This window comes from Gossypium arboreum, chromosome 5 (assembly GCF_025698485.1).
Source record: "Gossypium arboreum isolate Shixiya-1 chromosome 5, ASM2569848v2, whole genome shotgun sequence".
Lineage (NCBI taxonomy): Eukaryota > Viridiplantae > Streptophyta > Magnoliopsida > Malvales > Malvaceae > Gossypium > Gossypium arboreum.
Window position 1 is genome coordinate 26046348 of NC_069074.1, and position 72089 is coordinate 26118436.

The following is a 72089-nucleotide window of genomic DNA, read 5'->3' on the forward strand; positions in this document are numbered from 1 at the left end:
CGGTGATTTACCAAAAGCGCCGCTAATGCTCTATTTTTAGCGGCGTTTTTTACTAAAACGCCGCTATTGCTTTGTTTTTAGCGGCGTTTTACCAAAAATGCCCCATTGCTCTGTGTTTTACAATTTTTGCGGCCGCTAAAGCCTTATTTTCATGTAGTGTTGATGAGAAGGCAGTGTCAACAATTCAGTTATGCCTTATGAACAATATATTGTAGGAGATACTTACAGAGAAAATGACAGCAACCTTTTGGAGGAAATTGGAAGTCATTTACGTGACAAAGTCTCTTGCAAATCGCTTGGTATTGAAACAACAATTATACACATTTCGCATAACAGATGATAAGTCTATTAGAGCTCATATCAATGAATTTGTTACTCTCCTTAATGGCTTGAATAATGTCGAGGCCAACATAGATGATAAAGAACAAGCTATGTCATTGCTTTTTTCTTTGCCTCATTTATACAAAAATTCAAGGAAACTTTGATTTGTAGCAGACAGAAACCTCATTTGAGGACGTGAAGGGAAACTTATTAAGCAAGAATAAACTCGACAATGAGTTAGGTTCAAAAAACAAGTCAGACGGGCAAGCCTCAATTTTGGTTGTTAGAGGAAGACAACAGTCTAAAGATTCAGGTCAAAGAAGATCTAAGGCGAGATCGAAATCAAGAAATCGCGACAAGCAATGTGACTATTGCAAAAAGATAGGTCACATCAAAGCAGATAAACTGCAGAATAAAAATAAAAGGGCCACCAAAGAGGATGAGAAAGGGAACTAGAAAGTTGATGTAGCCGAGGACAGAGGTGATAATTTATTGCTAATGTCAATGACTAAAAGGTCTAAGTTCACATCTGAGCAAATCTTGAATTCGGGTTGTTCCTACCATATGTGTCTCAACAGAGATCGGTTCTCCACATACAGTTCGATTAAAGGGGGAGTTGTATTTATGAGAAATAACTCACCCTACAAAATAACTAGCATTGATACCATTCAGATTAGGATGCATGATAGGATATTCAAAACATTATCAGATGTTGGGCATGTGCCTGATTTAAAAAAGAATTTCCTCTCTTTGGGTATTCTAGACTCAAATGGGTGTAAGATCGTCATTAAGTCAAATGGCTTAAAAGTAGCTTATGGAGCTCTTGTTTTGATGATAGGACAGAAAGTCGACAGCCTATACATTTTACCAAGTTCAACGGTGTCTAGTTTAGCAGTAATTACGAAAGCAAAGGTAAAATCATTGCCATGTCACGACGATGACTCTCCTAACGTCGCGACGACACGAAAAAATTACCTCTTTACGGATTCTAAATCAACTTAGTTATGGCATATACGATTCGTCATATGAGAAAAAAAAGGTATGATTGTTTTGAGCAAAAGAGGTCTTCTCAAAGGTACCAGAGCTGGAAAATTAGATTTCTGCGAGCATTGCATTTATGGGAAGCAGACTTAAGTCAGCTTCAATTTGGCAGTGCATAGAAAAAGGAGACCCTTGACTATATTCATTCTGATTTATGTGGTTCGGCTCTAGTTGTCTCCAAAGAAGCTAGCAGATATCTTCTAACTTTTATCGATTACCACTTTAGGAAAGTTTGGGTTTATTTCTTGAAGCACAAGAATGAAGTTTTCGAGATCTTCAAGCAGTGAAATACCTTACTAGAAAAGCAGACTGAAAAGTCCATAAAGCAGTTAAAAACAAACAATGGTCTCGAGTTCTATTTAGCGGAGTTTAATAATTTCTGAAAATGAGAAGGAATCGAAAGACATCGCATCATTGTTGGTACCCTGCAGCTTTACTTGAGAAAGCTCGATGCATGCTTTCCAACGTAGACTTAGAAAAGGAGTTTTGGGCCAAAGTAGTTAACCTAGCAAGTTATTTGGTGAACTGGTCTCCACTTTACACATTGGATTGAAAAGTTCCTAAAGAGATTTGGTCTGGTAATCCTCTTAATTACTCTAACCTTAAACTATTCAATTGTCCTGCTTATACTCGAGTCAGTTAGGGAAAGCTTAAACCAAGGGCCGTGAAGTTTATCTGTCTAGGTTTTGCTAGCAGGATAAAAGGCTATAAAATTATGATGCCCAAAAACAAGTAAGATCATTGTCAGTAGAGATGTTCTGTTTGATGAAACATCAATAATCCTGTCAAAAAGAGGGTCACCAGGTCAAAACAACACTAAAAAGTCGAATGTTTCAAGCAAGGTGGAGCTAGAAACAAAACAAACGATGACATCACGACGTTTACTAAGCCCAATGTTAGGCTCATGATTGGAATAATTATTAGTGCAATATTTTGGATGACTGAATCTCTTTTTCATCTTTCTCTTTTATTAGTAGCTCATAGCTACTAATATTTGATATGATTCTTCCAAATGGATGCATGTTTGGTCGGTTATGTAAATATTTGATGCAAATTTATTTTTTGATATTTTAACAAACTGATAACTAAATTTAATGATATAATCAAATTTGTGTTGCTTATAAATTTTAATAACTTCGGTATTTATATTTTTTCATTCTAACAAATAAATACAAATATATTAATTAAACTTTTGATTAACGATTTCTATCATTGATCGTTATCATACCACATCAAAAAATTTAAGAATTCATAAAATTAATAAAAATTTAAGGATGAATTTTGACATATGAACATTGACATTCACTTGTCTAAGTTAATTCTAAATGTAGTTTTAAAATTATAAAAAATTAAAATTTTAAAATTATATAAAAACAATAAATAGTAGTAAATTCCATTTTTAAATAAATTTTTGAAATTTTGGTGTTTGATATATTTTTGTAACCCCGAAAGAATATTTACGTATAAGCTAATAAAATTTAAAACACGAATTATGAGATTCAAAACCATTACCACATGATTAAAAATTTTATGTTTTACGATTTATGTTAAACAAATCTTTTAATAATAAATCTTTTATTATTAAATTTATGTTTTACCAATGTAAAGGCAACCAATATTATAAATCCCTGTAGGGGAGAAACATGAGGAGGACATCTTAGTATGGGGCATGTACCCAACTATGTTTATACCATGAATTTGGGTTATAATTGATTTCTTCTACAATTCCTAAGGATGGGTCCGCATAGGGTTTTTTGGAGGGGACTTCGGAAGGTGAGAACCCTTCTAAAGATTCGACTTTTTGGGTGGAGATTTGGCCATGGCATTCTCTCAACCGCTAAGAGATGTGCTATTTTCTCTCAATGTGCAAATCCTAGGTGTCCTCGGTATGAAGCTCCAAAGGAGGATGCCATGCATGCTCTAATTTCATATAGTATTCATAATGAATTGCTCTGATTGTCTTTTTATAGTGCAATCAACTAGCTAGAGGAGGCAATGTGGAAGATGGACAAGAAAGCCTTCAATAGTTTTCTTGTACTCCTTTGGAAACTGTAGGAGGCTAGGAATATGATCATTATCTAGGGATAGGATGTTTCCTTGCAAGATGTGGTGTTGAGAGCTAAGTCCTTTCATCATGAGTTTTGGGCACACAACCTCTTATATGCATTGTTGGTTCCTAGATGTTCGATCGTGGCTCGTTGGTCTTTGCCTTATGAAGATGAGGTCAAAATTAATGTTGATGTAGTAGGGAATGCGAAGACGAGCTTTGCTTATTATGATGTTGTTGTTCATGGCCATGAGGGAATGGTGATCGTCAAACTTACTTTCTCAATTGTAGAGGCCTTTGATGCTCATTCGACCGAAGCTCTATCTTTATTTTGTGCTACTAAGAAGGCCCTTGAGAAGAGTTTTTCCAAAGTCGTTCTAAAATATGATTGCCCTTTTGTTGTTAATAAGTTTTATAGTGAGGCTTTAGATTTATCTTGTTATGGTCGTATTGTTAGTGAGGCCCTAGTTGTTTGTAATTCGTTTGGTGTTGCTAGTTTTTCTTTTGCTCACAGGTCAGCCAATCGTGTCACCCATTGTTTAGCACATTGATTGATAGATGGGAATGATGCTTTGGATTTCGGTTTAGATTATCCGGATTTCATCCATCGATTGTTAGTGGATGATATTTTGTAGTTTGATATGATTTTTGCCCTTATTGGGCTTTTTCTTTAAAAAAAGGCTTAATGATAAATTTAGTCACTAACGTTTACATATTTTATCAAAATGGCTCTAATTGTATTTTGGAGTCTTTTTTGGCCATCAACCTTTGTTCTTTTTTCAATCTGCTTTTTCTAACAGATTTAATGAAAATACCGTTAAAAATGTTAACGGGGATGACGTGAAATATTTTTAATGAGATATAATATATTACTTAGATAATCCAATAAGATAATTACATGTGAAAAATAATAAAATAAAAATAATACATTAAATTAAAAAAATAACTCTTAATTAAAAGAAAATAAACATAATTATCTAAAAAATTAACTTGGTAAAAAACTTCTCAAGAAACAAACGTATGAAAGATTGAAACCTTTTGAAAGAAAAGAAAATTTGAAACATTGAATTTATTCATTAAATCTATTTTAAAAAAACAAATTAAAAAAAAGAACAAAGGTTGATGACAAAAAAAATGTTCAAAAATACAATTAGAACTATTTTGACAAAATATGTAAACGTTACTGACTAAATTTATCATTTAAGTCTAAAAAAATACTATTAAATTTGTTTGGAACTTAAGCTTGGGCCACAATTTTATGAATTATGTTTGGCCTTTAACTTATGTAAAACTCCAAAAACACCCAATGAAATGAATCTCATTCGATTTGTCCGACCCAAGGCTCTTGTCTGCTGTTTACTTCTCTCCCCTCTGATTTTGGCTTAAGATAAAAGATTAAAACATCATATGAAAAAATAATACAAAATATAAACACATAAATTATCTAAAAAATGTATAATAAAAATCATTAAGTTATTATCAACTGTCAACCATTTACTTTGCTTAAGTAGTCTTTTACATCAAATCTCGAGTTTAAATCTAAATAACCCTTTTTCTTTATTTTTGAATGAAAAAATGTTATCATCAATTATGACATGTTAAAGTATACACTTAGATAACCACAAAAGTTAGGTGAGTTGTCAAGTCTCTTTTACTTCAATTAGTGATCGAGGGTTCGGTCCTTATTTTGAGTATGAAGTAGCTTTAAAACTCGTGAACAACATCTATTCCTTTAATAGGCCTATAGAATAAAAAATTAGTTATTGAATTTGCTCCTATAGATACATTAAAAATCAAAAATATATGCAATTATAAATATTTCAAATTAACTCATTTTTCTTCATAGTTTTAATCAAAACTCATATTTTCTTTTCTTTGCACCCAGTTCCACTGCCATGGATGCATTACTAGGATATCATATAAAATTTTCTTAATCATAGTTCAATCAAGTTTGTTTATGTTAGTCTATATACCTTTTTAAATTTAAAAAGACTGGATTAAATTATTCCAAAGGGCTCAAAATCTTTCATATTTTAATTTAGAGCTAAATTTTTACTTCTTAATTTATTTTTAAGTCTATCATTTTGTCAATATCTTCTCAAATATCTTTTTTTTTTTTAGTCTCTTCTAACGGTAATTAAAGTAAAACTGTCTCAAAATTTATATAACAAGAATTATTAAGTTATCAAATTTACGAACATAAAAAAAAAAAACCAAGTCTCCCCCGTAACCCAGATTTTCTTTGTCTTTTCTCGGTGTTTTTTTTTTTTTTTTTGTGAGCGCACCCAGTTCCAATTTCCTGGATCAGATACCGAAGCATTCAAATGTGAACTTTATTATTAAAGTGCCTAACCCTGTTAATACCACTTCAACAGGGTTGAGCCACCGGTTCTAACACCATGGGGCACACTCATTACACTATATCAGATACGTACTAGGTCAGGTTTTCTTTTTCGTAGTTAGTGCCATTTTTTGTGTGTTTCAATCAGTCGCTCCCATCATTGTCGACCTTTTTTCTCTTATTGTTTAGCCCACACTTACGATTTTACTACCTCTGATTTGTCATTTCATACACAGAGTGGTAACTAAATCAGCAATCCATCATTGTGAAAAACAGGCATTGTCTCCTACTTGCTGGTATGTGATTCAGTGAAAGTGTCATCATTAGGTGTGTTTTCCCCCCCTTTTTTTGTGTGCTAAAACCCTTATAGAAACCGTACTTGTGACAAGAATTCATGTAGTTTTGACTTCAAAGGATGATTGATTTGAATGAATATGTGCACTGTTTTGAATGCCTACTGTTTGTTAATTTGCATTCAAGGAGAGGACATATCTTTCTTGGAAAGCAGCTTCATATATCATCCTCAAGCTTTCTTTTTTTTTTTCCTTTTTCTTTTTTATTATTTTCTTTTGATTGAAATGGCCAAGCTTGCTTTCATATACCTTGTCTTTTTGTTTAAAAACAATTTCATTGATCATTGCTTTCAACTTTTCTATATGGACTCTCCACCATGCTCAAAAGAAAACATTTTTTTTTCTCCAATGAATCTTATTCTTCTTTGGGTCCCTGAAACCACTCACAAAGTTGACAACAATACAATTCAATTGCCAAGTATATGCACACGTATTTTGGCATTCATTGATGCAAATAACACTCAATGATGTCTAGGTCATGATCTAGTAACTATAACTGTATAGTATTACTTCCATGATGATTTTAGCGTGTTTAGTTTATGTCACTTTACATGATTTCCATGTTTATGTTGGGATATATGTTAGACACAGAAATCAAATAGGAGTACTTCAAAAAAAATTTAATTAAAGTTAGGAATGATTTTCAAACTGTTAATTATTTATTTCTTATCTCGTATTTTATTTGAATGTTATATAAGAATATTTATAAATGAAGGTTTCTCCATCAAAATAGCTTTAATAACCCAAGGGTACTTTAATCTGTAAGTGGATTTTCATGGCTCACTATTTACAGTGAATCAACCATGGGAACCTCAATGCATTATATTTACTTCAACAGAATAATGAAAACTTGAAAAGAAATATCTGAAACAGGAAAAAAGCAATATATAGGCTTGTGCTTTCTTGTCTGTCCCTTACTTAATTGTAGGGACAAAGATGCTTTTAATCAATAAGTGAATTCAACTTTCTCTCGATGGATAATTTGCATCTATATTACTTTAGTGTTTTATTTTGCTTGAAGTATTAATATTTAACATTAGTATTCAGTATTGTTCAGAAATGAACATGGGATATAAAGAAAACCTTTAAAAATTTTGAATATATTTATGAAACACATACTTATATATTTTATACTCATATCTAAGTCAGAATTATTTACTATTACACTTATAAATAGAATCAGAACCCACTTCTAAGTAAAAAAGAAAGCCTCTTACAAATCACATCGTCCTGTATCCTTCACACTGTGCTTTCCTTTTTTGAAGTGTTCCTTTCTCTAGATAACTCTCATGCCAAAAAAAAAAGAAGAGGAAAACAAAGCTATCAAAAGCTATACAATGATTTAATACAGATGCTAATGCTATGCGTTATCATAAAGCAGTTATACTGATTAAATTCCTTAGGTTCTTACAAGAGCTAAAAGTAAAACTAAAAAGACAATAAAAAAAGAAAGGTAGAACCATTTATCACTGGTCTTTCAATAATACTTTAGGAGACCCTACTGTTATATAGAACCTATGTCAATTCACCTAAAAGAACTTCATCATACACCGTTGATCTTGATCATACATCTGGTTGGTTCTTTATTTTTGTGACATTTGATGCATCTTTGGTCTTATTTGTTGATAACTTGCAAGAACCTAATCTGCATGGGTCAGCTTCGATCAACAGTTGAACAACCTCGTTCATTGTTGGACGTTGGGATGGGTTCTTGCATGTACAACGCATGGCGGTCCTTAGAACCTGAATCATTTCATCCTTAAATGAAGTAGACAAACTCTTGTCTAAGGCCTCCATTACACCTTCCTTTGTGTCCAGTTTCGTTGAAACCCAGTAAACAAGGTTCTTGTTCTCTCCAAAATCTGACTCTACTGGTTTTTTACCAGTTATTAGTTCCATCAACACCACTCCATAGCTATATACATCACACTTTGTTGTTGCTTTATTTGAATAGGCATATTCTGTCAAAAGTCATCATTTAGATTTTAGTCAATCAGTTTGAGTAAACTAAAAACTAGATTCCATATCAAATATGTAGTTATGACTTTTTAAAAACTCTTCAAATACATGAAAATTTAAAAAATAATAATTCATCTATTTTAATAAGAACATCCATATTCGAGTGTAAGGTGAACTATAAATTATATATATATATATATATATATATATATATATATATATATGTGTGTGTGTGTTTAGGATCTCTATTGGATAAATTAGTCAGAATCCACCCTATATTGGCGACATTAAAATGGAAACCTATGTTACTCTTAGACTTGATATCGGATATCATCTTCCAAGGAACCTCCAAGATTTTCATAGATTTTGAGGGCCCTTGGAGGATTATATCCTCGTATTAAACCGCAAATATACATCAAACATAACTAATGTATTTGAATACTTAAAATAAATGAAATATATTGGTCTCAACATGTAAACTCAAAGTAAAAACAAAAATATAAAGCTGCGTTTGTAACGTACGTAAATTATAATATCTTAATGAAGTGAAGTTGAATCAGAATATTACCAGGTGCCAAGTAACCATAGGTGCCTGCAATGACAGTATTGGTAGAATCTTTCCCTCTTGCTTGCAAAACCTTGGCTATTCCAAAATCTGCAACTTTGGGTTGATAATTAGCATCCAGTAGGATATTTGTTGACTTGATATCTCTGTGAATAATAGGTGGCATCAAATCATGGTGAAGATAAGCCAAGCCATGAGCCACCCCAAGGGCAATCTGATGTCTAGTAGGCCAGTCAAGAAAGAGCCATCCTTTGTGAAGAGCATCCCAGAGGTTCCCATTGGGCATAAACTCATAAACCAACAGGTTACGATCAAAACTTGAGAAGTAACTATATAGTTTGACTATGTTCTTATGCCTTATGCTTCCAAGTGTCTCAACTTCAGTCTTCATTCCTTTGTTAAATGCCATCTGATGTTCTGAAAATGAATCTTTGGCCGTCTTACTCCATAGTTTCTTCACAGCAACAACCTCTCCACTTTTCAGTTCAATTCTGTAAACTATGCCAGATCCTCCATGCCCCACAATGTTCTTGTCAACCATTGCTCCAAAGATCTCATGTTGGTCAAAACATATTCTATGGAAACTCTTCATATCATATGAAAAGAATGATGAAGATAAGGTCTCGTCATGTTCTATTACAGCTCTCTGTTTACTTAAACGTCGTTTAAGAAACAGGAGAGTTCCAATGGTGATGATAATGGCTGCAACTATGATTGCCCACATTGAATTTACCTTCTTTTGGTTGTAAATCTGTGGACATATGGGGAAATTTTGGACATGGACTGGAACACAAAGACCTGGATTGCCTGAAAAGCTTTCAGCCAACCCTCCTTTAATCAATGAAAGAGGGATTGGTCCAGAAAGTTGATTGTTTGAAAAGTTGATGGAATTTGGCAACAAATCACTGAGACTCTCTGGGATTTTCCCAGTCAAACGATTGTTTGAAAGATCAAGAACATTGAGTGATTTCAGTAAAGAAAGTGAAGTGGGGATTGAGGAACCAAACTTGTTACCTTGCAACATAAGTAAATTGAGATTCCTCAAATTGCCAATCTCTGAAGGTATTGAACCAGACAGGAGATTGTTACTGAGATCAAGCTTCACCAGATTAATAGCTCTAGAGATTTCAGGAGGCAAAAAACCAGACAACTTATTGTTCTGCAAGAACAGTTCAGATAAGTTCCTAGCATTTTCAATTGAACTTGGAAAAGGGCCAGTAAAATCATTGTCACCCAAGTCAATGATTGAAGCATGAGGGAGGCCTAGAATTCCTTCTGGTATTGAACCCTCCAAATGATTATTACTAACTCGAAACCGAATAAGAGACTTACAGTTTGCATAACTTTCAGGCAACTTCCCAGAAAACTTGTTAGCTAAGACAAGCAAATACAGCAATTTACCTCCTTGACAAATCTCAGCTGGCAATGGACCTGAAAAGTTGTTTTCAGACAAGTCAAGAACAATCAATGGTGACGTCTTCCCCATGTTTTGAGGAAGTTCCCCCGAAAGGAAATTTCCATAGAGTGAAAGGAGTGTCAATTTTGTGGAATCTGCAATAACGCCAGGGATTTCTCCTGTAAGACTATTGTTATAAAGTTGAAGAACTCGAAGGTTAGGAAGTCGACATATAGAATCTGGAATGGATCCAGTCAACATGTTGACCGACATGTCCAAGTCTCCGAGCTTTGTCAGGTTTCCCAGTTCTTCAGGTATTGTCCCCGATAGGTGCTGATTGTAATAAAGTTCAAGCTGTTCCAAGTTCTTAATCAAACCAAGCTCCTTTGGAATCTGACCTGAAAGGAAATTCCCACTCAATTCAAGATCAACAAGTGAAGTCATGTTTCCTATCGATCTTGGGATCGGACCATACAACCTGCATGTCGTTAAGACCATAACTCTGAGTTTTGTCAGCCTTGAGATGTTCTCTGGAAGTTGCCATAAGTTCATTTCATCAACTTCATTGAAGTAGAGCTCTTCAAGATTGGTAAGATTAGTTATCGACATGGGAAAATCGCCTCGAAAGTAATTGTATGACAAATCAAGAACACGTAACGATGTCATTCTGAAGAAATCAGGAAGTGTTGCCCTTAGTGAAACAGAACTTATATTGAACTCTTCCAAGAGAGAACAGTTGACAACAGTGTTGAGAAAGTTCCCATGGAGATTGTTGCGGCTGATATCAAGAACCCGCAAAGCCGGCAGATACGAGCACACGTCGGCTGGAAAATCTCCGGAGAGTGACCAGGCTGAGAGGTTAATGCGTTCAACGTACCCTTTATCATTGCAGGTAACTCCAGTGAAATCGCAGTAACTATTCCCTCTCATGTCCCAATCAGATAAGGCCTTTCCTGATAGAGAAGCTTTCATGGCGTTGAAGAACTTAAACTGATGATCATCTGTTATAACTTGAGAAGAACAAAACATGAAACTAAGTAAGACTAGAAGGAGAAAAATAGCTTTGGGTGCCATTTGATAGGAGAAGAGGTGGCAGTTAAGGTGGTTGTTGCAGAGAAGGGGAAGAGAGTACATAAATGAGATGATTGAAGGGATCAATGGGTGCAGTAGTAATGAGCCTCAATGATGAAGGAAAAAGCAGGCTTTAAGCTGTTGCATTGAGAGAGATAAGAATGAGGTGTGTACTGTGCATATCTTTTGCATAAAGTGGCTTTCTTTTCTATGTATATAACCCACTAGCTCGTGTAGAGGAATAATATCCTTTAATCCGATATTAGTGTAAGTATTGAATATAATATGTATTTAAAATGAATATATATTTAAAAAATTTAAATTTTGTATTTATATCTAAATATATATTAACTATAAATGTTAAATATAAATATTTTTCTAAAAAAATAAAGAGTAAACATAGAATATTTCTACTTTATACAGATGAGATATTAGAATAATCTGCAACCCAATCCTGAGCATTGCATGTGGCCCCTCTTGATGTGATCACTCCTGCTTTCCCTTGGATGGTCATTGCCTAATGTTAATTTGACCCTTCAAATTTATGTTTTATACTTTTTTGTTTGAATATAGACGGTTTCAAAATTTCTTTAAATACATAAAAAAAATTAAAAATTAAATAAATCTATGTTAAACAAATACTAGTATCCGATCCTTGCAATAGCAATGTTGTGCAAGCTGCAGGTGATGTTACCAATATTGCCACCCATATCAGTATGATATTATATATAAGCATGACCATGTTTACAATGTTTGGGATATGTATTTTTGTAATAAAAGCAAATTGCATTTCTGGCATTACATAATGATTCCCCCATGCTGTACTTGGTACAATAATATACATATGTACAATTTATTTTATGGGTCCCTGTGTCTGTATACGTAGGGGATTTTAAAACAACCTATCTCATATCATTTAATTAAATTTATAAATCATAATAATCTATTAATTTTGTAAGAACTAGTGAAAAAAGTAAGCTTGTGTGCATGAAAATTGAATCTGAAAATTTAGTGTAATGCAAATTAATGGATTTTTATCCTTGTGTCTCTCTTGTGTTTAAAATTTTTCTTTGAAAGTTAAATTTATTACTAACATTATTTTACTATTTTATGATTTTTAAGTGAGTATTATATAATATCAATTTTTTATTACATATTTATTAAGTGAATAGTATGTCAAACTAATGAATTTAATATAATTAAAATTTGAAATTTAAAATAAAATAACTAATTTCTTAAAATTAAAAATAGAGGTCAAAATTCTAAATTACTAAAGAGAAATTATTTTATGAGTTAACCCTTGGACTTTAATTTTGAAATTTAAAAGTAAAATAACTAAAATTCTTAAAAATAAAAATAGAATGTCCAAATTCTAAATTAAGGAGAAATTATTTTTATGAACCCTTTTCAATTATTTAATGATATTTTCTTACTTTTTTCCATGTTATTGTCACATATTTTTGTTACTTTTTTTATCTTGAACCTTGAAACTCAAAGCCCTAATCTTGAACCCCAAACTCCAAATCTAAACTCTAAGTTCCAAACTTTGAATCCCAAACTCCGAACCCTGAACTCGATTCTCAAACCTTGAACCTCAAACTCGAACCCCGAATCCTAAGGGTGTGAGTTCGGGGTTTAAGGTTTAAGATTTAGAGTTTTAAGATTTAAGATTTGTGATTTGAGGTTTAGAGTTTGGTTTAAGGTTCAGGTTTGGTGTTCGAGTTCAAGGTTTAAGGTAAGAGTTCGAGTAAAAGAATTATCAAAATTATTCATTAATGACATGGAAAAAATTGATAAAATGTCATTAAATAATTAGAAAAAGACGATAACTAATGTGATGAAAAAGGTTGATAAAATAATTTGTCATTAAGAAGAGTAAAGGACTGTGTGGGTTTAATTTTTGACATATATAATATAAAAGCCAAAATAAGTTAATTCAATAGACCTAATAGTTAGCTTTTGTTGATTCATGAATAATATGTTATATTATATCATTTATTTTAAACTAATCTAAACAATATAAAATTAGCGACAATCAATAATATGGAAATTACCAGCATTTCCACCCACAAAGAATCATTTGTTGTGAAAAAGAAAATTTTGGATTGACGTTGATAAGCCAATGGAATGTTGGCATCTAAGTTGGGACAAAGGCCTTCCACCGCGTGTATCAAAATTGATTATAATAATATACATTAAAAAAGGAAAGTAAGATATAAACAATTTGGATACTTTTAATTCTAATGCATATCACCTATTGAATTTTTGAATCCAAGTCACAATTAATGCACTGTTTTTTTCCCCCAATTTCGTATAAATGGTATATTAAAAGTCTACAATATTAGCTTAAACAATTATACTAAATAAATAGTATTTATTCGGATGGATAGTGATTTTTTTTTAAAGATATTTTTTTAAAAAATTAATAAATTTTTCATTAATGGGTTATTGAAGTTGTAATGTTATGTGATAGGGAAATGGGGAATCTGATTGTTGGATATAGTAGCAGATGTGCTCAATGATGAATAGCTAAGTAAAAGATGCCCACTTCTCTTAAAAAATACTTGGTGTTGATTTGGCATCTCCTATTTTGCTGCTACCCTTACTTGCTAATTCTTCATTATCTGCTTTTCTATCTTTTATTTTTTTTCTTTTTCCTTTTCATTTATCATATTTATTTGGCTAATATATTTTTAAAAAAACTTTAAATTACTACTAGAATTTATGGAAACCACAAATTTATGATATTTAAATGAAAAATTAAATTAAATTGTGAGTAAAATGAAATTTAAGCATAAAAATATATAAGATTAAAAATACTAAATGGATATAATGGTTTATCATTATTTTATCATCAATCTTGAGTTGGTGATGTGATAATTTATGACACCAATTCAATTAGCAACATTATTAATACTAAAAGCCCATCACATGCGTATCGTGTGGAAATCACAAGTTTAGAATATAAATGTGCGTTTAAAAATAACATACAATAAATTATGAAAATGGTTTGAAACTAATTAATAATAATAACACATAAAATATTTATGAAGTCAAAATAGAAAGAAAAAAAAGATATATTAAAATTATTTATCATAGTGTTGTCATCAATCTTGAGTCGATGTCGAGTTAACTTATGACACCAACTCAATCAAATACATTAATATATATATATACACGATTGATATAAAGTAATAAAATGTGGATAATAAAATTAAAATGTATAAAAATATTAGTAGAAAATTTTAATTGAGTGGTAAATTAAAGGTTTTTCTAACACAATTAGTCCAAGTTCAAATCCCACCAAATTTATTTTTATTCATTCGTTTAAATAAAAAGATCAAATTACCCTCAAATAATATAATTTATTTTAATTACGGGAGGGTAAAACACTTAATAAATAGTATAGATATACACAAATTTATAGAAATTTATATAACAAATATAAAAGTTAAAAATTGCTTTAGATCAAATGGCAAATGAAGTTATTTTATATGCACAGTATTTTTGGTTCAAATCTCATTACGGACAATTTTTTATTAATTATACAAATATAAAAGTCTAAAATACCAACATATAATATAACTTATTTTGCAAATGAAATATATTTTTGGTAATTCCCAATTGAGTTGGGACTCGGTTGATGGAAGACGCCAAATTTGTGAAGAGCTTTATAAATAATATAGATATATACAATTGATGAAGGTAATAAAGTGTGCATAATAAAATTAAAATGTACAAAAATATCAAAATAAAACTTTAGCTAAATTGTAAATTGAAAGTTTTACTAATGCAATTGAATGTTTTAATTATGGAAGGGCATTTCGATAACTTTTTAACCGAGTTAGTGCTCGGTTAACTCATGACACCAACTTAGTCAAGATCTTAAATAATAGTATAGATACTTTGCCTAAACAAACCCTTAAATTATTTTTGTAGTTAAATAAATTCATATCCTATGATTTTTACCCATAAAAGCCTTTGATTTTAGTGTTAAACTAAATTTATTTTGAATTTCGGCTCTTATCTTAATTTCTTGTAGATGCAATAGAAATTCTACACAATTTTAACAATAACATAAAATTTAAAAGAGTGGTTAAGTGTAATATATAAGCACTTTTAAGAAATTTTAAAATATTATTTTGTTTTACTTTCAGAAAATATTATTTTATTTTTATTTAATAAATTATTCGATCAAATTCAAATCAGCATAAAACACAAAATAATTTAAAATTTCAAAATATTTTACTTTAATATTAAAATCAAGAGTTTTCATAGGTAAAAATTACAAATTAAAATTTATTTAATTACAAGATTTATTTAAACAAAATATAATAGTTTAAGGGCGTTTTAGTATATTTACCTATTTATTTTGGAAAATTATCTCACACAATTTATGATTTTTTTTTTTATATTCCATACAAGTGCGACTGTGTTTGATAAGATATAGTAAAAATAAAAATAAAATATATAAATATATAAATAAATAAACATAATTACTTATTTATTTTATATAAAAATTACGTAATTTAAAGATTAACATAAATTATTATACTAATAGTGGGATTTGATTTTAAAAAGTTGGAGGTTATAAAATTGTTACATAATAGAATTAAATTTTAAATCGTATCGAAAATTGATGATTTATTTGAGGATTTAATGAATTCGCGGATATGTAAACAAAAACTAAAAAAAAAATCTCATTGCTTTTGTGTTGAAATAGACATCCATTTTAACTTTGACGACTTCTACTTCTAACCACAAAATCTCATGTTATTTCTATAATCATATCCTGTTGATAAAGCAGGGAGAATAAGAATTATTCTGTTGGAAGGTCAATTCTTTTCTCAAATTTTCAACCATTATCGGTTTCTCCATCTGTAGACTAGGGTTTGGTTTGCCCTAATCTGTCAACTTTTTTATAATCATTTTCTTTATTATACATTTAACTTCATAAGTGTTCCCCATTAATGTAATAAAATCTTTTTATGCATTTTAATTTTTTAATTTACTTCTTTTCATACGAGTATAATATTACGATTCTTAATTTTTTTTTTTTTTTTGATATAATGTTTAGAACTATCTATAGACCCTTCACAACACTTAAATAAGAGGATAATACATTTCAGCGCACTCGAACTATGTCCTCTTGTACTAGCAACAATACTGATACCAATTGAGTTCGGATTCAATCAGCTAAATTATCAATATTCAAATTCAATTTTTTAAAAATTTTGATTAGTTAAAATAGTTTTAGTCACATAGTTAGAAGTTTAGATTAAATACTTTTATAATCAATAAGATTGTGAAATATGTAAAACTAAAGGAAACTAATATTTTTATCAACCAAAATCAGTAAAATTCATTCTACCAAATTAGTTTTAAAGCATGAAATGCTGATTGGTTTAAAAATTGAAGTAACTTTTACTTTTAGTTAAAATCAATGTTTTCTATGAAAAATTCGAACAACATAGAAGCCTATTTGATTAAAAGAAAAAGAATAATGGTTATTTGAATAAAGTGTAATAGTTGAAGATTTTTTTCATTATTGTATGTTAGTCTTTTCACATATTCATCAGTCAACTTATTTTTCAATTCAAATTTAATTAGATGGATTTAGTTTAGATTTTTATTTAAATAATAAAACTTATGTATTTAATATATTTAAATGATAAATTGGTTGAGCCTTAATTCGATTGGTATAGGTATTATTGTCAATACAAGAAGACATATGTTTGAGTGCGTTAAAATGTATTATCTCCTTATGAGTTGGTAAGGGTTATAGATAATTCTCGAACTTATAAAATAGTAATGATATTAACTTAAATAAAGTTCAATCAACGAATTTATAATTTAATATAAAATATATTTTGATTAATGATGAATTTTGATATTCTATATATAGATATACATTATATAATGTGATTCTATTTGAAGAGTGTAAATTTATTATTATCAACTATTCGATTTAGATAATAAAATTGTTAATTAAATATTTTATTTATATTTTATAATGTTTTTTTATTTAATGTTTATTTCTTGTCCTTCAAATACTTAAAATAAAAGAAAATACTCGTTAAATTGTAATTATCTTTTCATAAAGTCTCAAAATGTGGAAATATTTAGGTCCATAAAATTTTTTTTAAGTGATTATGGTACCACATAATTGAAAATCCTGTCTGAATGGGCTGAAGTCTGGCACTCTTCTTTTCTTGACCCTAAAGTCCATTAACTTATTCAAAATTCATTCAAGCCTTTACATATTCCTTCTTTATCAATTATTACTCCATATTTTATAATGCAAGAAACCAGTTGGGCCATACTATTTTATTGTAGTACCTATTAATATTTATCCATTTGAAGTCCCTAATTGATTTATCAATGGGCACTAAAATTAGCTTTTAAGGACGAAAATGAAATAAATTGATAATATTAATGATTATATCGTAAAATTTTAAAGTTTGATAATCAAAATGTAATTTAAACCTATACAATTTTCTTGGAGATACTTAACTATTTGTACTAAATTCAAACATCACTAAAGCGTAACAGCTTACAGGCTCTGGCTAATACTTTAATTACTGAACTGTTTGTGCTAAAACCAAAGATGTTACCATATTACAAGGTTGTTCGTGATTGTAGACTGAACTTTTCATCACAATCTTTATTCTTCTTTCCTTTTATTCAGTCCTAACCGATAGCAACGGTGACCAGTTGGCGCGGTTCTGCCGCTTCCAACATCTGAACCACGGTTCTCATGGTGGGTCTAAGTGCCGCCAGCGTGTTGGTGCAGAAAATGGCCATTTTCAACACCTTGGTAGCGTATTCTTTCGAAGCATCTGCAATTCTTGGGTCTATTATGCTCAAAACACTGGCTTTGTCCTTCGTTTTACTCAAGACCCAAGTCACAATGTCCTCATCGTCACCAAATTCTGGCTCAGTTGGTCTTTTTCCAATCACTAGCTCCATTAATACGACCCCGAAACTGTACACATCGCTCTTCTCGTTTACTTTGTAGGTGTAGCAATATTCTACAGAATTTACCATTAATTTTATTAACCAACAGAATCTGTCAAATAATCTCCTAAACAGCAAGAAAGTAAGTTACCAGGAGCTATGTAGCCATGGGTGCCTAAAATGACATGGGTCGAGTCTTGACCACCATTGGCCTGAACCATCTTGGCGAGTCCAAAATCAGCAATCCTAGGCTTCAAAAACTCATCCAGCAATATGTTACTTGATTTGATATCCCGATGGATCATTGACCTTTCACATCCATGATGAAGGTACTCCAGTCCCTTAGCTGCCCCAACTGCAATATGATATCTGGTATCCCAATCAAGCTCCGTTTCCCTACACGTATGCTACCGATCCCACAAGCTCCCATTCGGCAAGTACTCGTATACCAACAAGCTTGAGTCTTGGGCCTCTTGGCTCGTCATGCTGCAGTAAAGCTTTACCACATTGACATGTCTTATTGAGCTCAATGTCCGCACCTCTGTGTCGAATTCCTTTGCTTTACTGTCACGTTTGCTTTGGATTGGTTTACTGTTCTGGCTCCTTCGGCTGGCATGAGAATCTGTAAGCCATATGTGTTTCACAGCGAGGTCTAAACCATTAGAAAGTGTTGCTTTATAAACATTCCCAGACCCTCCTCTGCCAATCAGATTCTGTTGCTGTAAGGAATCCAAAATCTCATTTTCAGTTAAAATTAACCTATGGAAGGACTTGACTGCCCATGATTTTTCCTTCAAACAAGGGCCATGATCTTTTTTTCTCTTCAAGTATAAGAAGCACCCGAGTGAAGCTAGCAAGATGGTTGCACCTCCAAGAGCCAAACAAGTTATAAGCGTACGAACGTCTTTAGACATGCCAGAGTCTGGTGGACATTGCCTGAAAGATTTGATAATTGAACTACAGAGGCCAGGGTTTCCTTCGAAATTACGCTCAGGTGCTGCAATGACAAGAGACAGTGGTATAGGACCACTTAACCGATTATTGGATAGATAAAGAACCCTCCAACTGTGAGACGACAAACTCTTTGGAATGTTACCGGAAAGTTCATTTTGAGACAAATCCAGAATGTCCAATAATGGCGAAGATCCCAAAGACGAAGGTATAGAACCAGATAACCCGTTTTCTTGCAATTCAAGGCTGCTCAATCCTTTCAGTTCCCCAATTTCACGAGGGATTTTCCCTGCAAGATGCAAGATGATTATGAGCCATGTTTATGACAGTGATAGAACGACAAGAACTTAACGACTCCGGTATAGAACCAGATAACCTGTTATATTGCAATTCAAGGCTGCTCAATCTTTTCAGTTCCCCAATTCCATGAGGGATTTTCCCCGAAAACTGATTGCAGCATCGCTCAATTATCTCCAAAGATGTAGCTTCTGAAATCTCCTCTGGCAACTCACCTGATTACTGATTCTCTGTTGTTGACAGTCTCCTAATTTCTTTTGCATTTATTATATCAGATGTAATTGGACCTTCAAATTGATTGTAAGTAACGTCAATGGTAACCATTTTAGGTAATCCCCATATTCCGGCCGGAACTATGCCTGTAAACAGGTTCGCAGTGAGTTGTAGGCTTACCATGTTGGACAAGTACCTCAATAGTGAGATATCTCCTTCGAGTTGGTTCCTTGAGACATCCAAGTATTCAAGTTTTGTCAGATTTCTCAATCCAACCGGAATTTTTCCTTGTAACCGATTATCGTAAAGCTGAAGCCGCCGGAGTTTGTGAAGCTTTCCAATCTCCACTGGAATTTTCCAGATAAACCATTGTTTTGAAGCTGTAAATCAGTAAGCTCAGTGAGATTTCCAATTGCTCGAGGAATCCTGCCTTTAATTTCGCAATACCCCAAATCAAGAAAATCCAGTTTCTTTAGCTCCAGAATCTGATCTGGAAATGGGCCCTCAAAAACATTGTTTCCAAGATCTAAATATTGAAGCTTTACACAATTACTCAATTCTTCACCGATGAAATTCTCTAATAAATTGTACCGCAAGGAAAGCATATCCAATGATTGAAGCTGGCATATTAAATTCAAAGGAAGGGCACCGATGAGGTTCTGATTTGAAAGCTCGATTTCCTTAACCGACTCCTCTGCGTTGCAAGTGATTCCTTCGAAGCTGCAAACAGAACCGGCGGTAGCCTTCCATGAATCAAGAGCAGTGCTACTTGATTCATTGAAAGCCGATCTCAGGTACAACAATATTTGAAGTTCATCATCACATTTTACGCAACAAAGTAGTAGTAAGCTGAAACACAACAGCAGACATAAAGAGAGAGAAAATCGCCAGGCTAAAACAGGCGTTTGCCATGCCAGCGAACGTTTAATTAACAGAAAAGAAACAGGATCGAGCTTTCACATTAATTTGCTTACCGAGAAAACATTGTGGAGACTAAGGTTCAGGTCTGGTCGTCTTCCAATTATCTCCAAAGTCGTCCCGCTAAGTCAATGATCGACACTAAGAATAAACGATGCCCCATCAGGTACGTAATAGGATTCTGACAAGTAAAAGGCAAAAAGGAAGAAGAGGTGGAGAGAATTAAAATCCAAGCTTTGAAGCTAAATTGAGTTCCATCGAATTTAAAGCCAGCTTAATTCGTGATATTAATCAGTAAGTAGCTTTTAAATTCGTGTTTAGTATCTATTCTTAATAGGTATACAAAATATAAAAAAGTTAGTTACTAAATCTATTCCGATACTTAACTGCAAATTTAACTATTTAAGTTTAAACTTGACCTAGATGGGTTTTTTCTTCTTCTTCTTTTCTAAGAAAAAATGCAATACGAATTCTGCTGAATTATGTTGAACAGTTACTCAAAATATCTAAATGCAATACTAAAATTCTTTTATTTAATTGGATTAGTTTTATTGTAATGATATTTCTTTATGAATTAAAAATTTTAAGAGAAGGATTAAACAACTGTCCGGTGTTTTATGAACAAGTGATTAGAAATTGTGGTAGCGGATTTCTATCTAATTATTTATATAATCTTGAATTTATTAGTGTTGAAAAAGTTTTACTTAAATTTCAACTTTGATTCAAATTTGATTACGCTTAATACCAAAAAAAAAAATTGTTAGTTATATATTTGAAATTTAATTTTTTATTTTATTTTCAGAAATCTAACACCTCAAATTTTAAATTTAATTGCTATTACAGTTAAAACCATTTTATTAAACTCACATTTTGAAATTATAAAAATACTTCATTCGATGGTCATGTAAAAAATCTATGACATTTTTGTGATATAGTAATTAAACTAAATTTATCATAAGCCTTTTAATGATGTTAAAATTAAATTTGCATTTTTTAAAAATTCAAAACTGAATTTTATGTGATTGGCGGCTTCCTAGTTGCGTCTTAAATCCCGTTAATAATATATTATCATCTCGAAAATGAAATTAATAAAATAAAAAACTTGACCTATCTCGTTTGGAAGCTGATTTTCAAATAAAATCCCAATTATTTTATTTAGCCTTACAATATTAGGGCGATTTATCTGCTGATATATATTTTTTTTTAATTTGAGAATTATGTTTTTTTTTTTAATTTCCTCATATATGTTATTTTTATAGAGAGAAAGAAAAAACGTATCCTACAGGGTACGTTTTCACTAATATGGCATGACAGTGAAAACAAACCTTGTAAAACGCGTTTTCACTTTGTTAAAATTGTTTGCTTTTTTTCACGTATAGACGCGTTTTCCAGAATCAACACACCTCCAATCAAAGCCAATATGCTTTAGCACGACAATTTAGTTGAACATATGTTGGATTCTGTGGGAGATTCCCAAATTACCTCTTCAACCAGGCTAACTTCACTTGATGCTTGTAACACCCACACATTCGACCTAGTCTTTGGATCCGAATGTGTGATGCCATGTTATATCGTCAAAGCAACTCAAGCTAACTTGACAAATATTAACAAAGTATAATTCATGATTATCATTCATATCAATTTAATCATTAATCATATTCATATTCATACATTAATAATGTTAAAGATCCTTAACCAACAAGCCATGAAAATTATACAAAATAAAACTCGGAGTTAGGACTTGAATCCAAACTCAATTGTCAAAATTCAACAATGTGTCTCGAGACAAAAAGTCTATGTCTCGAGATAGAATTTTTCCCTATTTTAGTATTTTTGTTTCGATGATGCTATGTCTCGAGACATTGGGGTACAAATCTCGAGACAAGGTCCCTCATGTCTCCAGACTGATCTTGATACACACTTCCCTTGTTTTACTAATTTAGCTCCGATGTTTACTTGTCTTGAGACACGACGATGTATGTCTCAATACATGCTCAACATGTCTCAAGACCTCAACCCAAAAATACATAACTTGGTCATTTTTATTCTTAGTGTCAGAGACATCTTGATGTCTCGAGACCAAGTGGTCATTTTCTTATACTACACAACAATTCAACATGAATTCCAACTTAAAAAAATTTGCTTAACATAAACCCAAACTACACCCTATCAATACATACTCATTTATCACATCATAACACATGCAAAACAAGATAGCATTATACCATTTCATGTATCATTACTAAGCATAAATGGACCAATTATCAAATAAGTAAAAGACATCGATCAAATCTGAATAACCAAATTCAACCGTAGGACATATCCAACACCAAATAACCAAAATAGCATAAAATTATATAACCCAACTTAGGTACATGCCTTAGACCAAATATAGACAACAAAAACATAGGCAGTTGAGTCCTAAATGCTTTTTGAGATCCTCAATCTAACAAAACTTGTTTAAATTTATGTATAGAAACAAACAAAATCGTACGTTGAATATTATACATTTAATGATACTAATATAATTCAAATTCAATATATAATTAGATTAAACTAATATCGATTATGCAATTATATTATAATAAGTAACACTATTTTAATCTTTCTTTTCATCATAGATTCTACATTAAAAATTTACCACGAAGGTATATAGTCATTAAATGTTACCAATTTATTAAAGATTTATGTCACCCTCAGGATATTATGTCTATAATTTTTTTTTCCTTTTCTTTCATGTGTATGTAATGTACATTGACATATCATTTATTAATATAAATCTCAATTTCTCAATTTTATCATTCATCATTCAATACTTATTCCAACCATATCTATCATATTCGATTCTAACATGTCATTTCACTATCGCTTTTCATAACTTACTCATTTTTGCCCTCATTATCCGACAATAAACTTTAGAACAAATATTCAGATTTATATAACGAGTAAGTTCACGACCTTTGGGAATTGAGACTATTTTATTCTACCATCATAGGTTGCCTAGTAATGATGCCTTTTAGTATTTGTTTGAACTATTGTATTCTGTCATCCCGGATTACTTGGCAACAATAACTTTTAGTATTTGCGCATGTCCCTTGAGGAATTGGAACTAGTAAATCACTATATTGGTGACAACTACAACCCAACTACATCTAACATCATTTAATGGGACAATATCAATATTAAATAACATTTTAGCATATATCAATGTTCAGCATCATAGAATCACCAATATATCATAAATCATAACTCAAATATATAAACACATTATCAAGGCATTATATTTTTTATCACCAACACTTATAAGTTCAAATCATGCTAGTTATGTATAATATACATTATCAACTATCATCATAGTATCAACATTTATATGAAAATTCATATAAGTACAATATTTTATCATTCTTTGCAAGATTTCAAGGATATGGAACTAAACAAGAAATTGAAAGTGAATCATATTAGCACAAATCGTGATATTTATTTGATGCTCGCCTTTTCCTTCCCTTTTGCCTTTGGCGTTTCAGTGTTGTCTTTAACTACGTTCGATAATACGGTTATTGAAACGTTGTTAATTATACCTTCAAACACAAGGCTACTAAAATCAAACATGAATACATTTAATTCAATTTGGTCCCTTAAGACACTAATGTCCAAAAACTTTGTATCTCCGGATCCTTTCTATCGAAACAAAATCCAATTTTGTAAATAATAACTAGGGACCCCAAGTTTTCAACCAATAGCATAAATTTTTAACAGCTTTAATTCTATTCAATTTGGTCCCCAACAACATACCCAATAACTTTCAACTTAGTTTAACAACATTTCAAGTTACCCATCTAATTTATCAACATATCTACTACAACAACAAACTTATTCCACTATATGCTTCTTAATTTCAAGCATATTATCTTAAGGTTCCTTTAATGGTAACTAACACAAATATTAGCAATTAACTAATTCAACACTTGGGCTTGATTTATCAATTATCTTTACTTGATAATTCAACTAAAATTTGAAAGAAAACTTACCAATTAGCTAGAATCGGTCACGGCTACGGAGGAAAAATGGTAAAACTCTCTTCTTTTTCTTTCTTCGTTTCTAACGTGAAAGACGAGATGAGCTCTCTCCCACTAGCCTATATTACATACTTATTTAATTTTCTAATAAAATTTATATAATTATCAATGATCAATAATAGCTCATGAAATAATTAGTGGGATTTAAGAGACATGATCATTTCAATCCACTATCCATATTTTAACAATGGTTTAATTTCACATTTAATCCTTGATTTTAAGTCTCTCAATTACTATTTACTTGTTTCTTAATTCCTACAATTTAGTCTCTATACCATTTTATAGCAGCTTAATCACTTTAATTTCTAGCTAATTCCATTTCTTAAACTCATATTTAACTCATAACCTTCTCGGATTAACTTTTCAAACAACTCAACTTAATAAATTAAATTCCGAAATTGACTTTTTTGTTGCCAACAGAAATTGGGTCGTTACAATGCCCATTGAAATCCGACAGAATATTAGTACTTATCTGAATGTTGCAACAAAGACCTTTGCTAAATTATATTCAAAACTTCCCATTACAAGACATTTGTCGATTGAAAACCTCATGATCACTTCGCTACATAAGAGATAAAATATATTAGCCTTGAGCCCCATCACTCAATGAAGAGAAATAAAAATGATTGAAATAAGCATCTCTCTCAATTTTGTTTGTGTGATAAAATAATCTATTAATTAAAGAATAATTCTCTCAGTAAAATTTAAATTAAATTATTACAATTTAATTTTTAATAGTTCACCATAAACTCAATAATTACAAATTCGAAATATAATAATCATATAATAGTCATCCTGATTTCAAAGATGCATAGAAAACTTGGTACGATTAACACGCACCCTAAACTTATAATATAGAAATTAAAAATCTTTAACCGGATTAATATTGAATTATGGGGACAGCATTTAAATTATGTTACTGTATCTATTTCCCACAATAAAGATCGAATTTCCATCTATACCCTCATTGATCTGATATAATAACATTTATTTTCCCGGAAAAAAATAACTGGACCTTTAACAAGCAGCGATACGTCAGAATTCGGATTCCCGGTATAAATTATCTAGGGTTTGCAAAAGAGGTGAAACCCGCAAATGGAAGGCTGGGACCCGAATACGAAGTCGACGCTAACACAGATCCCGCTACTGACGACGAAGGCGGGTCCCAGAGACGGAGCGGCATGGACTCAGCGGCTGAAGGAGGAGTATAAGGCTTTGATCGCCTACACGCAGATGAATAAGTCCAACGACAACGATTGGTTCGGGATATCCGCCGCCAATCCGGAAGGGACTCGTTGGACCGGCAAGTGTTGGTACGTCCATAACCTTCTCAAGTACGAATTCGATCTCCAGTTTGATATCCCCGTTACTTATCCGGCCACTGCTCCCGAGCTCGAGTTGCCCGAACTCGATGGCAAGACTCAGAAGGTGAAATTTGATTCTTCTTTTCTCTTCTGTTAATTGCTTGATTTGCTGATCTGATTTTTTTTCCTTTTTGGTAGATGTACAGAGGAGGGAAGATTTGTCTGACCGTGCATTTCAAGCCACTTTGGGCAAAAAATTGGTATGCTGAATTTAGGGTTTCCTTTTTGTTTTTCTGATTTGGTAATTATAATTCATTGGATTTCATGCTATCATGATTTTTTTCAGTATCAAAGGATACTAAGGAAATAGAAAGTATACTTACTTCTCTTTAGATTTCATTTGATGTGTGCTTAATGTGTACAATTACTAATCTAGATGTTCGGTTCTATGTTGCCTGGACTTGGGTCGTAACATAGGATTATTTTATTTTATTTAAGTTCTTCATGTATTTAAAGGATACTTGGATGACCATATGTTCATTGTACCTATATTCAGAATGTGTCGGACACTGGTAATGGAAATGAAACCTTTGATCAAGTAGAGGAAGTTTACATGACATTGTCTGTGTTCTTCGTCAGAACATTTTCATTTTACTTACATGGATAGATGATTTGTCCTTTGATAAACTTGATCTTTTCAATATGTGTCCTATGCAGGCAAATGATCTAAATGTTAGTTCTTATTGATGCAGTCTAATATGTAGCACCTAAACTATGTTGATTTTGATCTAAAAGAACAATAGAATCTGAAGTTATACATGAAGTTTAAGGAAGATATAGGGACAATTTTGAGCTAACCATGGGGCAGAAGGGACTGGGATTGCTTTATCCACCTCCGTTCCCACTCTTGCATGAATTTTGCTAACATCCTTCTCTATCAATATCAGTTATTCAATAATTCTATCCTTCAGATCTAGCGCACACCCTTTTCTGGAACTGTTACTCAATTGTTGTATTTGTGCAGTCCTAGGTTTGGAATAGCACATGCACTGTGTTTGGGACTTGCCCCATGGCTTGCTGCAGAGATTCCGATTCTCGTCGATTCCGGGATGATCAAGCATAAGGATGATGCAGCCACATCAAATGAGTCGTAGCATGCCGATGCTGGGATGATCAAGTATAAGGATTATGCAGCCTCGTCGAACAAGTCTTAGCATATTGGATGTTAAAGGCGAAGCTTGAGTTTTTCATAAATAAGCGCACGGGCAATAATTATACAATTTCATTGACAAATTAATCTGTCTTGTGATGAATTGATAATGTCGAAGCCTCTTGATTTCTTACTTTTGAAATACAAATAGGATCTAATACTGCAATTGAATACTTATTGTCAAAGATTGAACTGAATGTGCCTATCAAAGATTAGCTCTCTTCCTAAGTCGTCGGTGGCTTCTCCACTCCTTGAAATTTGAATCAAATTTCGCATTGTTTTTCCTATAATTGTTGTCAAGGCGTGCGCCTAGGTTTTGCGTAAAATCCAAGATCGGCCAAGTTAAATGGTGATAATTTTTTTTTAACAATCTAATTTATGATTATATATGTACTTATTTATATAATATCTAGAATTATATATAATTTATTCTTAACCCTTGAATAAGAGGAGATAATACGTTTTAACATCTTCGATCCTATGTTTTCTTTCAAAATAAGATTCAGTCAACAAATGATGATAAATTTTGAACATGAATACATTAATCAGTTTTGTCCCCACGCAAATAATCATTGACGGCTTAAAATTATTGGTTTATTCCCAAGTCCAAATCCCCACTTAACATCACACATTATCTCTTTTTCTTCTTTTAAAACTTGGATATTCCTCCGGGATATGCGGGCAGGGCTGCCATGACACCAGTTTCTACTGGAATAAGTTAACGTTGATTTTGAATTGAAAATAAAAATGTTTTTAATATTTTATTATTTGGTAAAACTATTGTGGAAGTCTTTATATTAAGAGTTAATTTGTATTTTATCTTCTCTATTCAAAAAATTAATAAATTAATCCTTATAAATTAGATTAAAGAGCAAACTAGTTCTATTAAAAATTGGCAAATAAAAATTTTCTACTATTAAAAATTGATTCTTGTAAATAGAATGAGGTACATGTGGCACGTAGAGGTGTCTATGGGTCGGGTTGGATTTAACCAAAATTTTAGGTCCATTTGCTAGACTCTGTCTGAAAAATGGGCCTAAAATTTTGCCCAAGCCCAACCGAATAAAATGCTAAAACCCGGGCTTGGCCGGGCCTGTGTTAATTTTTTTATATAATTTTTAAAATATATAATTGATCAAAAATACTAAAAACATTAAAATAAATGTTTTCCAACAAATTGAAAATAAATTTAAAAATATGTATATTTAAATAACACTAGAGGTGTGCATGGGCCGGGCCGGGTTGGGTCCATAAAATTTTTTTGCCCGTTTTCAAGGCCCGGGCCCGGCCCGGCCCTAATCATGTGCCTAGAAATTTGTCCAAGCCCGGCCCGAGAAAATAGTAGGCCCGAGCCCAGCCCGGCCCGGCCCGACCATATTAATTTTTTTTTTTTTTTTATTAAATAAAAAAATTTAAAATATAATAAATCAAATACATTTAAAAACATAAAAATAAATATTAAAACAAAAAACAAATAAAAAATGAGACTAAAATAATTCTTAAAATAATACATAAATTAAAAATATAATAAAAAGTAATTATATTAAAATTGAAAAATTGAAACAAATTAGAACTAAATTAAGAACCAAATTATATTAATAACAAAAGTTTTACAATATCAAAATAACATTAAAAACAACAAAAGAGTAAAGTCAAAGTACTAAAGTTACTTAAAATTAAAAATAAAAAAAATTAAAAATAATTTAATATTAAAATCGGGCAGAATACAGCCAAAAAATCTTATCCAGGGCCGCCGCTTTCTAAACAGCCTCGTTTTTGTCCAAGCCCATTTTTGGACCTATATTTTACCCAAACCTCCCATTTTTTGTGGGCCTTGGGCTCAGTCGGTCAGCCCCCCATGCACACCTCTAAATAACACTAAGATAAGTGCAACATAACAAGCAAATGCCTCTAAATTAGTAACAAAATTAACAATAAAACAATAGTTATATAATATCCAAATAATAACAACAAAATAGTAGCAACATAATAGTGAAATGGTAACAAAATAGTAAAAAAAATAATAATAACAAGAAAATAGTAAAAAAAACAAAAACATTTTTTTTTACATATTCGGGTCAAGCTCGGGCCAAAAAAGCCTTACTCGAGGCCCGACCCATTTTCTAAACATGCTTTATTTTTTGCCCAAGCCCATTTTTTAGACCTATATTTTTACTAAACCCTCCCACTTTTTCGGGTGGGCTTTCAGATCGGGTCGAGTGGCCCAGCCCCTGGACAGGTCTAGTGACACGACATGTGTATCTGTCTAATTATTCTATCAGCCACTTCAGTTTTTAATAGTAAAAATTGATGAAATTATTAACAGAAAAGACCAATTTGCTCTTTAATTTAACGTACAATGATTAATTTGCCCATTTTTTAAATAAAGAGATTAATATGCAATTTGACTCCTAATCAAGGGCCTCCATGGTACTTTTACCTTTATTTTTTTTAGGGTTAACTACCTATTTAGACACTCAAATTCCTATTTTGGTCTCCCATTTCAAATATTTGTTATTTTTGTCACTCCAGTTAGATAAGTTGTCAATTTTAGTCACTCCCGTTAGATAAGTTGTTATTTTTAGTCACTCTACCGTTAAAGGCTTTTGGTCACTAGACAAAATGTTGAAATGGCCGTCTTTTAATTGATATAATAACAAACTTAACCCTTTAACACTTTGCACATTTTGTCAATTTAATTCAAATTCTAAAATTCAAAAAATATATAATCTTAAAAACTTGAAAACATATATGATTTATTATAAAACGATACAAAAATATAAGATATTAATATATATAATTGTTGTTATTCAATTAAATATATTTCAAGTTAAGAGTTATATATATATTTTAAAATTTTTAGAATTTAGATTAAATTTTCAAAATGTGTAAATATTGAGGATTAAATTTATTGATTTTTTAGAATTGTGATCAAATTGATAGAATATGCAAAGTGTTAAAAGCTAAATCTATTATTATATCAATAAGAAGAATGTCACGTCAAGATTTCGTCTAGTAATCAAAAGTAGAATGACTAAAATTAATAATTTATCTAACAAGAGTAATTAAACTTGACAATTTATCTAATTGGATGACTAAAATAATAAATTTTTTAAATAAATTAAGAAAAGAGAAATGTTGGTAAACTCGAATGACGAGTTTACCCTTATTTTCAGAAGTAAAACACTAGTGGACGAATCTGGTCGAATTTAAGAGTTCTTAGAAGGGACTGACATCGCTTAAACTGAGTTAAAAAGAAAACACACACACACACACATATATATATATATATATATATTGAAATTTTAGAGTACAGCCTGCATTGCTTTTCAAAAGCACTCCTGGCTTCAATAGCACTTTTGGAAGAAAAGTTGTGCAGAACAAGTTGCTTTTGGCTGAAATTTTTAGCTGAAAAGGAGAAGCTAAAATTTTTAGCTTTTTCTCTCCCAAAAGCACTTTTAATGCTAAATTACTTTTTCACCCCTCCAATAACATAGTACTTCCTTTTTTTTTTCTTGGTACTTAATTACAAATGTGTTAAAATCATTAATTAAAAATAAAAAAATTTTAAAATACTAATTACAAATATTTAATAGTTATATTTAAATATTTAAAATATAGTTTATATATTCTAATTAAATTTTATAAATAATTAATATTTATTGCTTAAAATATTTAAAATTTATATTTTATATATTAAAATATTAATAAGAAGTTATAATAATTTTTTATGCTCTTAATAAAATATAATAATATTAACTAATTTAAATATTATTTAAATGTATATTTTTATTTGATAATAACATGTCTAAAATAGATATTTTATTTCTCAAAAATATTTTTTGACAGCAATGCTAAACACTCAAATTTTAAACTAAATTTTTTAAAAATACTTTTCCACATCACTTTTCAAAAGTATTGCCAAACTAACCCAAAACACATGCACATTTCCTGGATAGAATGAATTTAATAGTGAATGTGTTTAAACCGTAGATTCCAAATACAATGAGGTCATCTTGTATTTAATCCTTCCATTTTAAAAGCAACAGGGAATAAAGGTGTATTTGCTGGAGGCATTACCGCCGGGAATACGGTTAAAAGCCCTTCTGTTCTTAGTTGTCCCCCGCCTTCCCTTTATTTTAATATTATCTTTTAATTATCATAACCATAACGCCAGTTATTAAAAGGCAAAGACTAAAGACGTCACTATCTTATTAAAATAACTACAATTTTCATTTTACCTTGTAAGTTATAGAGTTGGTCAAACACAAAACCAAATGAAATTATTATTTTTTAAATCACTATTAATCAAATAAAAATTTATTCAATTTCTACACTTTTTAAATTAAATATGTATAATCTTATTTAAGAATAAAAATCTCTCATCTTTTATTATGCATCTATAAGTGCCTTTCGAGTCTAATATTAATATGTAAATGAAGAATTATCTTTAGCTTCTAACCACACTTTTCCATTTACTTAATGCCAAATATCAAAAACATGCTTGAATGAGAGTTTTTGAGAATCCACATTATCTTATTCATTTCACTTTTTTTTTTTTTTCTGTAAACTCATAGAAATGTAACTTTCTTTCCTACATATTTATTGAATGGGATTTTTTTTTCAAATAATTTGAATTAAAAGCTAAAAAAGAATTTGGGAATTGGGAAGAAAATTTATGGACTTCTTGTTGAATACATTTAGAGCTCCCAAATAAAGATAATGAAATTGAAGCTACTTTGGACCGCATTGTTGTGAGTTCAATCTTGAAGTAATGTAATTTTTTTACTCCACTTCAAATAGTTTGTATAACCAATCCAATTCTCTTTCTTTTACTTTAGAAAATGTACTAAATTTTACAATGGCTTAATGATAAATTTGGTCACTAATGTTTGCAAGTTTTATTAAAATTGCCCTAATTGTATTTTTGAGCTATTTTTAGCCATCAACTTTGTTTTTTTTTTTTTCAATTTGTTTTTTTCTAACAAATTTAATGAAAGTACCATTAAAAAAATTAACGTGATGATGCGGAATTTCATATGTCGAATATTTTTAATGAAATACAACTGTAATTCCACGTCATCTCTATCCCTTTTTAATAGGAGAATGATTTTTCCTCTTGATTTTCAGCTTTTTTATACTACCAAAATTCAAATTCAACTAAAAATAATAAAAATCAAGAGGAAAAATTTGATTTATCATTCTCTTATTGGAAAGAGATAGAAATGAAGTGAAATCACAGTTTCATATAATCATTTTTCTTACTTAAATAACCCATTAAAATAATTATATGTGAAAAATAATAAAATAAATAAATAATACATTAAATTCAAAAAAATCTTAATTTTAAAAAATAGATGTAATTATCTAAAAATTTAATTTATTAGAAAAACTTCTCAGTAAACAAACTTATAAAAGATGAAAACTTTTTAAAAGAAAAGAAAATTTGAAACATCAAATTTAATCATTACATTTGTTAGAAAAAGTATATTGAAAAGAAAAGAACAAAAATTTGTCGCTAAAAAAGATTCAAAAATACAATTAAGATCATCTTAACAAAATAAGTAAATATTAATGGCCAAATTTATGATAAAGCATTTTAGCATTAATCTCTCAAATTTGTAAACAAACTTGGTGTGATAAGAAGAGTAAAGGATGGATTTGTTATTTTAGTAGTCAAAATTTTCTATTTCTTCATTTGATAGTGTGTGCAGTTGAGATATTAGGAATCTTGGTTTTTTCAAGAGAACATTTACTAAATCAATCTCATCAAAGGTTGATCCTTTATGGTTATTTCCGAACTCATTAATTATTGGTCATTGGCCATGTGTGATCCAAATTTAGAGAAAAAAATTGTAGCAAAAGTTTATAAGTGAGGCATAATGAGTGGCAGAATAAAAGGGAAGAGGATTTTTATGATATAGAGATGAGTGGAATTTTTCACGCATATTCTTATATTTTTTAAAATAGGATAAAAATGGGAATTAAAAATATTTGCTTTTTGATTTTGAATAATGTCCCCTCTCAATCAACCCAACCTCCAATGGGTCCACATAGTTATTAAAGTGTAATCAAATCTTAATTTCCGCCGTTGTTCATTTCTGAAATGGAACCCTAAAGGCTAAGCCAAAAAAATCGACCAAAAAAATCCTCTTGAAATTCCTCCAATGGAGAACTTTTCCTACTCTTCGTATCCGGAATCCGGTGAATCTTCGCCTATTTCTCGAGAAATCGACTCCGAAAACCAGTCATGGGACGACCCGCCATCAACCAATGCTACTGCTAATAATAATGGTAACTATAGGGTCAAGTTTTTGTGCAGTTATGGGGGCAAAATCCAGCCGCGATCACATGATAATCAGCTTGCTTATGTCGGTGGAGATACGAAGATCTTGGCTGTTGATCGTAACATCAAGTTCTCCGCTATGATAGCTAAGTTATCTTCATTGTGCGGTGGAGATTCTGAGGTTTGTTTCAAGTATCAACTTCCTGGTGAAGATCTTGACGCGTTGATTACTGTTACGAATGATGAAGATCTTGATCACATGATGTTGGAATACGATCGGTTGCATCGTGGCTCTGCCAAACCGGCCAGGTTGAGGCTGTTTTTCTTCCCGTTGAGTCCAACGCTTGTGGCGTCGGGGTTTGGTGGGAGTGAACCCAAGTCTGAGCGGCAGTGGTTCGTTGACGCATTGAATTCTTTGCAGGTTCAGAATATTGATGGCGTTTCTCCTCCAGCTTCGGCAGTGCCGGTTGCCAATCCTGATTTCCTCTTTGGTTTGGATAAGGTGAACTTGCAGGGTTCGGTCCCTGCTCCGGGGACGGCGGTTGTTCAAGAGATTGTTGCGAAGGATGTGACAGCGGGATCGGAATGCGGACCAGAGGACCGGTATGTGGCACCGGACCAGTTGTCTCCGGCAGAGATCCAGAGACAGATCCAGGAATTGCAGAGGATGCACATTGCTGCTACTCAAGATCTAGGCATTTTACAAAGGAAAATGGATGAATCTAATCCTAGAACCTCCAGTACTCAAGATCATTGCAAAATTCCAGATAAAATCGCCACTTCACCAGCTCCAGGATCAGGAACGACGCCAATGCCAACGCCAATGCCTACGCCATATTTCCCGGAGCAACATGTAACAACCGCCGGTTATCCAGCAACGGCCATGGCATTGGCCCAAGGAACTGACCAACCGGTTTACCTGATTCCGGCCGCCGGAGTTTATCAGCAGCCACCAACATTGCGACAGGTAACTGGACCCGCCGGCCAGCCTTACTACGGGTTGCAGCGGGTAGTTCAGGATGTTTACAGGGAGCAGCCGGTTTACAATGCAGTCCCAACCTCAGTTATGCAGCCCAAGGGTGGGGTTCCTGAGTCAAGATATGTACAGGTGGCTTACGATGGGACAGGAAGACAGGTTTATTACACGGTAACACCATGCCAAGCGATGGCACCGGCGGCAACAGCAGGTGGTGTCGCGGCGCTGAATCAGGACGGTAAGGTTGCCGTGAATGCTAAGGCTCCACCGCAAACTTCTTAGGTATGATTTTTCTTAAAAAAATAAATGATATTATTATTGTTTTGTTTATTATGTTATAAATATAATAATATAGTCCTTTAAATAAGAACAAAGACTTTTACGGGTGAATTTTTTAATCTCTTATCGAACCTTTTTAAATTCATTTTATCAGAGTCCTTTGAGGAGTGTTTTAGTGTTTAATGTGTTATCTTTGACAATGGTTGACCACCTCTGTAAATTAGCTTCTTGCTAACTAGGCAAAGCCAATCCTTAAACACTGCTGGAAGTAATAAAAATAAACTTACCTCTTAGTTCAGCACTCCAATGTTTGGAGGGATTTTATACTGCTGCTGGAACTGTCTGATCTTGGGGTTACCATTGTATATTTATTGTTGCCCCATGTTTCTTTGGGATTTTCACAAGTTAGCATGTTTTCGGCTTCTTTTCCATAAGACTCAAATTCCAAGGATGTAATATGGAATTTATCTTGCGATACAAAAATACATGGGCATTACTATTGTTGGATTCGTTGCTCATGTAGTTGTCGTGGCAAGATCAAGTTCTTCAAACAAATGTTTGAGGACATGGATGAATTTTGTGACAATACCAACATGATCCTGCCTGGTTCTCTGTTTTCAGATTATTAAAATGGTTAAAAACTCACACGAAATCAAGCAGCATAGAAAATTGAGATGATACCCGCTTCTGTTGTGTTGATGATCTGTCAATACACTGCACTAGACTTTGGGTCTACCTTGCGTTTGCTTCCTACAGTTCGTAGTATATATAAAAGGAAATTACTAAAGCCTTCCACAACCTATCCATTGTCTTTCCCTTTCTTTCTTTTTTTTACATCACAACATAGTGAGTGAATTTTAATTTCAATCTTTCTGATGATTAAATTTCAATTTAATTCCTACATTCCATTTAAATTTGTAATTTAACCTATACTTTAATTTTAGCATTTATTATATTATTAGTTAGTTTAAATATTTTATTCTAATCAAAATGATTATATGTATTTTTAAAAATAGTTGGCATTGTTAAATTTTTTATTAAATTTAAGTTCGTTACAATATTTTTTGTTACATATATATCAAGTGAGTTTTTTAATTTAAAATGTTAAACCAACAATTTTAACAATTTTTTAATAGCATTAATAAATAGATTTAAATTTTAAATTTAAAAATAATGGACTATTCCTGAAAGTAAAAAATTGATTTAATTTTAATAAGTTTTACTAGTTAATTGAATCTTGTTTCCCATTTATTTAAAATAGATTAGAAAACATATTATATTTAAAAATAATAGTACATTATATATTATATCATATAAAATAATGCATATTTATTAGAATTTATCACACTCATTAATGGGTGAAGAAATAATTATTGAAAGTAATTATATTTAAAATAAAAATAGGTTTTTAGAGTAATGGTTATTTTTAGGGTAGTTATTGAAAGTAATTATTTATCATACACGTGTGTGATAAATATACTCGTATGGATAAAAATAAAAGAATAACTTAGTGGATATTTTTGCGGGTTTTTTATCTCAATATTATATAAAAAAAATTATACACGAAAATCGATTGTCAGCCAGATTAATTACGAAAATGATATATTTTTTTAGGTCGTGCCTACTTGACAGGCGCAACCGATATTTTTAATATTAATTTTTTTTCGTTTAAAAAATTATTATTATATTATTTTTTTAATATTTATATTAATATATATGTAAAAATATAGGTTTTATACAGGTAAAAAATACCCGAAACGGGTCGAGCCTGTCAGGTAGGCACGACTAGTCGTGCCTGACAGGTAGGCGCGATAGTCCCACCTACTGCTGCTTGCTACTGCCTCCACTGCCGATGTCTTTGCTTGCTGCTCCACCTGGCGATCTTCGCTACTGCTGCTTTTCTTGCCTCAAGATGCTGCCCATTTTTTCTCCATGCATGAGTCATATCACTCATGGAAAAAAAAACTTTATGGGGACCTTATAAGCATGGTCCCCCCCATATTGAAGCAGCCACCCATTGTGAGAAAGAAAGGAGAGAAAGGAGAAAGAGAAGAAGAAGGAAGAAGAAGAAGAAGAATAAGAAGAAAAAAGGGTAATGCATTACTTTAGTAATTTATTATAAAATTATGGTGTTTTGTGAGTTTTTAGCAATGTAAAATTTTTTAAAAAAATTGTATAATTATTTTGTTAGTAGTTTATGATTAGGTTATAAATTATTAGTTTTTGTATTTTGTTATAGTTATTTGTTTTGTTAATAATTTATGGGATTAGATTACAAATTGTTAGTGTTTAGTGTATTAGTGTATTGTGATTTTTAGTAATATATTTAAAAATAATAATTTTATAGCTATTGTCGAAACCATTTTTAAGTTTTGAAAAACGTGGATCTACTTTAAAAATATGGAGTCGCCACCAATCCTTTTTGAGGTGTGATTGGGCCACCCTAAAAATGATCGTTTTAACAAAACATTTGGGCCTATTAAAACAATGATTTTTTTGGTCTGCTAAGTTTGAGAAAATGGGCTCGGGAGTCGGTTACGTACGATGAAGGATTAGCACCCTCGTAACGCCCAAAAATTGGTACCTATTTGATTAGTTAATGTGTTGGTGTCAAAATTTGAAAAGACTTTAGAGTACGATCCTTTTATTTAAAAGAAAACTAGAATAAATTGGATAAAATGTAAAGACCTACCCAGCTCGAAGGAGGAAAATGCCATATCCAATAAGTTAGGGTTTAACATTTCAGACCTTCGGGACTAAGTTGGTCTTCGATTTTTAAAATTCATGTATGAAGGTTCAAGAGAAGGATATTCGGTCCTCCGGGACTCGTGAAAAATTAGAACTCAGTAAGTTAGAGCTCAATCTCTCAGAACTCCCAAATACCGAAGGTTGCCTTGATTTTGGAAATCACTATCCTCAATATAACGCGATGCCACACCCAGTAAGTTAGGGTGCAACGTCCCAAATTTCAAGAATAGGTTTTTATTTGAACCTCATACAATTAGATTTAAGAAGGGTACTCGATTATTTAGGTTCAACGAGGAAAATTGGAACCCAGTAAGTTAGGGCACAATCCTCCCGAGGATCCTAAATATCGAATATTGCCTTTATTTTGAAAACAATCGAGGATAAATCTTTGAATAAAAATGAATTTGGGGCGGTTGAAACTTAACAAAAAAATGATAACATACAATATGAAAATAGCAAGATAATAATAAACTTGACGGTGTATAAATTAATACCTAGAATATAGTGAATATAAGGAAAATCAACAATAATTATAACAATAGTAATAAATATAATAACATAACAAACATAGCAATAAAGATATTAACGATACGAATATGCATAATAGAAGTGAAAATAATATGTCGAATGATGATGTATATATATAATGATAATAGTAAAGTTAAAATAACAATGCTAAATTAGTGAAAGTGAAAATAATAAATAATAATAATTTAGTATAAAAATATTCGATAAAAAAACTATGGTATATAAAAATAATATAGTAGGTCTATTAATAATTATATTGAAAAAAACTTTAGTGAAAAATATATACATATAAAATTATAAATAATAATAGTAAAATAATAGTAGTAAACGGTAAAAAATAATAAATAAAATATGATAAATAAAATATAATAAGTATAATAAACTATATTTAAAATTATTAACTTTTAATAAAATATATATATATATATAAAAATTAACATAAATAATACGAAAAATGATTATTAGTAAAAACAAAAATAATATAACAAATAATGTAATAAATATAATGACAATTTATACATAAAATAATTAGTTTTACTTTAAAAACATATATATATACGAAGCATATAACAAATATATAAATAAATAAATAATATAATAATGTGAAACATAACTCAAATTGATTAAATTAAATGAAAATAAAAAAATAATGAAAATGATATAATAAGTATAATAAATAATAGTGTAAAAAATAATATAATAAATAATAGGAAAATAACTAAAAAAATTATAGTAAAAAATAGTAATAACATATTAATAATAATACCAAAAAAATTAATTTTATGATAAAAGTGTCTAAAATAAACAAAATAGGGCTTAATTGGAATCAAAATGGGAGTTCTGGGGTAAAATATAAATAAAAGGGGAAGGGAGGACCACATTGGAGCGCGCGTGAAACAAGGGGGCTTAAAAATATAATTTACCCAAATTTCGAACCTAGCATTTAATATGGACCAAATTAAAAGTCAGTACAAAATTGTCAAGAAATTCAAAACAAAAGTGAAGTAGATTTGGGCAAGAAGAAAATGCACGGGATTTAGTGCAAAATTGACCCTTTAAGGGCAAAACGCGTAGGCCCCACCACTTTACAAACAAGAAACCTCTTACCCCCAAAGCAATCTGCTGCAATCAAAGGAAAACAAAAGGTCTCAGCCCTTCTCCTTCTGCTAAGGCGCAGTAAGCACCCATCGTCGCGACCCTCTCTCCACGCGCAAGCCACAATGGCGGCCGGAGAACAGGTAAGGCCCCCCCGATTTCCCCTTTGAGTTTTTGTTTTATTTTTTAAAGTAAAAGAGGAAAGAAAAAAGATTCGTAACAGTAAACTAAAAAAATAGAGAAAAAAACTATCATCACTTTGTTTCTATTTGTTTGAACAGAAATTACACTTAAAGATTTTCGTATTTTTCTGATCTCCAAAAAAAGCCTCCCCTTTTACAGCTTTTCGTATGGCTTTTATAGCATAAGGAAATAAACCGAAAAAAAACAAGTCCCCTTTTGTTACTGTGCTTCTTGTTGTTTCTGTTGTAGGTATAATTGCAAAAACCTCAGAATCGCGAGGCATGGCGGAGTCGGACGCTGGTGAGAGGCGTGCGGCGTGAGGGCTCAAGCAACAGCCTTGGATTTCTGTTTGTTTGGGCCTTGTTTGGGTTTATTTTTGGGCCTATGTTTCTTGTATTGGGTCATGGCATAAATTAGTTGGGCTGTGTAGTGTTTTTGGGTTTGGGTTTGTGAGCTTTGGGCTGCATAAATTTGGTCCTCTTTGCCCTCTTTGCTCATTGTCGTGTAATGACAATAGAGCAAAGATTTTAGAAGGGCCAAATTTGCCTAGGCTGGCTGAGTCTTGTCTTCTTTGCCGTAACCCACCGCACCTTATTACTTCAAAATGCTCTGTTGCTGCTTCACGGAGATGTGATCTGCTGTAATTTGATCTGCTTTACTCCTGCTCAGTAAATATAAGATCTGGTATGTTTAGCTTTGCTCCACTCCTCGCCGGTGAAGATAAGGTCGATGATTGGAATCGCCCATTGCCGATACATGGAGATAAGATTCATCAAAATTTGATCTGCTTTGCTCTCGTTTCGTGAAGATAAGATCTGGTATATTTAGCTCGCTCCACCTCGCTAGTGAAGATAAGACCGGTGGTGAAATCGCTTCTATTGCCAATACATGGAGATAAGATTCACCAAAATTTGATCTGCTCCACTCCTGCTCAGCGAAGATAAGATCTAGTATATAGCCTGCTCCACTCCTGCTCAGTGAAGATAAGGCTGGTGGCTGAAATCTGCTCCATTGCCGATACATGGAGATAAGACTTGCCAAAATTTGATCTGCTTCATTCCTGCTCAATGAAGATAAGATCTGGTATGTTTAGCCTGCTCCACTCCTGCTCAGTGAAGATAAGGCTAATAATATCTGTCATTTTAATCAATCCTGCTATATTGTCCACTAGGGGATCTTATCTGTAGAAGAGTGATTTTATGCTTATGCTAGATGATTAGGATGCCATGATTAATGTCATGAGAATGATCATTTTAACGTTTGGGTTGTTATCGCTCGCTGTTTGCTATGGTAACATCCCTGATATATGTCTTCTCGTCCAGCTTGATAAAAGATGACCTGAAGATGCGGTTAATCCCTTATCCTTCACACGTTTCTAGCCCTTTAAGCCTGGTGAGTTTTAAATAATTGTCTTGTTTCAGGATCTTGTATTGTTTAGAAATCTTTCAGAGTAATACGTAAAACCTCTTTTGAAAATATTGTTAGTTCATTAATCATTATTTCAATATAAAATGCTTGAAAAAGATTATATAGGTAGGCAGAACTGAAATTTATTCGAGTCAAAATTCGTGAAAGACGTACTAAACAAAAAAACATGCATTATTTGAAATACAAATAAGTGCCCCAGATTCCGCAGTTTGAGCTTCTCTGCACGAACTCCTCGAGGACCATTCTAAACTTGGCATGTGCTTAAGGGATCTAATGCATTTTGTTGATGCCCCAAGATGTAGCCCATCCCTTCTTTGTCGATTCAAGTATAGCGAGACTATCACTTACCCCAGTCTGGATCGAAACTTGAATTGCTCTTTGCGGGTTTTCAATTCAAAACCCCTTTGGTCTCAAGGCGCCCTTTACGGGTTTTCACCTTGGCCCCCTTTTTTTTTTTGGCACCTTTTACGGGTTTTCACCTCAACTACTTCAAGCAAAGTATCCTTTGACAGAATTCGAATTTATCAGGTTAGGCAAGCTCTTGCCATCCATCTCTGTTAATATCAATGCCCCTTCAGAGAAAGCCTTTTTTACCATATAGGGTCCTTCCCAATTTGGCATCCATTTCCCCCTGAAATCTTTTTGCATAGGGAGAATCTTTTTCAATACCAAGTCCCCCTCATGGAGTACCCTGGGGCGAACTTTTTTGTTGTAAGCTCGGATCATTCTCTTCTGGTACATTTGACCATAACGAATAGCCTTCAGCCTCTTCTGTTCAATCAGGTTTAGTTGGTCATAACAGGATTGGATCTATTCTGCTTCGTCTAACTTCAGCTCTGATAAAACTCGGAGAGAAGGGATTTCAACCTCAATAGGTGAGATTGCCTCCATTGTAGGTAAAAAATGATAAATTATGAGATATTTACCATGTTTGTTTCTAAAATTTGAAATAATTTATTGTATCTTTTGAAATAAGAAAAAATGAATTCAATTTTTTTTAATTGCAGATTTGTAACAAATGGGTTCTTTGATTGATAATAAAAATCACATATCAAGTACTATTAAGGAGATGGTAATAAAATTTTTATTTCATAGTCATGTTATTTGTTGAATTAAATTATATTATATTAACTATTTCGCTAATATAATAATGTCAGGAGCCGTACCGCGTATTGAGAGGTCATGTTAATAATATAGGGTTTCAGCTAGATGAACGCCTAATACCGTTCTTGGAGTTAGCCGGGTTCGAATCAGCAGCATTGATTCGGACTTTTGATCTGCGATATGACTTGATTTCTGCTTTAGTCGAGCGATGGCGTCCGGAGACCCACACATTTCATTTGCTGTGCGGGGAGTGCACCATCACTTTAGAAGACGTTGTAGTACAGCTCGGGCTCTCCATCGACGGGAATACGGTCACGGGCGTAAGTTCGATCTTCAGGCCGGCAACCCTTGGCTATAAATTACTTGGACGCTCACCAAGTGACGGGAAATTTTCCAGTTTAAGGTTTTTATGGCTAAAGGACAATTTTGAGTATTTTTCGAGTACTGCCAATGAATGGGAGGTGATGCAGACCGTTCGAGCTTACATTATGCACCTTATAGGGGGTGTACTTATGACGGAATCAAATGGCAGTACTGTTCACTTGATGTACTTACCCCTTTTATCTAATTTGCATAACACCCGTTCATACAGTTGAGGGTCCACAGTGTTAGCCATATTGTATCGAGAACTTTTTCGGACGACAGATCCTTCTGCGATGGACATAGGCGGATACCTCATACTACTGCAGTTGTGGGCACTTTACCGGATACCATTCTTGGCATCAATTAGTCACCAATCATATATATTTCCACTCGTTAATAGGTGATGAATTTTTATGCGTTATAACAATTAGTTGACTTTTTTTTTCGGATTATGTTGTTCTAACAATTTTTTTCTTAGATGGAGCACAAATTCGGGTATCGAAAGGTCATACACGGTTCTGATATACCGTCTAATGATTGAGAATCATTCTGGAGAGGGGGTAATTTTTTCCAATATCAATTTTATTTTACTATTTTATTTCACTCGACCTACGTTAATATAAAAAATGTGATTAACTGTACAGTTCATTTGGATGCTGTATTCTGTTCTAGAAATTATGGCGGTTATTCCATCGTCTACCCGCGTCCACTTAAACTTATGGTGCATTAGCGTACCCGTTATCAATTTTCAGATAGTAGAGTGGTATCATAGTGATCGAGTACTTCGGCAGTTCGGTTACATTCAATATATCCCGAGTCCGCCGGTACGATTGGGGGATATCCATGGGATGACCAGGAGGGGGAGGCATGGGCTTAATTGGGGGATGAGCATGAAGAATATGTTACGATGTGGAACAACCGGTTTGGAAAGGTACCTCAAATGGATCGTGGCTTGGATCTCCAGCCCTCGTTATAGTACCTACAGTGGTACTGTGATATAGGAAACCATTTTTGTTTGGTGGGCAGTCGATGGTAGTCCCCCCGCATAAGACACGAATTGGGCAACATATTCTAGATCCGTATCATGCATTAGAGTCGGAGCTAGAGCAGGAACCAAAGCCAGAACTACACTCTGGAGGTAGTTCTTATCATCCAGATTTAGGGGGCGATAACTATTTCTTGGGCTCTTCAGGCCACAGATATCATTCAGAGTTTGATATCTTTAGCCCACTACCACCTCAGTACTCCAGTCATCCCGGCTCATATTTATCTCAGTACTCTGCTCATTCCAGCCCGTATCCACCCATGTACTCAACTCCTCCAGAGCCGTATCCACCGCCATACTCTACTCCTCCCGGCTCATATCCATCGCCATATTCTACTCCTCTCGACTCAAGTTCATAGATGGCATTTGAGACATATGATTTTTCATCTATGTTTCACACACCCCCACATATAAATTAAGAGAATGTTGATCGCCGTAGTCGTCCGCAACGTGAACGTCAGACTTTACAAAAATAAACCCCTAGAACCACACCATCAAACCATCAATTTTAGGGGGTTTTGTAATATAAATAACTCCCTTTTTTATGTAATATTTTTTTTGGCATTTTATTTATCAATTTAATTTATTTTTGGAAAATTATGTAATGACTATTTATGTAATGAGTTTTTTATCATTTAATTACAAAGGATAGTCATCATTCCCCCAGTTGAAGAACGTAATTATAATAGTAAATAAAATACATAATAAATCCGAGTTAAGTATGTATGAACACAAATAGTCATGCTTCACCCGGAGTAAGTATGTAAATTGTATAGAAACATGTGCTTTGAAGGCGAATTTTGGATTTGCTTGGGTTAAAGTACATAATTGAAAAAAAAAAGAGGAGTATTAAAAACAATCAATTTTAAAATGCTTAAAAAATCCATTTAATGCTACTCGGGAGGACTTTTTCTTCCAACATGTAATTAACAAAATCTTAATTTCTATCCGATTGCAACGTTTGTCCAATATGGTAGTTTCGGAGCGGGCATTTATTCATATTATGACCGGGTAATCTGCATACTCTACACAACTTCCCATCGGATTTCTCTCTAATGTCTATTTCGTTACGGATTCTAGATGATTGCGGACGACCTTTCGGGTTCCTACGCAACCCTTTGTCTAGGACAAGCTCGAATGTCATCGGAGGAACCTCTTAAGCAAATAGGTCAGGAATTACAGGAAACTCATTCTCCCATACACGCAATGTGCGTTCGAGGGTATACTATAACGTCCCCTAACCCCATACCGTCGCCGAAACAGGGTTACGAGACATTACCAGTCAGTACAGTACAATACATACATTAATTAAATATAAACGTTCAGACTCATCATAATTGTAAGATGTCGTCCCTTTAATGAGCCCTCACAGTCTAATATGAACAGTAAAATCAATTCGGAACTAATTTTGAATTACTACGAATTTTTCTTTCAAATTTCAAATTCATACTATATACCATTGCCAACCATAATTTACTTATTTTATCAATACTTTCACAACCTAAATGACTCTCATAAGACATCCTAGGTACATGCCATTACCAATACTCAACATACTTTACCTCATTGAATTCGGGATCGGCCTCGGATGTCGATTCAACGGTCTAACCTTAACTCAAGCACGAAACAAACCGTCAACGAGTATACACTCGATGGTATTTCTATAATCCGAACACTTAAACAATTATAAAACATATTAATTTTTATATATTGAACTATTCAAACTCAATGAGTATTCAAACATTCACTTTCCAACCAATGTTTTGGTCTACTTTAAATTCAAAATCATTTATTATTTTTCAATAGCAATTAATCAATCAAGAATATTCATTAACAACCAAATCAATCGAACGATTATTTATTCGATAATGATCGGTTATTCGGTAACAATCAATTATTCAATAATAATCAGTTATTTAGTAACAATTAAATTATTCAGTAACAGTCGATTTTTCCAGTTCCTTTATTTACCCCTATTAACATGACTCGGACTCAGATAGATACACGGATCCAACCAACACACCAGTACGGCACATAGTGCCTTATCGGTGGCAGCGAAAATAAGAATAAAGAGTAATACGGTACACGAGTACCTCATCGGAACAAATCCGAACGAATAAGACGGTACACGAGTACCTCATCGAATAAATTTGAAACGAATAAAGATATGATAATAATATCGACACACAAAGTGCCGAATTGGTAACAGATAATGATGAGTCGGCACATAAGTTCCTGATCAGTAAGCGGCAAAAACCCGTACTCTTTCATATCCTATGGCATGCCAACTATATCCGACTAGCTCGACTAGTTAATAGGGTATTTAATTCACTTTTCAGTTTTTAATTAATTCATATTTTAATTAATTAATTATATTTTTTCAATTCAATATAATTCCATTCACTTTTCACTAATAAATATTCAATTTCACAATAAACACATGTTCATAATTATTTCACTACATTTTCAAATCAAATCATTTCAATAAAAACACAATACCAATAATTCATACTTTAATTATTTACCATAACATTCAATTAAAATACAACAATTATTAATTAAATTCACACTTCAATTTCAATCAATATTCATTTTATTTCAAATAATTTAATCAATGCACCTACCATACATAATAAATAATAAATTCAATAATTAAATATTAAGTTCGGGTTATAAAAATACAAACCGTAATTTTCGAGCTAACTCCCGTTGACTTTGTCTTGTCCTTTCTTAGCCGAGATTTCCGGTACCACATTGACAATTAAACTTTCAAACCTTGTAATCTCAAATTTCCCTTTTTCTCCCTTTCTTTCTTTCCTTGCTCTCTGTTTCGTTTCATTTTGTTTCTTTTCTATCTTTTTTTTTCATTTCTTTTCTTTTGTTTTACTTTATATATATATATATATATATATATATATAATATATTAACTTAATAAATATTTAATTAATATCAAATATTTATTTTACATTTGTATCCATTTATTATCCACACACTTGTCATAATTTAATATATTTATTACATAAAAATCCTATAATATAAATATTTAATTAATAAATATCTTTTATAAATAATAAATATCTACTAATAATTAAATATACATATTACAAATGTATGTATTCAATTTATTAGACATGAATTTTATAATTACCACACATTTGTCACTATTTTAATTTATTTCAGAATATAATATAATATTAATATTAATTAATAATTATAGCAATAATTTAATATTTAAATAAATATCTATTTATTATCAAATACTTGTATTACAAATGTGTATATTTTATTTATACACTTATATCAAATCATTTTCAGTACACTTGTCTTTCTTTTATTTATTTATCATATAATATCAATTTAATAATAATAAATACATTAATACTTACTTAAATAATAAGTAAATAAATACATGTATTACAAATGTATGTACATTATTTATCACACATGTATAATATTTTATCACACACTTGGCACTCACTTTGGCTTATTTGCTTATTTAATCCCTCAATTTTCTTTATTCTATAATTAAACTTTCACACTTCATTCAATTTAATTATTTTATCCATTTATCCTTAATTAAGCTAAATTTAATTCATTAAACTCTAATTAACCACTCGACTAACTTCATAAATATTTTTAATAATTATTTACTAATCCATTTTTCAGAAATGGAGACCCGAAAATACATTTTTCTGATAACCTTAAAATTCGGGTCGTTACATATACACTTCATCGATAAATTGATCTACATTGAGCGAGACTTTAGCAGAAGTTACTACAACATGTGCACAAGGATAATGAAGTGTCTGGAACCTCCTACAATCGCACCGTCTATTTCGAAGATCAACTCCATAGGACCTAGGTAGTATACCGGGTCGATGACCGATGGTCTCTGTAACGCGAAACGTTTCATTACGTCGTGAATATACTTCTACATTCATTGACCTCGCCATCCGACGGTTTGCAACCATTACATCCCGGACATATTCGACAAACATCTGTCCTGCCTCCATCTGGTTGACTTGTTGCTGACCCATTCTTGGCATCAAGGTAGCCAACCTGTAGAATGTAGCTGAGAAGACAGATGAAATCGAAAGATGTCGTGTTTTTAATAACACAACGTTGATGTCCTCCACCAAGTTTGTGGTCATTTGACCATAACGAAAGCCTTCGTCAAAACTTTGAGCCTATTGCCACGGCTCCATGGTACCCAACCATCGTCGGAAAGATGTGTTCGTTTGACCTTCCATGTTATTCTCAAGTCAAGTCATCCTTTGCCCGAAAATGTGTGGCTCAAGCTCGTACGCTGTGTATGTATTAAGAAAATATAAGTTACAGTTTCATCATGAAACATTAGGTTATATATTGAAAGGATAAGGTTATTCTTTACCCATTTTCACAACTTGTCTCTTCCAGTCTGCATTCTTATAATCTTAATGGAAGTTAGACGCAATGTGCTGTATGTAGTAAACAGATCTCCACGGCACATCGGAACGCCTAATGGTGGCAATTAATCCATTCCCTCTATCGGAGATGATGCAAATAATATCATTACTAATAACATACCTCCGCAGGTTTGTAAGGAAGAATTCTCACGGCTCCATATTCTCTTTATCTACAATGGCAAATGCAATCAAGAGCACGTTATTGTTCCCGTCCTGAGCAATCGCAAGAAATAAGATTTGTGTATATTTACCGTATAACCATGTTCTATCTACTTGCACAAACAGCTTGCAGTGGGGAAATGCACGTACACATGGATCAAACGTCCAGAACATCCGTTGGAAAATTCTTTTTCTCGGTTGTAGTTGCTCATCCGGGCCGTAATAAGGTCGTATCTGCAACTCAATAGCAGTCCCTGGTACGTACTCCCTCATAGCGGCAATCCATCCCTACAACTCATTATATGATGCATCGAAATCTCCGGAAAATTGCTCCATTGCCATTTGTTTAGCTATCCATGCCTTCTGGTATGACATTCGATACTGGAATCGTGTCTGTTTTTCGGCAATCAGTATCAAAACTTTAATGGTTGGCATGTCTTCAACCATTGGCATGATGCACGTACAGATAGTTTTGGAATCAAGTTTTTGATGATCTTTTGTCATACGTGATGAAGTGCATGTGTGAGGCCCAACAAATTTTTGTATCTCCCACATTTGCGGCTTTTGGATAAATGTAACTCGTACTCGCCAATTGTAGCCTTCCGCCGACTTCCAACACTCACCAATATATAATGTCAGTTTAGACACGACGACTTTATAGTCTACTGATATATTCTTACTATACCGTTTAATGGAAAATACGCACTCTTCCTTATTTTAGAATCTCTGGCCCACGAACAACTCCTCAGGATCAGAATATATGGCCATCCAATGAGCAAATTGTATTTCAGGGTACTCTGGAAACTCGACTACATGCGCCGCATCGGGGTCTATCCGAGACATGTGTGCCCCAGTATTATTATGTATCACAATACGATGAATCTAGTTCCTGACTGAAAACGCATTAACATTTACTTCCTCATTCACCCATTCATCGTCAATATCATCCGGGACCTCATCTACGTCGGGATCACTTTCACTATCGACTTTATGATCAGAAGGATCACTACTATCACTACAAGAAAATAGACTTTTAGCGGCGTTTATCCAAAAAACGCCTCCACCGTTATACATTAGTGGCGCATGAAAGAAAACGCCGCTAAAGGTCAGAGCTATAGTGGCGCTTGTTAAAAAACGCCGCAAAAGATCACTATTAGAGGCGCTTATGAAAAAAACGCCGCAAATAATCGAGCATTAGCGGCGTTTTTTATGAAACGCCGCAAAAGTGTTGACAAAACGACGACGTATGCTAATTAGCCATAGAGGCATTAGTGGCGTTTCACGGAAAACGCCACAATATACCAGAATTCGCGGCGCTTTTATAAAAATGCCTCAAAAGTCTTGAGAGAAACGACGACGTAACTATAGAGGCTTTAGTGGTGTTTTACTAAAACGCCGCAAAACATAAGAATTAGCGGCGCTTCTTTGAAAACGCCGCAACAGCGGCTGTAGATGCACTAGTGGTGTTTTATATAAAACGCCACAATATATCAGCATTAGCGGTGTTTTTATTAAAATGCCGCAAAATTGTTGAGGAAAACGGCGTCGTTATATAGAGGCATTAGTGGCGTTTTCATGTAAAACGCCGCAATATATCATAATTAGCGGCGTTTGTTCTAAAATGCCGTAAAAATATTATGTTATTTTAAGATTTAGGGTTAACGATTTTTAGAGTTTATAGTTTGGGCTTTATGGTCTAGGATTAATTTATGATTGGTTTAGGGGTTACGGTGCATGGTTTTATGGTTTGGTGTTTGTGGTTTAGCTAAGGTTTAGGGTTTAAGCTTTCGGTTTTAGGACATAATTTTGGATTTTAATTTATAAGATAAATATATATAAATTATTGTTTTAAAAGAATATATATCAAAATGGGTTAAATCTCAAAAGCATACATGAAAAGTGATTTAACGTGCATGATTGTGAAATATTATAGCAATTATTGTTATAATTAACATCATTTTTATTTAATTAATTTATATATATGAATTAATGCTTAAATATTTAAAATATTTAATCTAAACCATTTGATATATTAAAATAGTAGATTTAAAAAATTGATAAACAAAGAAAGGGCTAGCTTTTTTAAAAACGCAAAAAAGATTATGTTATTTTAAGGTTTAGGGTATGTATTTTAGGTTTAATGTCTACAATTAAATTAGTATTTTAGGGTTTATGATATAATTTTATTATTTTGTGTTATGGGTTTATGTTTTAGAGTTTGAGTTTTGGGGTTTATTGTGTTTTAAGATTTAGGGTTTTAAAATTAAAGTTCATGGGTTAACGATTTTTAGAGTTTATAGTTTGGGCTTTATGGTCTAGGATTTATGGTTGGTTTAGGGGTTACGGCGTATGGTTCTGGGGGTTTAATTAGTCTGGGGTTTGAGGTTTAGCTAGTGTTTAAAGTTTAAGGTTTAGGATTTTAAGTTTAGAGTTTAAGCTTTAGGGTTTAATTAGGATATAATTTTGGATTTTAATTTATAATATAAATATATATAAATTATTATTTTAAAAGGATATATATCAACATGGTTAAATCTCAAAAGCATACATGAAAAGTGATTTAGCGTGCACATTATTGTAAAATATTAACGCAATTATTGATGTAATTAACATCAATTTTTTAATTAATTAATTTATATATATGAATTAATGCTTTTATATTTAGAAATATTTAATCTAAACCATTTCATATATTAAAATATTAGATTTTAAAAAAAATTGATAAACAAAGAAAGGCACTAAAATGTAATAAAATTTGTAAAAACGGCACCGTTTCAGTATAAGGGAAATAAATTTAGTGGCGTTTAGCCTTAAAACGCCGCAAATATGTTTTTTATTCCACAAAAACGATGCAGTTTTAGTTTATATTTAGTTGCATTTCCAAAAAACACCACCAAATTACATTAGCATTTGTCTTAAACGACTGCGTCTCAAAACAAATTCTTAGTGGCGCTTTCACAAACGCCGCAAAATTCAATACCAAATTGCCAACTGCGACGCTGTTTTGGGTCAGGGAACTAAGTTTTAGTGGCATTTTTGTTAAACGCCGCAAAAGTGAAATACCTATTAGCCTTGTACGATGTCGTTTCACTACACGCAATTAAACTTTTAGTGGTGTTTATGATATAAACGCCGCAAAGTTGCATTCCAAATTCGAATTTAACGGCGTTGTTTCCTTACAAACAAATTAAACTTTTAACTTAAACATTTTCATCAGCTTGTTTGCCCCCATTCTGAAATCCCCAATTTCCCCATCTCATCCATCACCTTCGCCCTGTGCCGTCGAGTGTCCCCTCTGCTGCGTCGCCATTCTCTACCGCCACTAATCAGTAAGTAGTTTCCTTTAATCATCATTCATGCCATAAGGATTCATGGAAAGGAAAAATATATATACACATATGTTTCTGTATATAAACCTTTGATTCATGGAAAGAATTTTAATCGTTATAAATGAATTATTGCTTGGGATTTACTTAAATAAGAGATTGAAAACCCTCACTCTCAAATCTCAACATAGAAAACCCTAGTTGCTTGCTCATCTCCCCCATTCGCCGTTGCCCATCGGTCTCTGATTATTAACCATAATTTTACCAAATTCCATTGATTTTGATTGTTAGAACATAGAACTAATTGATGCAGAAATGGAAGCAGTAATTTTCTTGTTGTGGCATTTTAACAGTCGAGGTTGCTTAAGATGGTAATTTCATCCATTAGGGCTTTGCTCATTTTATAGAATCTTATGCATTTCATGTATTTCCTCTTTACACTGTAGTCTTATGTTATCTAGTACTTGAAAAAACAAGGTAAAATTCATTATTTTGGCATCTTGAGAACCACATTATACTGACTTCAAAGTGAATCGTCTGTTATGATTGTTGTCATCAAGAGATATCCTTAGTCAAAAGTAGACTTGAAAGTGCTTTAGTATTTTCCCTTTTATACTTTCTCTTTCTCCATCTTGTTAACTATTTCATTCTCGCTTTTGCAATCAAGATCTTTCAAAGGTCGAATTTGTTATTATCATTATTCAAAGCTTCCTAATCGAGTTATGCATGTACTTTACTTAAACTCCACTTGTTTGTACATGCGAGAATCCCTTAATCACATATGTTCATCTATTAGTGTAAGATTTTCCTTTTTCTTTCTTCGCCCAAAAACTATATCTAAGATAACCATGCATGCATACATGCTTCACTTCATTTCTGCTTTCATAAATATGTTCTTTAAGGTTGTAAGGTTGTATGCCATTCTTGTGACTATGAATCATATTTGTTTGTGGTGAGATACTCTCCTTTTCCTAGTTTAATAACTAACTGGTTTCCTTTTATCCGATGTTGCATTGCTGCAGCCCCCGAGGATATTGGAACGGTTGGGGCACTTAGGCGATCTCACACTATGTCACTTTGCAAAAGACATTTTGGTTAGAGTTTTTTCATTAATTGTGTTTGAGTTCCCAAACAAACTAGCTTCTTTCCTTGACCCTCTTCATGTTCCTGCAGTTGTGAGTGGTGATCTTGTTTATGATGTTTCTCCGGTGCGCTTGTTTGCCACCCAAAGGCAACATGATGTCAGAGTGACTGCAAGACTTTACATTGTTCCCATTAGTGGGTCTTCGAATTAGGGTCCTCTGGTGGGAAAGACAAAACCAAAAACCAGGGACGATACAACATCATTGGATCGGACCCTTGCAAACAGCTTTTTATTACACATAGCAACAGTTAGACTTCTAATGTTCGATTTATTTAGCATTTTCATTGGGCTGAGTCTTACATAGAATCTTTGAATGCATTCTAGGAGCGAAATTGAGAAAGATACACGACTTGTAAGTACCTTCTCCATGCAAGAGGGCTGTATTGCATACTGTGTAAATAGAATTAGTCTTCAAATTTTAATACTTGGTAGGGTGGCCTAAATTTAAACCCTTTGGCACAGAAATTTGGACAATTTCTTTGACAATGAGTTCTAATGATTTTTGTCTTCAAGTCTTTATGGCAGTTTGGCCTAAATTTAAACGCCGCTTTGAAAGGTTGGCAATTCTGACATAGTATATCATTCAATTTAGTTGACAGCAACATTACAATGATTTATTTGATAATTCTCAAGATGTAATTTGAGGATAGTAAAGACTTCAATGCACAAAGTCCTAACGGGTCAAACCTACTCTGATGGATTATGATAAGCATATAAAAAGTGTCATGGCTAATAAGATAGAGAATTTTTCGCCTAAACATTATTTGAAGAGTATTTGGTGATTAAATTTGTGATTAATTGAAAATTATTTTGGTGACAATTCAAGGGTATCATATTGATAATTAATATGGTAAAAATCAAGAACGAAATAATATGTTCATCTCATTTATCTCCTGTTTGGTGCTGAAGTCTTGTAAGCCTGTAAATAAGCAATGTAGTCGTAAGATTGAGGGAAATCTAGAAGCACAACAATTGAGTTCAAGCATTTTATGCTTTTTATTCACCTCTAACTGATTTGTTTTCAAGCACTGAAAGAGTTATTTTTTGCGAGGATGAATTTATACTAAATGTACTTTGTTGAGGCTGCGATTATCTAAGGATTAGAATAGATGAGGCTGGAATTCTTGGCATATATACAAACGTATATCAGATTTTTCTTTAGATTGCTGCTTCACTAAAAAAAACACTTTCTGCTTTGGACCAGATTCAAGATCGCCATCGCTTCCTCTCCTCCCGCAACTATTGGTTCAACTAAAGCTGCCATTTAATCTTCGAATTAATATTTTGTACTGATATTGATAAAGTTTTTATATTTTCTTAAACTGAAATATATTTGGTGCTACTCTTATAATCTTACATTTGTTCTAGGTACTCTCGAGCACCTGAATTAATATTTGGTGCAACTGAATACACCACAACCATTGACATCTGTTCTAGGTACATGTTTCATTGCTAAATTTTTTTCCTTATTTCTATGCATTTTCGGTTTAACTTACTTAACAAATTCTACTTTTTGACTCCACCTCATTTCTTTGGTGAAAGTGGAGTAGACCAGGTTGTTGAAATTATTAAGGTACGTTTTACTTCAAAATTCTAATCAATAATAGTTTTATTATGATTATTTTCTAAAAATTAATATATTGGGGCTGCGATTTTGTATAGATTTAATTACTGGTTGTGTTTTGAGCGTAACTATTTTGTTTCCAATTTATTTTTAATTTTTTTTTGAAAATATTTATAAATTAGTTACACGATAATAAGATTTTAATTTGATATGTTTTCCTTTTTAATTGAACTCGAATAATTTCACTCAATTTTATTCGATACGACTCAAATTTAATTTTACTTAACTTGATAAAATATTAAATTTAGTTAAGATACTAAAATAATACTTATCATAAAATATTACTTAACTCAAATTTTTTCATTCAAAAATTACTTATCAAAAAATAAAAATTAGTTGATTAAATGGAATACTCGCTGATGATTGCATTAGAAAAGCTGGACGTATGACAAACTTGCCTATATCATAGCCATTTTTAGTATGAATAAGTTTTTATATTTGGTTCAACTTAATTATTATTTGATTCAACTTAAGTATGAATAAGTATGAATTAATTTTATTACCATGTAGCTTGCTTGTCCATTAAAATTACAACAATACCTGACCTTCTCTCCAACCTTATTTTAAATATTTTAAAGATTCAAAGTATATGGGTTGGAAACCTGACGGGTTGCCTTATATCGAGCTGTAAGATATAATAGATCCTCCCTAGGTGTAACAACGCCACGTACGATGAATCTTAAAAAATTCAAAAAGACTTGGAAAAAGTTCTATCGATCTCATTTACTATTGAATATTTATTACCATTTAGCTTGCTTGTTCATTAAAATTACAACAATAGTGACCTTCTCTCCAACCTTATTTTAAATATTTTAAAGATTCAAAGTATATAGGTCGCAAAACTCGACGGGTTGCCTTATATCGAAATGTAAGATATAATGGATCCTCCTAGGTGTAACAACGCCACGTATGATGAATCTTAAAAATTCAAAAGACTTGGAAAAAGTTCTATCAATCTCATTTACTATTGAATATTTATATAACCTTAATTAATTTCCAATTTACTTATAAAAATTAAACTACGATTCTTTTTGATATTATTATATTCAAATTACTATTTTTTTATATTAATAATGTTTGATTTTAATATTTAATATTTTTAAATGTCTTTAAAAGTTATAACTAATTTTTATCAAAATAGTATTAATATTGATCATTACTTAAATAAATTACATAACTTACATAACTCATATAACTTACATAATTTACATAACAACTTACATAACTCACATAACTTACATAATTTACATAACAACTTACATAACTCGCATAACTTACATAATTTACATAACTCACATAACGTATATAACAACTTACATAACTTAACTAATACATGTAGTTTAATCTAATAATTTCCTTAAAAGTATATAGTTTAAAGTTCAAATTTCATAACTTACATAATCTACATAACTTACATAAAACATAAAAATATAACATATCAAGACTTACATAATAAACAACTTACCCGTGTAACTTATTGCCAACTTTAGACTTCAACAACTACGAAATGGATAGGACTTGGATGAATTTCTCAAGGGCAAGCAACGAGTATCAAAATGGAGTGCAATCTTTTTTAAATTTTGCATTTCACAATTCAAGCCAAGAGAATATGATTATTTGCCCGTGTAAGAAGTGTGGCAATATCTATTGGCATTATCGTGAAGTTGTCTACGAACATCTAATTGTTGATGGCTTCATTCGAGGGTATAAAAAATAGATTTTCCATGGAGAGTGTACACCTAGTGGAGCCTCTTCGACGATTAATCCGGGTTATCCTTATAGTGGTTACCGTCAGTATGTTAGAGAAGATGACATGGAAGGTATGATGTGGGATGCATTTAATATGCGGAGTGAAGGTTTCCGATCATTTCCACCAAACTATGTTGCATCCGATGATTATAATATCGGTGGGAATACTTTTATAGAAATGAGAAGAAGTGTACCGGATGAACAACCGAAGGAAGAAGCGGCGAAGTTCTACACATTACTTGGTGAAATGAATGAAGAACTTTATGAGGGATCAAAATTTTCGAAAATGTCATTCTGTTTTGCCTTTTTCACTTAAAATGTTTGGGAGGGTGGACCGGAAACTCTTTAACAATGCTGTTAGAGCTTTTGAGAGAAATGTTCTCGTTTGCAAAAATCCCTCAATCATGTAAAGACATGAAGAAAGTGATAAAATATTTGGGCCTTGGGTACAACAAAATTCATAGTTGCCCAAATGATTACATGTTGTATTGGGGTGATCGGAGAAATCAACAATCTTGTCATGTTTGCGGTAAATCTCGTTGGATGAATAGAGATGCGGAAGATGTTAATGAGGATGAATATGGGCCACAGTCAATAAGGAAGCCGAACAAGATTTTGCGTTATTTCCCGCTAATCCCAAGGCTTCAAAGGCTATTCATGTCGTCAAAGACAGCCGAGTTTATGACGTGGCATCATGATCAACGAACGGAAGATGGATTATTAAGGCATCCTGCAGATTCTTTAGCATGGAAATCATTTGACAATAAATTTCCAAGCTTTGCAAGTGATCCTCGGAGTGTAAGGCTCGGGTTAGCATCTAACGAATTTAATCCTTTTAAAATCATGAGCACCTCGTACAGTACTTGGCCTGTGGTCCTTGTTCCTTATAATTTGCCTCCATGGCTCTGCATGAAGCAATCTTCTTTGATACTATCTATGATTATCCCCGGAGAGAAAGACCCCAGAAATGATATTGACATTTATCTGCAGCCACTTATTGAAGAGTTAAAACAATTATGGGCGGGTGTTGAGACGTATGATGTATTGAGAAAGGAGAACTTTTACCTACGTGATGCTTTGCTGTGGACAATTAATGATTTCCCGGCATATGTGAATTTATCTGGTTGGAGTACCAGAGAACGTTATGCTTGTTCTTGCTGTGCTGCTCAAACTGTTCACAGTGGTTATATAATGAGAAGAAGTTCTGCTATATGAGGCACCGTCGGTGGTTAGATGAAAATCATAGCTATAGATTTCAGAGGCTTTATTTGATCTGATCAAGAGTTGAAAAAGCTCTGAGCGGACCATTGGATCTAAAATCTTATTCATGTTAAAAGATATGGATTTCGATTACGGAAGTGAATCAACCATCTAACAAGCAAACAAATAGACGATCGAGGGATGAATCTGACAATGAGGATGACCCTAATTAGGCAGACTTGTGGAAGAAAAGAAGTATTTTTTTTTGAGTTGCCTTATTGGGAGCATCACATATTAAGCCACAATCTTGATGTGATGCATATTGAGAAGAATGTCTGCAAGAACATCATCCAGACAATTTTGAACATCGATGGTAAATCAAAAGATAATCTTCAGAGTCGACTTGATTTAGTTCACATGGGAATTAGGCGTGATCTTCATCTCCAAGTACTTCCTAATGGAAAATATCAGTTGCTGCCTACAATTTTTGCAATGTCAAAGGAAGAGAAAGAAATGTTCTGCACGGTGTTGAAGGATATAAAGGTTCCGGATGCATATGCATCAAATATATCTCGATGTGTAAGTCTTAAAGATCGAAGACTATATTCATTAAAATCACATGACTATCACATCTTGATGCAAGATCTACTTCTAGTTGCTTTACAGTGCTGTATGTCAAAGAAGGTAACATCCTGTATAATTGAACTGTCCAATATAATGAAAGCAATTTGTGGCAAAGTTCTGAATGTTGAAGAACTTGAAAAAGTACAATATCGAGCCGCTTTGACATTATGCAATTTGTAGAAGATCTTTCCACCTTCCTTCTTCACTATTATGGTGCACATTGTCATTCATCTCCCTGGTGAAGCAATAATTGGTGGGCCGGTTTTCTATCGTTGGATGTATCCAATTGAAAGGTGCTAATTTATTTCAAAGACATTCACATTTATACCTATAGTTACCAGTTTTAATAATGTTGTATATGGTGTTTAGGTTCCTAAGCAAATTGAAGTCTTATTGCCGTAACAAGCATTATCCGGAAGGATCAATTACTGAAGGCTACTTGGCAGAGGAGTATATGACATTCTGTTCTAGATATTTAGAAGATATTGAACAAGATTGAATAGACCAAGTAGAAATGCCGTACTCAATGATCCTAGCTTGGCCGAAACTTATTTATTTCAAAGTTATGGAGAACCAATCGGCAAAGTTGAAATTGCAGAAATAGATGACCGATCTTGGATACAAACACATAGATATGTTCTTTTCCACCACGATGCACTTGAACAATTACGCAAGTAAGTTCTAGAATATGATAAATATTCATCTTTTTTTGATTTGTTTATTTTTTAACGAATTAAACATGTTTTTAACATAGTGAGTACAAACAAGTCTTAAGATCTCGCTCACGCTCACAAAGATTACAACATCGCGAGATTAATAGGTTATTCGCAAAATCTTTTCATGAATGGTTAAGCCAAACGGTATGCAACTCAACATTTTATTGACAAATAATAATGTTTTCTCATAACATTTACAATTACTCAATTTACTTTTGATTCAATAGGTTTGGAGTGCGAATGTTGTTAATGACGAAGTTAAATGGCTTTCCCAAGGTCCGAATCGAGTAGTAAAAAGATATAGTGGCTTCATCATGAATGGATTCAGATTTCATACCAAATATCGCGAGAGATTGATGAGAACTCAAAATTGTGGAGTAGTTGTTAATTCTTTAATTACAAGTTACGCTAGTGCTAGGGACAGTAATCCTGTCGAGGGAAATGTGGAGTATTACGGACTTCTAACAGACATTATTGAGTTGGATTACTATGGAAAATGGAAAGTTGTCTTATTTCGATGTGATTGGGCTAATGCTAATACTACTCGCGGAATTAAAAATGATCAGTTTGGTTTTACAATGGTGAATTTCTCTCGATTAATTCACACTGGAGAACATTTGATAGACGAGCCGTATGTATTTTCTTCTCAAATTAAACAAGTTTTTTACTCGAAAGATCCAATTCATGAGGGTTGGTACGTTGTACTCCGAAACACCCCTAAAGACTTGTTTGACATGGGGAATGGAAGTAGAGATGACATTGTTGAAAGATCAGAAACTTTGCCTTTTCCAAAACAAAACTTAAATGAAAATATTCCTAGTACTAGTACACAATTTCAATGGGTTCGTCAGGATGTGGACGAAGATATTTACGATTTCTGATGTAGTAAGATTTTATGATTTTTTTATATGTAATGTTATAATTTTTACATTGGTCATGTTATATAATTTAACTATTTTATATTTACTATTGTTGTTATTTCTTACTAAAATTTTAACTATTTTATGTGTTGCGGAAAAATGCCTAGAAGAAGATTAAGAGATCTTAGTATTGTATGAATACTACAAATTCGGAAGAAGTAAGTCTTGAATAATGAGACAGTTGTTGGATCTTCAAGCATGCCGGAGACACTTGATGAGTCTGTGGAATTTCAAAGTAATGTTAAGTTTAATTTACAAATTGTATTAAATTTTATTACTGATTTATTTTTAAATTTCAATATAGTAATAATATATTATTTTTCAGCTGAAAATGGTGGGACGCTAGAGAGGTCGAGGGACGTCGCTCCTAATGATTTATATAACTTAAATTCATCGAGCGTGTCAAAGTAACTAGAAATGACCATGGTCACTGTTGGACAAGAAGCTCGACTTTTAGCAGGCTATTTGGGCATTATAGCACGAAATGCCAATATGTTGCCCATCAAATACGAATCATGGCATAACATGCCCGATAGCAATAAAATCAAGCTCTCTAATATTAAGGTAACAAAACGTTAATGTAATTTATAATACTTTGGTTTAAGTTTCCTTTATATTTAATTCCTAAACTTGTGTTTTTAGGAGAGGTTTGCTTTAGAGGTCTCGATGCCTATATCAAGAAGGCATTGGGTAAAAATAGAGAGACCATAAAAGCGGTTTGAAAAAGAATATTTTAAAAACCCATAAGCCTCAAGAAAAATTGCAAAATGTCCCACCGAATGCCGAGGTACCAATGGGAAGATGCGATTCGATTTTGGAATTCAAGAAAGGAGAGGTATTATGTACTTGCAAAATCTTATAAATTTTTCGGTTTATAGTATTTACTATATACGTAATAATAATTTCATTATGTAGGACCGTGAGCGAGTTGGAACAAGCAAAGAGCAAAAACAAAATTTACGCATTACAATGGGTCGAGAAGTTTTACTTGTGTAGCTCAATCATGGTAATATGGATTTATTAATTCTATCAAGTATTAATGACTTTTTACTATTAAATAATATTTTTACTACTATATTGTAGGAAGCCTCGTCTCGTCAAAAGTTGGACGCCTTGACTTTTTGACTTACGATAGGAAAAAGATGGAACTCCGATGACATCCGAGGTGCGAAATTATGGTATATTTATTTAATAAAATTTGATTCATTATAAATATTTATAATATTTAATTATAATGTTTTAATTCGTCGTTTTTATTAGTTTAATTTTAAATAATGTTATGTTGTATTCCTTTTTATTGTATATTTTGTTTCTAACTCTTTGACTGATTTATTAGGAGAAACTAAAAGATAAGAAGGCAGAGTATGAAGTGACTGCTTCGACTGATAGTTCTGTTAATTTTGAGGATATTGATAACAGAATTATTAATAAAGTTTTGGGTCCTGAAAGGTATGGTCGGGTTAGATTTCAAGGATCTGGTGTTAACCCGACCCAATATTTTGGATCCATCTCTCACCAATACATGCCTTCCGGGAGTCAAAGTCAAGCTGAAGTTCAGAGGCTAAAAGATCAGATAGTTCAGATACAAGCTAGCACAGATGAGCACATTTCTCAACTTAGAGCGGAGGCGGAATGAGGAGGCGGAGCGTAATGTAAAATACAATGAACTCCAGCTACAGCTTTAGTCTATGATGACTATGTTCCAGCAATTTCAAAATCCGCCATCTTAGACATTTGTTTTCTTGTAACTTTTAACATTATTGTAAGAATATTTTGAATATTCATTTACAATTTATATAATATATTTCTCGTATAATTTTGTATTATTTAAATTTGCGGGTTTTGGTTGGATTTCATAGTATATTTGTTGTTTTTGGTTGAATTTCTTGCAGGAGGGTTGGATATAGGTGCAAAATACATATTGCAAAACTGGGCAAATTAGCGGCATTTTTTAAAAAAGCGCTGCTAAAGACCAGGACTTTTAGCGGCGCTTTTTTAAAAAAACCACTAAAAAATAGGACTTTTAGCGGAGTTTTTTAAAAAAGCGCTGCTAAAAGTCCTGGTCTTTAACGGCGTTTTTTATATAAGCGTCGCTATAAGTCCTGGTCTTTAGCGGCGTTTTTTAAAAAAGCGCCGCTAAAAGTCCTAGTCATTAGCGGCGTTTTTTAAAAAGTGCCGCTAAAAGTCCTGGTCTTTAGCGGCGTTTTTTCAACAAAACGCCGCTAAAATACATATAGTGACGTTTTTTGCGACGCTTATAAACGCCGCTAAAAGTCTATTTTCCTGTAGTGTATGGTATACATCATCACCAACCACAGCAGTCTCGGGTGCAGCATTAAGATCAATGTCGATCCCATGTATAGTTGATTGACTACCAACGTATTATACCGGAACCACCATACACGGTACTTGAGCTTCATCTTCTTCACCTAATGGAGTGGGATCATTAGTTTCCTCCACACCAGCTAACTCAGTAAATAACTGAATTGGTGTATTTGATTGCTCCAAGTCCCACAATAAAGAGCGATCATTGTCTCCACGTCTTCATCGTCTACATGCTCCATTTCGGTGAATTTTATGGGATCCGTCGAAACTGGAAACTTGTAGAAAAGTTTCGAGATCCTTCTCCCACAACGTTTATAAATTTTTTCAATATTTTTTTTCTTCATATCATCAAAAAAGATATTTCTATTGAATCTCATTACTACTTGTTTGCGACACTCAAATATACATCCTACGCTTGTTGTCAAAATTTCTCCATCAAAATAAACGATACGAAAAAACCGATTCTCCATATTCAATACTAGATCTGTTAAAAAATTTCAAAATTCTCAAAATAGTTTCGAATAGCAAAAAAGTTACATAAAATTTTTAATGCAAAATTTTTCATTCAGAAGCTAACAAAATTATTAATCTAACAAACTTTTATATAATAAAATTTCTAACAAAATTCTACATTCTATTTAAAATAAACAAATTAAAATACCTTATCCTTCTTCTTGCTTTCCTTTCTTTCCTTCTTTTCCTCTCTTCTTACTTCTATTTTGCTACTAAATTTTTTGTATGTTCTTCATCTGATTTTCAGGGGAATATATAGGGGAAAAATTAAGAATGTGGGCCCCACTAGTTGCGCCTACCAAGAAGGCACAACTAGTCGTGCCTGTCAGATAGGCTCAACTAGTTGAGCCTGTCAGATAGGCGCAAAATGTATGTATTCTTTTCCCGTCCATATACACGGGTTGTATACTAACCCGAAAAAAATATATATATAATAATTTTTTAAACGAAAAAAAATTTAATATTAAAAAAATCGGTTGCGCCTGTCAGGTAGGCACAACTTAAAAAAATATATCATTTTCGTAATTAATCTGGCTGACAACCCATTTTCGTGTATAAATTTTTTTTATAATATTGAGGTAAAAACCCTATTTTTGCTCATAATAAATGATATTTTAATGGGTTTTGAACTTTTGGTTGTTTGGGTAATAGATTTTGGATTTTATTATAAATACGATCACTATTTTTATAAAATATAATTTTTTAAAGTGTTACAAGTCCAAATCACATCTAAATACAAATATATCTAATGAATCATAAGTGTCAAATTATTACAATGACGGGTTTTATGAAAAATTATAAAATAGAATCAAATCATTACAAAGACAAACAAAATAAGATTATGGAGCCAATTTTTCATAAATTAAAGCATTTATAAAAGTCATATAAACCAATGTATAATATTAATTCTGATAAATAGATGTGTATTTTAATTATAAGACTATTACCAAACTATTAAAACAATAATTAGAAAAAAGTCACATCAAATAATTTATTTATTTTTGAAAAATACTCACTGGATTTTATTTAAAAGGCCAAAACAAAATCAACACCATAAATTCAAAGGTCTAAAAACCAACCCGAAACTAACAGGCTAAAAAAACCAAAACATCCAGAAGCCCAAAAACAAAAAAACAAAGCAAAACCTACACATGGCCCAGGACAAGATCCAGCAAACAGCAAAAAAGGAGAACTCTAGAAACATCGTTCTCCAGTTGTACTCTATTACCAAAACCCTTTTTGGAAAACAGAAAAATCGCATAGGGAAGCAAAACAAAACAGATGCTTTAATTACCCATCATATCAATCCTATCAGAAGCTTTTCAATTACCCCGACGCACTTTGAAAAAAATATCTCAATTGAAACTCTCAGCTTAATCAAAAATCAAAACACTTTTTTCAGCCTCTTCATTTCTTCTTCTCCTCTCCTTTCTTACTTCCTCGGTCCACCTCCTATCTTTTACTATTGCCTTCACCGCACCGGAACAAACCAGATTTAACAGATAAGTAGTCTCTCATTTATAGTCCTTCTCGTGCTAGACTATGGGCGACCTTGTTAGCCTTCCTATTTGTAAACAGAAAAACACGGAGATTAAAACGAAAACAAAGGTTTAGAGAATCTTTGATATACACAGAAATCTCAGATCTATCCTCCTTTTTCTCTTGCAGCTTCTAGATTACCGACCGAGAATCACCTTCAACCTCCACCTCCCTCAACCCAAGCTGTAACCCAAGCTTCAGTGCTTGGAGACACGCCACTACTTCTGTTACAAAAACGGACAGTATCTTTGAGTTCATTTCTATTTTGGAGCAAATGACCTCTACTTTACTGTTACGAATCACTAATCTAGAGCACGACTCTTTATTGTGGTTGTTGAAAGCTGCGTCAAAGTTCACTTTCAGCCTCGATCCCACCGGAGCATTCCATCTGTCCACACAGATCCTTCTTTTAGGTATGAAGCTTTTTAGACCATCAAGCTCATTTAAATAATTTTGCACAAAAATAGCAATTTGACCACCTAATTGGTTTTTCCCCTCATGTATAAATTTGTTCCGAGATGTCCATATCACCCATAAAGCACATACCGCCATTCTACACATAGCCATGGATCTGGACTCTAAGGTAATTTCTCAACCAATCAACAAAATCTGAACTTTCATCTGACCTAAACCAAACCATATGGAACTGCTCCCATGTATCCTTTGCAGGAGGACATTCCCGAAAAAGATATTCCCTCGTTTCAGCTCCTAATTAACACCTCCGACACGTAGGGGAAGCCATCATTCTACGATAGTGTAGATTACTGAAGCTAGGCCGATAGTTGCATAAAAACCTCTAAACTGTAATTTTGATTTTAAAGGGTAGATCCATTTCCATAATTTCTTGTAAAATTGCTTATGATCTGTCTGTAATTACTTCCGATCGTCTTGTAAAAGAAGTCTATGACCACTTCGAACCGAGTACTCCCTTGACAACTCACCCCTTCAAACAAGAGAGTCTTCAAGCTCAAACAGAAGAAAAGGAATATAGAGAATCCTTTTTGCAATCTGTTCCTCAAAGGTAAAATGGACCAAATCAGACTTCCATTGTTTAAAATTTGCATCAATCAGATCTGCAGCTTTAATGAGACTCTAATTATTATTCGTATTCTGAATTCTGATCTGTTCATCTCCAGGTATCCAACATCGTCCCAGATGGAAATTTTTTGACCATTTTCGATCCTCCAGCCCAGACCCTTCAAAAAGAGGCCCATCGCAGCCCAAATACTCTACCATGTAAAAGAAGGTAAATTTCCCAAACTAGAGTTTAAGAAATCAGAGTCTTTACAATATCTAGCTTTCAAAATACGCGCTAATAAAGAGTTAGGGTTACGTAACAAGCGCCAACCTTGTTTGGCCAATAAAGCATTATTAAAAGAACTCAAATGACGAAAGCCCATACCATCTTCTTCCTTAAGCGCACATAAGGACTTCCAATCACACTAATGCATCCCCCGCTTTCCATGATTATTCCTCCACCAAAATAAACTTATAATGTTTTCCAATTCTACACAAAACGTTTTTGGTAAAAGAAAACAAGCCATCGTATAAGTGGGAATAGCTTGTAGGACAGTCTTAATGAAGACCTCACGACCTCCTGGTGAGATATGCCTAATACTCTAATTGTTGATTTTTTGCTTCAAACGATCTTTTAAATTTTGGAAAGCCATTTTCTTCTTACGACCTACCATGTTTGGAAGCCCAAGATATCTCTCTTAATTAGTCGAACAACGAACATTAAGAGCCTGAAACACTCGATTCTTATCTTGATCCTTCACGTTCGTACTGAAAAAAGCCATTGATTTTTCATAATTAACACACTGCCCCGAGCAAGACTCATAGTCCACAAGAATTTCTTTCAGCACATCAATCCCTTGATTCGATACCTCTCCGAACAGAATACAATCATTTGCGAACATAAGGTGAGTTATAGGTGGAGCAGGTTTGCAAACTTTAGCACCATTGATTTTCTTTTCCTGACTTGCCAACCTCAGTAACGCAAAAAGCTCTTCTCCGCAAAACAAAAAAAGATAAGGGATTAAGGGATCCCCTTGGCGCAAACCCCTAGAAAGCTTGAAACTTGATCCTTCTTCCCCATTAAGCAAAATGGAATATTGGGCAGAATTTACACAACGGATAATAAAATTAATAAATCGTTCATCAAAACCTATTTTTGACATCATTCTTTTGATAAAAGGCCACTCCACTCTATCATAGGCCTTACTCATATCAAGTTTTAAAGCCATGAAGCCATTATTCCCATATCTTTTATTCTTAAACGAATGAAGCACCTCATATGCTAGAATTACATTGTCAGTTATGAGTCTACCAGGTACGAAAGCACTTTGTAAGTCATCAATGCACTCCTGTAGAGCCTTTTGAAGCCGATTAGCAATAATTTTTGCAATAATCTTATAAATAACTATGCATAGACTAATGGGGCGAAAATTCTTCAAATTGCAAGGATTTGCAGTATTGGGAATTAACATCAATTGGGTTGTGTTTATATTCTCCAAAGATTTACCATTATTCAGAATATCTAAACAAAAGATGCAAACATCCTTACCAATAATGTGCTAGTACTTCTGGTAAAAAATTGCTGGAAAACCATTAGCACCCGAAGCTTTTGTAGGCCCCATACCTTTTAATGCCTCAATTATTTCATCCTCCTTGTAAGTAGCCATCAAGCTTTGATTCATTTGGTCCGACACACATGAATGAACCCCAAGAAGAATGTGTTCCAAGCCCCTAATTCTTTTAGAGGCAAAAAGATCCAAAAAATACTCACGAGCAATACTTTCCACCTCCCTACTATCCGTAACGAGATTTTCATCCCTTCTTTGTAAACCTTGATCCGATTTGCACGTCGTCTTTAGGAAGCAAATTTATGAAAAAACGAAGTATTCTTGTCCCTCATTTTCAACCAATTTGCTCTTGCATGTTACTCCTAATATTTCTCCTCATTGTCCATCTCCACACTTAAGTGAAGTTTGACCTCGATAATTTCTCCCAAATTATCCTCCGATTTATCCTCACAATTTAGTTCCTCAAATCTCCTAGTCACTGCTGCACTTCCTTTCCTCTTTTATTCTTAATTTTATTTCCCAAAACTGCAAACCATTGGCCATAGTTGTCATGCGAGATAAAAAAGAACCAAAACTATCCACTCATAACTTCCTTATCTCCTCCTCACACGACTACTCTAAGACCCACCAGGTTTCAAAATAAAATCAAACGGATCTTCTGCCTACCCTTTCATCCTCTATATTAATGAGCAAAGGACAATGATCCGAGAAAGAGTGTGGAAGATGCCTCAACGAGTACTCTGGGAACTATTAAAGCCAATCATCATTGGCAACCTCTCTATCAATTATTTCCTTAATATTCATTTCTATAATTCTTCCTCTTTCCCATGTGAACCAAGCACCAGAAAAGCCTATATCCTCTAGTTGACAGTATTCCAATGTTCTGCGAAAGACTTCCTTTTGAGCCTCCTCCCTTAGCAAACCTCCTTGCTTTTCATGAGAAAAAAGAATATCGTTGAAATCCCCCCAACCAACCAGGGCAATAAGTTATTCCTCCCTAATATTTGAAGTAACTCCCATGTCTCCGATTTATTCCTAACCTCCGGAGCCCTATAAAACCCAGTGAAACGCCATTGAGAATTTTCATCTTATTGAATTTCAGCATCAAATGATTCTTTGAGAAACTTTGCAAATTGACTAAACTATTCCCATTCCACCCAAGACTTAAGCCTACTCTAGAACCTTCAGCCGAGACGTCAGTACCATTGAAGAATCCGCAACTTCTTCTATCAACCTTCATTTTTGTAGCACTCAAATTTGTCTTCATAAAGAAGATAATTTGGGGATGATAAATCTTCAGCATGTTTTGAAGTCTTCTAACTGCTCGCAAACTCCCCAATCCGCGAATATTCCAGCACATAATTTTTATTTCCGTCGGTCGTCATGCGCAAAGGCAGCCGCCTATATCTATTTGACATGAGAAGAATTCTCCTCAGGAACCTCCAATAAATCCTGAGTATTAGAAATATTCGAGATCAATGCATGGAATCTCTTCCTTTTTTTTCCTTCATCATTGAAAATAGGTTCATCCTCTAACTTACATTTCATACTTTCCACTCCTACCCCCTTCATCAGACCCAGCACACCTACTGTTGCCCTTTGAACGTCCCCATAAAGAGTAGGTCCAGATATTTGACCTTTGCCACGTGTCAAATCCTTATCTCCATTATGGTGGAAATTATTTACTTACTGGTACTCATTTAAAACAATAGGGAATTTGGAGCCTTCCAAATTACTTTTGAGAGGGAAATTGAAATTACCTCCGATTCTCTCCCTTTATTTGAGATTGATTGTTGACTAGAAAATTGCCCAAACCGAGACTTTCCAAAAAAACTGTTTTCTCCCTCCCCTTCAACCAAATGTTGTTGACAATGGAAGCCTTCCTCCCTTAAGCTCTCAACAACAAGTCCCAACCCATCTCTAATTCCTGCATTCCATATTGTAACCTCATTGGGCAAAAATTATCACCATGTCCAAGACAGCCACATAAAAAGTAAAATATAGTTAATTTTTCATACTTAAAGTTTGCATAATTGAACTTTGACTCAGAAATCTTAATTTTCTTTCTTCTTGGTAAAGGTTTTCGAACATCAATCTAGATCTGAATCTGCATAAAATTCATATACCCATTAGACAACTGCTTCATGTCGTAATCCAGAAATTTGCCAATAAAATTTCCAAACTAAACTGCCATTGTATCCCTAAAGAAACCCGGAGGCAAATCATGAACCTGAATCCACTAGTCTGCAAACACCAAAGGGATAGACATAGGATCTTCACCCTCCACAAGTCAATAGAAAATTATAAGGTGATTATTGAAAGTCCAATGAGCGTCAGAAATAGCTTGAGAAATGTCCAGCTCATTAAAAAACTTGAAAAGAAAGTGTTTCTCCCCCAGATCAGTAATTTGCACACCCTCCATAGGATGCCAAATGTTAGCCATAGTATTTTTTATTGCAGGAAAATGCACCACACTAGCAGTGAGATAACACCCCACCAAACAAAAGTTATATATAATATTTTGTTCTTCAGAATCACCGGGCAAAGAAAATGCCTCTTCTTCACCATCATTTAGATTTAGATCTACAGTGCCCTGATCCGTTCCTTTTAACAATACTAAAAAATTATAACGGCCTAATTTTCAGTTGTGTCGGAAATGGTGATTTGAGATCACTAAATTCGAAAAATAATATTGAACAAGATAGTAATTTAATATTTATGAGTCAAGTAAGAATTTAGAAGAATTTGTGAAATGGTGAAATTAGTGAATTAAAAGAATTTATTAGGTCAAACAGGTCAAAAACGAGGTATCGAGAACTCAAAATTGAAAATCGAGCTATAAATATTTTTATAAATATTTATGGAGTGTCATTGAGTTAGTATTAAAGTTTTGTTAGAAAATTTTAACGTTTGGATGGCTAATTAATTAAAAAGGACTAAATTGAAAATAGCGCCAAATTTGTTAAATTGTGAGTAAATAGCTTAAGTATTTAAAAAGATGGATTTAAAGAGCAATTAGACCCAAAGGTTAATGGCTGGACGGTTTGGGTATGAAATAAGCAAGAAAACAATGTGAACAAGGGGCAAAATTGGAAATAGTATAAAAGTTAATAGTTAAATAATGATGTAATTGAAAAATCTAGACATTTCTTCATATTTTCTCAGCCAAAACGCCATATAAGGTCTGGAGAAAGCTGGTTTTTCATATTTTTACATCATGTGAGTTTAATTCTTGCTTTTCTTGATAATTTTATGTTTTTATGACTTTTACAATTAGGTCCACTTATAGAATTCATTAGTTTTTGATTTTATGGGTGAAATTGGAAGTTTCCCTGGATGGATAAGGTAAGTTTATGATGAATTATTATGAAATTTAAGTTCTAATTTCATATTAAGGTGGTTTTATTAAGTGATTTTGATAGGAAATGATATTTAGGACCTAATTGTGAAAAAGTTGTGAATTGAAGGTTGCTATTGAAATTCAGAATATAAAAGGTTTTGAAATAGTTTATAATGATAAAATAAAGTGTTAATTGAGAAAAATTAGTTCAATTGATGGGTGAATTGAGCAGGGACTAAATTGTGAAAACTATAAATTTTAGGGTAAAAGTGCAATTTCGAAATTTAAACAGCATAAATTGTGAAGTGAAATAGAAATCAAATAAATGCTAATGAGTAGAAATATTTTATATTATAGATCAAGAATCCAAAGAAGAACGAAGAAAAGAAAAAGTTGCGGAATAGTCCCTAAATTTCAATATCTTCTACAAATTAGCCGGGTAAGTTCATATGGTTGAATTTAGATGTTTATTTGTGAATGATTGAAGTATATAATGTGTTATTATATACGAATTTGTTGTGGGATTGTGTAGATTTTGTTAATGAAAGAATAAATGTGGAAATGCAAATTAGGAAAAAGCAGGATTGAGTACGTTCAGTATCGTGATGTGTGATGAATTGATTGGATAAGACCATGGTTGTTCCATGGCAAAGTGTGAAATGTAGGTATGGTATCATCCATACTGAGTTGTGAAATGTAGGTATGGTATCATCCATACTGAGCTGTGAAATGTAGGTATGGTATTATCAAATCCATACTGAGTTAAGAAATATAGGTATGGCATTTCCTGCATCGAGTTGAAAATGTAGGTATGGTATTTCAACGAGGAAAACCATACTGAGTTGTGAATCATGGCATTGAGCAACGACGTACTCAATTTCGTAAGCCGTTTCCTAATTTGATTATAAGAAATAAAAGAAAAGTGATCCAAATGAAAGAGATTGAGTAGTTGTTACTGTTGAGCTCAACTATGTGAATTATTATAACAATGGTTGTGAATCGCAGGAAACTTTAGTAAATGTTTTGGTATTGTTTGGAAATATTATGTTTGGTAAGCATTACTTTTAAACCTATGAACTTACTAAGCTTCAATAAGCTTACTTGTGTGTGTTTAATATTTTTATGTAGATTGACTTGAAGTGAAGTGGGTAGATCGGATCAACACAACAAAGCACACTATCCAGATCAATTCCGGTAGCTTTTGTTTTATGTTTGAAGATTTATATGGCATGTATAAAGTTTAAATGAAATGAAGTAAAGATGTTATGAACTAGTTAACAACATTTTGTACTAAAACAGTTTTTGGTTAGTAGCAGTAGTTTGAGTTTGAAAATTTACCATAAATCATGAAAATCTAATTAGAGGTTGAATAAAATATAAAATTAAATCTTATTGAATCTAGTTTCACATAGAAGAAACAGTGTAAGCAAAAGGCTTTCATATCAGGAGATATTTGAATTTTTGTGAGATAAGGTCAGAGTGATTTTAAACTCCCCTATTCTGATTTTTAAAAATTATTAAAAATTGTAAAAAAATTAATTAGGAGTCATACTATATATTTCTGGATTCCTTATTGAGTCTATTTTTAAGAGAAACAAACAGCTTGGTTATTTGAATTCTGTACATGGAGAAATTTGGTTCGTAGTGCACAGGGGTCAGAGCAGCCGAACCCTGAAACAGGGGAGACTTTAACTAATAAACTGTACTAATTGGCCCAGCCAAAAATTCTAGAAAACAATTAGTAAGTAGATATATGAGCCTAGATTCGGGGAAAATTTACGGATTTGGATTTCGATTTTTGTAACTCAAGATATGATTTTTTTTTCATCTGTAACGCAGTTGGACAGCTTGTCTAGAAAGTGTGATATAAATTGTTTGAATTTGTTTAAGTGCTCAAATAAGTTTAGTAATGCCTCGTGCTCGACTCCGGCGACGGTCTCAGGTAAAGGGGGCGTTACAAAAATCATCCCCCCAGATCTGAAGAGAAAGTCGTCGAAACAAAAAAAAAAAACACAGAAATCAAAATGAACAGAAGACAGTAGAAAAACAAGGAGGAAGACAAAATCGAGTCAAAAGCGACAGACAGAGACATGCCAAAGCGGCAGACTTCTTATTGAGAATTTTTTTATAGTTCCTCTGTTTCAAGATTTTTGTTTTTACATCAAATAAATTTGAATAAAACATTTTTTTACAATTGCCCATGATGCTTTTTCACGTGTTAAAACCATTAAATTACCTTCTCTTTGTCAATTTTTTTTAAATATCTTTCTTAACATATGTAGTCAAACAATCATTCATCCATTGATCTCTAATTCGATTCATCAAATGATTTTTCACAACTTTCATTGCATAAACGACTCTTTCCACACTTGTTGTAACAACTGACAGAATCAACACTAACTTAATCAGGCAATATACCAATGGATAAACAATGTTCTTTTTCGTATCAACCATGTTCTTAGCAAGAACTTGAATTCTTTTCAAATTTGAGAACTCCCTATTTGATCGCATGTCAATAACGTATGTCTCCAGTTTGTTATTAAGTGCAAGAACTTCAACCGGAGAAAAATTAGATGAATAAATTTGACCAAGACGAATCAACTTTGTTTGTCAAAAGTTCAAAAACTCTCATTCAGACATAAGCAATATACACATAATAATAGCTCTGTATTTACTTCATTGAAACGATTGTTCAGCTCTTGAAGTTGTGTACCTATAACGATATAAAATAACTCCACGCGATAATGATGCATATTAGTTACCTTGTAAGCTTTCTTCTGTGACCTTCCTTTTTGCAACAAAGTCATCATTCATATTAGGAACA

The 72089-nt window shown here is 32.7% G+C and overlaps 4 protein-coding genes, 2 long non-coding RNA genes and 1 pseudogene across 6 annotated transcripts; 3 read left to right on the top strand and 4 right to left on the bottom strand.

The window, feature by feature from the left end:
- Window positions 1-7176: 7176 nt before the first annotated feature.
- Window positions 7177-11371, bottom strand: LOC108452691 (receptor protein-tyrosine kinase CEPR1-like). The gene is made up of 2 exons (XM_017750489.2): window positions 8631-11371; window positions 7177-8064 (listed from the first exon to the last, which is right to left on the bottom strand). The coding sequence occupies exons 1-2, from the start codon at window positions 11155-11157 to the stop codon at window positions 7667-7669; spliced, it is 2925 nt and encodes a 974-aa protein (XP_017605978.1). The 5' UTR covers window positions 11158-11371; the 3' UTR covers window positions 7177-7666.
- A 6122-nt stretch (window positions 11372-17493) lies between these two features.
- On the bottom strand, window positions 17494-20468 carry LOC108450868 (receptor-like protein kinase 7; annotated as a pseudogene).
- Window positions 20469-23685: 3217 nt separating this feature from the next.
- LOC128293356 (uncharacterized) lies at window positions 23686-24625 on the bottom strand. Its single transcript, XR_008283541.1, has 2 exons — window positions 24459-24625; window positions 23686-24008 (listed from the first exon to the last, which is right to left on the bottom strand). It is a non-coding gene; the product is annotated as an uncharacterized LOC128293356 (long non-coding RNA).
- An 856-nt stretch (window positions 24626-25481) lies between these two features.
- On the top strand, window positions 25482-27248 carry LOC108450301 (ubiquitin-fold modifier-conjugating enzyme 1). The gene is made up of 3 exons (XM_017747862.2): window positions 25482-25934; window positions 26009-26070; window positions 26835-27248. Exons 1-3 carry the CDS (start codon window positions 25602-25604, stop codon window positions 26962-26964), a joined length of 525 nt encoding a protein of 174 aa, XP_017603351.1. The 5' UTR covers window positions 25482-25601; the 3' UTR covers window positions 26965-27248.
- Window positions 27249-33016: 5768 nt separating this feature from the next.
- On the top strand, window positions 33017-34854 carry LOC108449925 (uncharacterized). Its single transcript, XM_017747309.2, has one exon. The coding sequence runs from the start codon at window positions 33188-33190 to the stop codon at window positions 34562-34564; it is 1377 nt and encodes a 458-aa protein (XP_017602798.1). The 5' UTR covers window positions 33017-33187; the 3' UTR covers window positions 34565-34854.
- A 28320-nt stretch (window positions 34855-63174) lies between these two features.
- Window positions 63175-63892, bottom strand: LOC108450869 (uncharacterized). The gene is made up of 3 exons (XM_017748635.1): window positions 63486-63892; window positions 63353-63365; window positions 63175-63270 (listed from the first exon to the last, which is right to left on the bottom strand). The coding sequence occupies exons 1-3, from the start codon at window positions 63890-63892 to the stop codon at window positions 63175-63177; spliced, it is 516 nt and encodes a 171-aa protein (XP_017604124.1).
- Window positions 63893-69631: 5739 nt separating this feature from the next.
- Window positions 69632-70561, top strand: LOC128293019 (uncharacterized). The gene is made up of 2 exons (XR_008283040.1): window positions 69632-69704; window positions 70394-70561. It is a non-coding gene; the product is annotated as an uncharacterized LOC128293019 (long non-coding RNA).
- The last annotated feature ends 1528 nt before the right edge of the window (window positions 70562-72089 follow it).

Bases quoted from the DNA above. Each gene is read 5' to 3' on its own strand.
- LOC108452691 (XM_017750489.2), bottom strand. From the start codon at position 11,157: ATGTACTCTCTTCCCCTTCTCTGCAACAACCACCTTAACTGCCACCTC. The intron at 8,065-8,630 runs GTAATATTCTGA...GACTTTTGACAG, and splicing joins CTATGGTTACTTGGCACCTG to AATATGCCTATTCAAATAAA.
- LOC108450301 (XM_017747862.2), top strand. From the start codon at position 25,602: ATGGAAGGCTGGGACCCGAATACGAAGTCGACGCTAACACAGATCCCG. The intron at 25,935-26,008 runs GTGAAATTTGAT...CCTTTTTGGTAG, and splicing joins TCGATGGCAAGACTCAGAAG to ATGTACAGAGGAGGGAAGAT. The intron at 26,071-26,834 runs GTATGCTGAATT...GTATTTGTGCAG, and splicing joins CCACTTTGGGCAAAAAATTG to TCCTAGGTTTGGAATAGCAC.
- LOC108449925 (XM_017747309.2), top strand. From the start codon at position 33,188: ATGGAGAACTTTTCCTACTCTTCGTATCCGGAATCCGGTGAATCTTCG.
- LOC108450869 (XM_017748635.1), bottom strand. From the start codon at position 63,892: ATGGCGGTATGTGCTTTATGGGTGATATGGACATCTCGGAACAAATTT.